This window comes from Scomber japonicus, chromosome 5 (genome assembly GCF_027409825.1).
Source record: "Scomber japonicus isolate fScoJap1 chromosome 5, fScoJap1.pri, whole genome shotgun sequence".
NCBI lineage: Eukaryota > Metazoa > Chordata > Actinopteri > Scombriformes > Scombridae > Scomber > Scomber japonicus.
Genome location: NC_070582.1, coordinates 10368054 through 10426765, shown reverse-complemented (window position 1 = coordinate 10426765; position 58712 = coordinate 10368054). Strand labels below are relative to the sequence as shown.

Below are 58712 nucleotides of genomic sequence, written 5' to 3'. Positions count from 1 at the left end.
AAAGGCTCAAAATGTTGTCTAGACTTTATTATTTTCTCTGTGGTTTAAGGAAATTATTGATACACATTTTTAAACCATATTCATATGTAAAGGTCTTTGGATTTATGGCAAAATTCATTAAATTAATTCAAGTTTTATAAAAAAAAAAAGATTTTTAATCAACTTTACAATTTTTACAAACTAAAATGTATAGTTTATTATCTAAGTGTCTGAAATATGTAAAAGAAGTTCATCACAGTCTTTTTAGGCAACATTGAAACTGCTTAATAACATGAAATTATGTACAGTAGTAAAAGCATGTGCATAATTTAAGTTTTTTGTTTGACACAGTGGAAATATAACCAGCTATTAAGAAAACATACTAGCTGTCTGTACAGATCATAGGGATGGGTGTCATATTGTGGGAACTCAGAGAAGCCCCATTGAGCCAGAGCACTACAGCTGAAGTGGTCAGATTGTAGTAAGGCTTCGCAGATGATGGACAGGCTGCCCTGCTGACGGCCAACAGGCTCTGAGTGATGCCCCGCTGAAAGGAAATGCATCCTGTAAGTCGAAAAGCTAATGGACCAAATACAAGTACTTCAGAGTGAGCTGGAGAGAGAGGGAGAGAAGCACAGAAGACAAGGTCACACTGCAGTGAGGTGAACACTCAAGAGAGATTTTCATTTTTGTAGCTTGTTGAATATCCTCTCAATGCAGAAATAATTCATGTGATTTCTCACTTCTAAGAGAGGGCAGAGAGTTAAAGACAGCAACAACACAGAGATTTCATTTAACTTAATAGACGTCAGATTGAGAGATGGTTAGATGCTGAAAGGCAAAAAGTTCAAGCTCTGAAAATCAAACGCTTCACAGCATGACATTCTGTCAAAAAGGTGCTGAAACCACTATTCTTGCTCAAAAGCAGGTATGAAACTGCTGCGGTACCTGTACTTCCTTTCAGCTGTGTCACTGTGACATAAGGACATTTCTCGATCTAATGACTTGTATGGAAGTTGTGGACACATTTAGTTTAGATTTAATTGCAAAGTAGGTCATTAAATATAATAATGTAATAACTGTAAACTTGTTTTTTTCCTCCTCTTCTCCAAGGAATCCCTCTGATGTATCCACATCTGCTCACAACTGTACGCTGATTCTTTCTAATTTAGCAGCATCATCCGTCTCAGAGGAACTCATCTGTTTCTCTTTTGAACACATTTATATTTTAAGTATAAAATGAAGCTCTTCAGTGTCATGTGTTGAATGTTTGAGTTATACAGAGTCTGGTGCATTTTTTCATCTAATTAATTCACTATTTACATAAAGTACACTAGTTGAAATTCTGTGCAACAGGCAAGTTTTCTGATGCGAAGAACAAGGCAAAGCAATCGTTTTTTAATGTAGCACATTCAAGTAAAGGGTAGGTACACATTTCTTTAAGTCTATCCTATCTCTCAATCTTGTCTATACATTGAAAGTATTGGTCTTTGGTAGCTTTATTTTTGCATAGTGTGAGGACAGTGGATTAATATTATTTTTATGGACAAGAGGAATTATGGTGTTGACCACTAAACCTCTCAGTATTGTTTTATGGTAGACTTGAAGAAGTTTTAACTGTAAACTTGAAAAAACTGCATGCAGCCACAGGTAACATGCGCAGAAAAATATGATCAATAAAAATAAGAAAATGTAACAATTACAAAAGAAGAAAAATACCTACTTGCTCTTGCCTTGAACCATGCCACAAAGCACACAAGTTCCCAAACCATATTAATATGAATAGGTTTCACAGGGTCATTAATAGTTTTAGTAGTACAGCACAACAACACGACATTAATGATTATGCATGGAGTGTAAAAAACAGGAGACTAATGGATCATTTGCAAAGTGCAGCACCAACATTAGCAAGGAAGGTCCGGAGTTTTCCACAGCACAGAGACAACCTCAAAGTAGAATGAGTATTTGTAATTGTCATATAATACACTTTGTTTTGTGTAAAATATCCCTCAGTGGCAATACCTTTTAATGTAATGCGGTGGGTTCGTATAGATGGAATAAAACAACTTGGACAATGAAAACATTCGAAGTGAGACTCCATAGGCTGCTTATTAAAATGTAAAGTATTGCTCAGGCAAAGAAGAACTATGGGGACTTTCCCTGACTAATGCAGGCCTCAGGCATAATCCTTTCTGCTGCAGTCATCCCGTCAGCTCTATCTTTCAGCCGAAGCAGTTTTTCACACTAGCTGCCATTGGAAAAAGTGTACCCCTAAATGTTCTGCACCTTCAGTTCATTCTCTAGAGGCTGCACCTGGATGCTGACCATGCTGCTGCTGGATAACCTGTCACTATCACTTCTGTCTGACAGGTGCTGTTGAGAGCCTGGGTGGTAGATTTATATGGAGTAAGGAAAAGTGAATATCAAAAACTTAATAAAATATGTTGGCACATGACTACCTGTGTTAATGTTTGTACAGTATTTTTGAATTACTGCCATCAGGTGTGTAAATAGTGCTCACTGTAAAAGTGTTCTTATTGAAAAATGTACCGCTTGACTGCACTCCACTGCGGTCAATAGCAGCGCTCGACTGCAGATTTTTATTGCAGTCACGTCCTGCTACAGAAACTTTGAGGATCCATCCTACCAGAGCTGGATCTTTACTTAGCCATTCTTAATGTATAATCAGTATTCATCTCAGTCAGGCAGATCATTTTCACTTCTTGTGTCTGCGGCTATTCCCAAATTCAGATCAAAATGTACCTTGGCAAACACATAACTACACAATAAACCACGTAACCCATTTAACAAAGTCTGGACTACTAATTATAAAGGCAAAAGGTACATCTAAATCAGTTAAATTGGAGAGGTCTACATGGAGGACAATGCTGTGAAGGCTCAGTATAGTTGATTCAACATTTGTTCAGAGCTGAGGACTCCAGAGTATTTTCTCTATGAGACAGAAAGAACATCATATGAAAAACTCAGATATTTATTTATACTCAAACTTATAGTCAGTCTTAAATAACTTTGAAGGAATCTAGCAATATCATCTATGCACCCATGGTTGGCCTAAACTGGACCTATTGAGTAGCCAGTAGGCAGATAATGATGATAAATTCACAGAGATGTAGCCATAAGTTTTGATGAAACCAGGATAGACTTAGTTGGTACCAGCTACTGTATGTGAAAACACCAATTTTCATATAAATAAATATTATAATCATATAATAAATACTACTTAAACAGCAATATCTCATGACATAGACATACTGCAGGGTATTCATCAGTTGGTAATAAATAAAACGTTTAATTATCTATTTTGTATCACTTGAGTCTCAGTTATTCACTCACTTTGAAAGCTTAAGGGTGAAACACGACTGTGTATTCTAATCAAAGTCATTGTTATTGTTTTTGGTCTTTTTTAGCCACGGTATCATTTTCTGGTTAACCTTGCTTGAGTAGGCTGTTGCCCTTGATTACAGTTACAGTCCCAAATGGCTTCACAGTACCCACTTGATAAAACCCCTAATTAAAATGGTGTTCAAAAAGATGCGAAACGACTAGTATTCCTGCTGTCGGCCACTAGGGGGCAGTCAGGGTAAACGTGTGAGAGTGGTGGAAGTGAAACCATGGGTGAAACCGGTGAGGAGTGAGGACACGTTTTCTATCCGTGCGGGTGGTTTTCAGTAGAGGCACTCTAGTTTTCAGGTTTGCTCCACAGCTGATATCACATGCACCTAAGTATTGACCCTGACACCACAATTCCGTCTGGACCTAATTTGGTAACGCCACTCATATAAGCGGTTCTATGGTGTAATGGTTAGCACTCTGGACTCTGAATCCAGCGATCCGAGTTCAAATCTCGGTAGGACCTGAAATTTTCATGCCACCTTAATAAGTCAGTAATAGAAATAGTAACTATCTTTGTATGCTTCCAAATTGATTTGAAGTTACTCATCATTTCTGACGCCAGTTAATACAACTTCTAGGCGTGCTTTTATTTAACTGAAAATTTTGCACTCAAAATAAGTGCACAAAGTAGGGTTACTATATGAGCCTTCTGCAGGTCAGGGCCCAGATTCATTAAAAAAACTTATTGAAAAAAGCTGGTCACTGATGCAGTTGTATGACCAGCAGATGGTGTTGTCTTGTCAAACCTGTGTGTTATAAGAATCATTTTGAGTTTTTCTGATACATTTCTACTAGCTGGCCTACATCTGGTAGACTAATTTTTAGCCAGCACCATAACTTAATTTTTTTGCATTAATAAATGTTCTTTGAGGCTTGTTGAAAGCCCATTTTAAAAATTTGTAATGATTTCATATGCACTTGCTCCCATAAATGACCAACAACAATGGACACAACCATTATTAACTGATTTAATATGGCTTTTTGAACATGACGGCTGGCTTTATCAACAGGTAAAAAATGTATGTTTTAATTTCATTAACAATACCCCTAGACAAAACTATACAATAACTTGCATTAGCTGTTTTATAAATGCCAAACGGAGGTTAGCTCATGACCAACCATAACATTAGATGTTAACGATCACCTGTAACAGCATTTAATAATGGAATTTTTACATACAAATTACAAATTGAATCCAGTGTAAATCCATGTGTGCTACCCATATGGAGAATTGTCTTCCATTTGTTCTACTCCACAGTGGTCAAAAGGCATGGTCAGTTTACAGACAGACCCCCTGGAGCAGCAGGAGTTTATTCTTTCTCAAGACACTTGACTAGAGCACTCACTTGACAATAAAAGACTGGAAGCTGTCGAAGGGCTTCCCCCAACTTGCCAACAAGCCTCCAAATTTAATATGCCTAAATTCAACTTTGGCATCTTTTCAGTGAAGCTACCTGAAAGGTGTAATGTGATCTTTAGTTGAGAAGTCAAAAAAGTTGTATACTTTCTGTCATTTGTTATGTGGGATGACATAATTATTTAGTGATCTTGATATAATAAAAGAGAAGAAAGCTATTGAATAACCAGAGTATTTTTCAGACAGCCTCACAAATTAGACTCACATGCCCTCACTGCCCTCTCTTGGATTTATTAATAAAGACAAAACTAATTTTTGTCTGTAAGGGGTTAGAAATGTCAAATTCAATACAAAATGATTGCACTTACTGAATTCACACAGTTAAACAGAGGCACTTTTATTACACAAAATGGCAAATTGTTTAAACTCATATATATCCTGCTGACTTGTCTGATTAGATCAGTCCAGACTTCATCTTGTCTCACTCAGTGTAGACACATGCACATCTGAAATACCAGGAAACACTTCTCTGTGATGAGAAAGCAAGAGGTAAGAAAGATGATGATAGATTTTTTGTGAGCATTTGTGTGGTTCATTTCACAGAGACAAATGAAAGAGCTGCTGAGTACGCAATCAATTTGTAGTCATCAAGCTGTCATTCAGACACTCCTGGTAATCTCTTGGATTTATGTATTAGTTTTTTTTGTCCAAACAGAGACCCTGAATTCAAATGTAGGAGGTAAGTGTGCAAAATGTAGGGTTTCAAACATTCTTTTCTACTTACCTGATATTTTATTTTTCATCTGAAGTCATCTCTCAGTTGCCAGCATTTAGTTTAGTTTATGTAATATCCTGTCTGGCATTTGAGCAGGATGATTATATGAATATGTATTGTAATGACTTCATCATACTGTGTAAGAAAGTGTCTGAAAAACCTACGACATCTAAACTGTCTGCAATTCTTCCGGTATCAAATATGGTCATTTGTGAGTTTCCACAGAGCTGTATGTCTTGGTAATGACCACACAAGGGCAGTAGAGGGCAAGACAACAGGCCAAACTGTCTCAGCACTCAGATTCACTGTCTTTATCATGGAGATTCTGTACATGTATATTGACTGTTGCGCTGCTGATTGAAAGATTTAATCTCTGCAGCAGACCAAATCTGAGCAATTGTTTATCTGCAATGACATTTGTGGTGTGCCTATCTGAATACTCCGGGCTGCGGTCAATCAACACTTCCTGTTTTCCTAAACATGTGACCAACGTAACCCAATACATGACATCATTCAGTTCATATACCTACTCTTTATTATGTTATGTTAGGGGAACCCTTGGGCACAACATGCTTAGAGCCACCCAAGTTTACAACCCCAGACCCTAAACTCCCCTACAACAAAAAAGACTACCATGCTTAGGTTTGTTTGCCCACACTCACATTATGTCAATAGAACTTGTGATGTATGTGTATTGTAACTTGCAGAAAAATATACATGGTCATCCTGAAAGTGAAACTTAAATTTCATATTATCAACTACAGCACAAAATAGGTGCAGTTTCCAACAACTTTAAAATGTTTAAATCAAAATGTCTAATTACAGAAAACCTATATGGTAACTGTTTTGGCTGAGAAAATATCACAATATTTAGCTAATATTGCAAAAGCATGGACAGTCCTACTAGGCTATATTAAATGATTATCATAAATGTTTTGTAGTTTTAGAATTTTGATTCAGGTTTTACATTTTTTTTAAAAAGTCTGTAGCTACTATTATTATTGTTTGATTAAACAGGATTTTAGCATCTATTGAGAACACTGTGTTTTGAGCATTTTTTGGTAAGAATTTAGTTTCAAGTTCCCAGGAACATTGCACACATGTATATAATATCAGGAGTGTATGCATATTGTATATTAATATATTGCAGATAATAATAATAATAATAATAATAATAGGTGAGATTTATATAGCACCTTTCACAAACCAAAGGATGCTTTACAAAGGATACAACAAACATACAAATAAACAAATGAAACAAAAGCGGGTAAAAAATCAAGACTGTTTAAACAGAGATTGTTTATTTTTAGGGATGTTCGATATTGACTTTTCTGCCAATATCCGATATCCCGATATACCCCAACTCTTAATTTCCAATACCGATATCACCGATATATGCAGGCTTTTTACACCAAAACTGTTAGGTAACAACATATCTCCTATTGTTGAATTAACACACATGCTTAATTTTATTGTGATGCCCCACTGGATGCAACATGGCTTTCCACATGTAAACACTGTCTGTGAAATAAGACAACAATTTCAACTTAAGGTATGGAAAAAGTGCCAATATGGCACTGCCATATTTATTAAGCTGCTTTGCAGTCATTGCAAATTACAAATTTACTATCCGTAAGACACACTTGGAGATAGCTACAAACCACAGACATAAGCCCCGTTTCTGGAGGCTGGACCTTTACAGGAAGTCCTCTCACTCGCTCCTCTCAGCTGTTGTGTCTCCAGCAGAGTAGCGCCCAGCTAGGACCCACCGGACTCTGACGGTGACTCACTGAAAACATAACAGAGAAAATTAAAACGAGGAGGTAAACCTCGTTCTGGTGTGTGTTTTCGTGTACATGGCCCTATGAACTTGTTAGCCACGGTTAGCCACGGTTAGCGACCATAGACTGTATAAGAGAAGCGACCCACGAGTAGCGTGTTGTTGTTGATTACGTCATCAAGCGCGCGCCGGTGTTGTATGCTGCGTACATGCAGGAATCAGGCTCGGAAATGCTGAAGCCTACAGAAGAAACATCGGTTACAAAAACCCGATACCGATACTTCCCGATATTACATTTTTAAGTAAATATCGGTCGATAATATCGGATAATCCCTATTTTATTTTGTTTTATTCATTTTTATCACGTTCACCTTTACGCAGCTACTCAATTTTGATTTTGCCCCTAGGGCAGGCGTGTCAAATATGTTACGACCTGTGGGCCAGAACGGGCTCACCAAGGGGTCCAATCCAGCCCAGTGGATATGAAGGTATGAAAATTGCAGAAAAATAGGCCATGCTACCCCTAGATAGTTTATTATAGTAAAGTTACAATATGTATTATATAATATATATATAATTATGCAATGGTTTTACTGGTCCGGCCCCCTTGAGATCAAATTCGACTGCATGTGGCCCTTGAACTAAAATGAGTTTGACACCAATACCCAAGGGATCAATAAAGATACCTTACCTTACCTTTGTGTTCTACAATCACAAAATATAATACCAATTAGGATATATTGTAGTATTTAAATTGTGCTACTTTCTGGCAAATATTTAATGTCAAAATGCTAATTATAATAATAATAATAATAATACTAATAATGATGATGATGATGATGATGATGATAATAATGATAATAATAATAATAATAACAATAACAAAAATAATAATGACGCCATATTTTATTATTTCATCGTTACTCATGCTGTGTTTAGTGTTCGCAGTGAAGTTTCAGTCCGGTATTTAACTTCTGAGAAATGAAAACAGACCAAATGTTTCCTCACAGCTTTGTCTCTGTCACAGCTGCCAGCGGCGTCATCAGTGACGTGTGTGAGGGTTGTAATCAGTCACGTGACCCGCGCAGGTCTGGGTCTGGATAAAGCGCTGCTCGGGAATACACAGTCTGATTAGATGCGTCCAACCCAGTGTGGTATATTGATTATTATTATTTTTTTACGATAATAAATTTAGACAGAGAGATAAAAAACAGACGAATTTCCTCTCGACAGGAATCTGGGTTTTATTTTGCCGTGAAGTTATAATCGACAGATCATCTCTCAATCGCCGTGATGTGAGTAGATTCTTTTTTTTACTGATAATAAAAACAAACGACACTCGAACACATTCAGTACATGTGTTTAATGTGTTCTTCATGTCTATTTATTTTTGTAGGTTAGGTTGAACATTTGTCATGCTGGCGTTTAGCACGGATTGCTTTGAATTATTAGTAGCCTATGTTGCATGTCTTAATTTGTATAATTAGATATACCGAAGGCCAGTTTAACGACACCGTAAATAGATAATATTCTTACAGTCCTGCTATATGCATTTCAATAATGATTTAATGCTTCATAGTGAACATCGTAGCCTGTGTGTGAGCCACTATATTTACAGTGCACCCATTGGTTACAATGAAGTCATATGGAGGCTTATTTCATCCCGTGTAGATGCTCCATAAGATGGCTTCTTCCGTTGTGGGCAAAAGAGAAACCCCCTGTATTATTGTGGTGGTTGTGGTCAGTTGTGTTTTTCAGAGTTACTGTTCACCTCCTTGCTTGCTAATTCATTCATCAACAATGCACGAAATGCAAGCCTTGTCATGTGGAGGCATTTTAGTGTTTTTCTATTTACAGCACCACCTTAGAGTATTTTTTTTACTCTTGTTCTTTCTGCTCTATTTATCTTGGGCGTGTGTGGTTTCCTCATCAAGCAGGCAGGGTCCCCCCTGTCAAACATGAGGAATGCAAATGGCTGATGAGGGTGAGGGTTGTCTTCATGGCTAAGAGGGAACAGATGCTGAGTGAAATGTTGTGGTGTTTCCCTCCTAGATCATACTGCCCATCCTCCCTGCCCCCCTGCTGTTAACACAGCCCTTTAATCCCTGCACAGGCTGGGACCGACTGCCCAGCAGCCACTGCCTCTGTCTCTTGGGCTACAATTACAGCAATACTGTGATGCTGGAAGCAAAAGATGAAAGTCTTTTGTATTTCACATGACAACAAATGTATAGAGTGAAGTGAGAGGGTCACCTTATTTTACAGTATAACAATTCTGCAGGTCTGCATTGGGACAAAAGGAAAAACATCTTCCTTGACCTACATATCAAAATGCAAAATGATTTCAAATGGAAACAACAGATTCTGTGACTTCCACATAAAAAAAAAAATCTCAACTGTTCAATATTTTCATTATTTGTAGTTTTGTTTCACCTCACAAACTGTCAGGATGTCCGTCTTTACAGATGACTGTTAGTTCATGGCTCGGTGGGGGTAACATTACAATGTGGAGTAACATTATGTGCCATAATTGCTTAACCCCCACATCCGAGTTTACGGTTGGAGGTGACTCACAAAAACAGTAGTGAATGTGAATGGGGAAGTTGGCTTGTTCACTGTCAAGAAGAGGAAATCCGCTCTGTCCTTATTTGTGCTGCATTATGAAGAAAATGGGTGAATTAAAAGATTGTAGTTACTGTGGAGACCGTGAGTCACTCGCTTCCAGTCTTGAGCTTGAGGTGGGGGTTGCCAAATATTGGTGACTTCGGAAGAAGATAGTTAAAAAATAATGTGGAACAGAAAATATCAACTTCAGTCAATCGCTGGTTTATTTATAGCCCTTTTGTCACTGAAGCAGATCTCAAAGGATTTTAGAAGACACGTCCAAGATTGATGTATTGAACAATCACAGCACTGCAATGTGTACAAATGAAAAAAAAAACAAAGCAGACTCAGCAATATCAGCCTTAGACACTAATGGAAAACTCACATTGAGAAATGAGTTAAGTGTGTAAAAGGTTCCAAGTCAATGCAACAAAATGGCAAATAACTGATTTTTTTTTATATATATAGTTAATAGCAAAGTAATTAAGACAAAGACCTGCTCATTCTCATACAGGGTTTTATTTTTCATTTTATTCTCCTTGGATTTACCCGGGACAATGTTTCCCATCTCATTTTAGCATCAGAGAGAAATGTTCAGTCTCCAGATCGGTATTCAGTTTGAATATTGTTGCTATGGTGAGGATTTAGATATCATTTTAGGCCTTTGCTTCCTGTTGAGGGGGAGGAATAGACGCAGTGGATGTCGTGGTAGTTGGAACTGGAGATTACATCTATATTTAATCCCGAACCTTCCAAGTATTATACGACACATCTGCCATGTCATCCGCTGTATTTAGCTGCATTGATGCAATACCTGTTTTTTAATGGATTTGTGTTTCGTCACATTAAAGAACACTTTTGAACAGAAAACTTTTTTGCCTTTTGGCTCACTTTGAATTTTTGGTTTCTATAAATGACATGGATTTTAAACACAGATTAGATTTTATAGTGATGATGGAAGCTATGTGAACCGTTTATCTGAATAGTTGACCAACATACAGTATATCAGGAGTATTCTGGTGACTCTGAGATGTGTTATGTGACTGCAGCCTCCTCGGTTCAGTTGTCGCATGACATCCTTCCCCCGCTCTCTCCTCTCCTTGCAGTCATTCTCTGCTACAGAAAGTCATCTGAAAATCGAATTTGTCTGTATCAAAGAATTATGTATTATATAATCTGTTATGGACAAATCACTGTAGAAAAGATAAAGTTTTTCATTTCATCTGCTCAATAACAAAGCATTAGTGCCACTTGTTATATGACTGGAGCAGATTGTAAAGTTTATTTTACCTTTTTGAATCGATTTTGAAAAGAGCTGAGCGAACCAAATGCAAGTGCAAAAGAATAATAAATAGTGTCATTCCTCTGTGCTATTGTAATGTATTGAAGGACTCCTGCACAGAAGGAGGGAGATCAGAAAAAGGCAGACAACTTTTTCCTTTCTACTTGGCTTGCTGAGTCACTGGGTATACCATAAAGGCCCGGCACAGTGGAGAACAAATAGCCTACATAATAACACAGCCACATACAGGGAATAATAAACAGAACTCTGTAATGTGGGCTAAAACACTTAGAACAGAATGAGCAACCTTGTGCTGATGATGAGTCATAATTTAAAAGCATCACTCTCAGGGATTTACAGAGCAGACAAACTACGGAAACAAGAGGTATGTTCAACTGTTGTGGTATTCTCGAGGATTCTGGCAGGCTCAGAAATTTCAACGTAGGTGTCGTTTGATGCCTGACAGACGAGTTGCAGATGGCTGGATCATTCTCATCCCTCAGCATGACTGTGGTACTGCACTGTACTGAAGATTATCATATTTCTATGTTCTCGTGTTAGTGGTCAGTTTCACGCCCTAAGCCTGTAAGCAGTACTAAGCTTTCACATCACTCAGCAGCCACGTGGGGGAACAGTATACAGATCCATTAGCTTTAAAACCAGTGGAATCCAAAGTCCTAAGTGGGTGAGATATGCTCACAGCTTGTTGTGTGCCATGGTTCGTAGCAGTGACACATCCAGCACAGAGAAGGCAATAACTTTATTCTAACTCCCTCATAACCCAGTGGGGGCAATCAGAGGCAGCTGTTTATCAGTTTACCATAGTGAGTGTGAAGGAACTGCAGAGAGAGATAAAGCAGGCTCTTCAGCTGAAGCACAATGAGCTGGCCCAGCGCTGAGAGGGCTTCCAATGCTTCCAATGCTTCCAGGGCTCCATGCTTTGTGATAAAGCTATAACAAGCTGACTCACAGGCGCTCTCTCTCTGTTCCTTTCTTTTTCATCGCATTGTTGAGTGCAGAATACATGGCGTCTGAATATTACTTTGCTAAAAGCTAAAAAAAAAAAAAAAGCTTTTTGCTGCACTACGGTACACCCTCTCTTCTGTCCTCAGTTATAGCTATGGTACTTTTCCTTTCCACATGTACTTTTTCCCCTTTTTTTCTTCAACAAAGGCATGTGTTTTATTTTACATAATCAGTCATGGCATATAACAAGGTCAGTGGTCTTAAGCCCTCCCATATTTCTTGGTGAATTATGGTGTTTTTATAGACAGGAATGCATACTAACTGCTTCCAGATGCTCTCATTGTGTTATTTCTTCAGTATCATATGTAGGTAATGTCTGTTTTACATGCTGCATGATATCTCTACTCTCATGTTTAATGCAACAATTGGAGCAGCAAGACAATTATGCCAAGGCAGTGACTTTTAGAGGTGATTTATCTAACCTTGCATAACCATGCAGGTCATTTCCTTGATGTAAATGATTTTTTCCCCTTGTTTTGAAGCTAGACTACATCCAACTATATGTATAATGAACATGCTCTCCTCTCTTCTCCCTCCCCCTCTCTCCACTTTCTAGCCCACAGTGTGGGAATGGGAAATGATGGAGGATAAAGGGCCTCGTGTAGCCGACTACTTTGTGGTTGCTGGCCTCACCGACTCGTCCAAGCTTTTGGAGGATGAGCTCCATTTTGACGACGCCGGTCCGAAGTCTGTGAAACCCAATGCCCCCATCACCGATGTTGCTGTGGTGATCCGTTCCCTGGGTGAGGAGGTACCCCCGGGCTTCACCTGTATAGAAAGCACTCCGTCAGGCCTCTCTGCAGAACTCAATGGAGCTAGCCTCCGGGGCCCGCAGATATTCTTGTGCATCAAGCGAGGCAGAGATAAGCCTCCACTGACAGATCTTGGGTAAGCAGTAATCCTTAGTCACTGACCCTTTACTCACCCGGCACCACTAATCACATGGGTCACTCTAATCTGCTCAACACATCCTCCAGTGTGATATATTATCAAAGCTTGTCAGGATATTTTTTAAGAATAGTTTGTTTATGAAAGCATCATATAAAAAAGTCCCGGCCTTGTATTTCAGGGTTTTGTATGAGTGGAAAGAGAAGCTGAAGCCTGGATGTCACATCGTCCAGACCACACCCTCAGGTCGCCCTGCCAACATCAGCAGCTCATCCTCCCAACGCATCTACATCACCTACCGCCGCGCCCCTAAGAGCCAGCCCCACACTTCACTGGCTGTCACTGATGTCTGCATCATCATCCCCGGCAAAGGGGAGACGCCCCCTCACACCTTCTGCAAGGTGGACAAGAACCTCAACAGCAGCATGGTGGGACAGAACTCTGAGAATGTTACATTTCTAGCATGACTGCACAAATAATTCAGCTTTTGTGATGATCGTTTCTCTCATATTCCTCTCATATTCTCATATTTCAGTGGGGCTCATCAGTCTACCTTTGTTATAAGAAGTCTCTGGCTAAAGCAAACACAATCGCATGCAAAGCAGGTAAAGTTCTGCGCAGAATGGGGATTATGAGCTAAAGCTTTATTTAAGAATACCTAATATCTACTGTATCTGATTGTGGTAATGACAGCTTTATTTATATATTCCTTCCTGTAAATGTAGTGTAGAGTTACAAAGGTTTTTATTGACTGTGTTTTTTCTGCATTTGTGCACAGGTCTGTTGTGCAGGTACCCTGAAGAGGACTATGAGTCCTTCCCACTGCCTGAGTCAGTGCCAATGTTCTGCCTGCCCATGGGGGCAACGATCGAGTGCTGGCCAGCACACACCAAACACTCCCTGCCTGTCTTTTCAACATTTGTACTGACTGGTGCCTCTGGAGAAAAGGTAGCGCCACCAAATTTAAGGCTGTTCCCAAAAAATAGGCTCCTGTCTCTTTTAGCTGTTTTTAAAACTGCATGTTTGTATTCAACTGTGCCATGCAAAATGCACATATTGCCAAGGAAACCCCCATTACCTAGCAAGTGCTACGTTTCATTCACATCATCATTAATTAAGAAATACCCCCAAAGTTGGCATCAGATTTCTGCTCTGTAATGCACAAAGCCTCCCCTAATTGCCTAATTTCAGCTGGACTTTCCCTTTTCATCTCCCTCTTCTTCTCGTTCTGCGCCATAGTATCCCCTTATGGATTAGTTTGTTGATGAACTGCAGTAGTATTTCTAAGAATACCAGACTTTCTTAATCAACTTCTAAACTCTGACTGGCATCAAAAGTAGTCTAAGGGCTGTGTTTGGAATACTAAAAGGCTGTTAGCCTTTGAAAGCAATGCAGCATAAAAGATTTTTTTGCGGCTCATCTTTTGAATAATGGATAGCTCATGCACCATTTGGACTGGTGCACACGTTTTAAATGCAGAATGCCTCAGTGCTCACTCCTTATTCCCTGCAACCTCTAGACTGCAGGCTTGTCTCCTGGTGCTTCATGCCTGGAATGATTTGTTTAATTATTTGGGGGAATGAACTTCAAAGGACTGAGCATGATGTAGCTGATTTATTATGGTTAAGATTTTCTAGTGGAGGTGCCACAACATCTTACCTGAATATGATTTTCTAAGGATCTCTGCGTACTGTGGTTTGTGCCTTTATAAAGTTTGCTTCAGGATGTTGTGTATGTGGATGCTTGTGTATGTGTTGCATAACTGTCTTTGTGTTGATCGTCACACTCATATTGTAATCCCGCTGTGTGCAGGTGTACGGAGCAGCGATCCAGTTCTATGAGCCTTACTCAGAGGAGCACCTGTCTGAGCGTCAGCGCTCACAGCTTGGCTTACCGAGCTCTGATCTCGGACCTGATGGGAGCAGAAACGTGTACAGCAACAAGAGCATCTGTCTCCTCTCCCACTGGCCCTTCTTCCAGTCCTTCAGGAGCTTTCTCACTTTCCTCTACCGATACTCCATTTCTGGACCACACGCCCTGCCTATTGAAAAGTTAGCAATGTTTTGCATATTCATGATTTTTGTTGAAGTCTGTTAGACAACTTTGTTTACAGATGGTTTATTCTTAGTCTTGCAGACAAGTTACTGAAATTTCTTCTATTCACAGGCACATCTCTCACTTCATGCACAATGTGCCATTTCCCTCGACTCAGAGACCACGCATCCTAGTGCAGGTGAGATTAAAAGATGACATTTGATGAGTGAATCAATAAGTTCAGCTCTGTATGCTTGCTTTATTTAGTTCAACATGAATGCCTTTCCATACATTCACTGTAGTCATAAGATAATTCCTCCACCCACTCATGCTCTAACACTCTTGTGTGATTTTCACAGCTGTCTCCACATGACAGCCTCATACTGAGCCAACCTGTGTCCTCTCCACTGCCTCTAAGGTAGGGGAACATCAGTGAAATGCAAATTTATATCTTACTATATTTGCCACTGTCTTCATGTGCAACCATTCCTATTATCATGTGTCTGTGTTTTTGTACTGAAGTGGTGGAAGCCTTTCTACATTACTGCTGAATCTGGGCCCGAAAAACGCAGCCACTCTGCTAGTGTTGGCTGTCACAGAGCACAAGATCCTAGTTCACTCACTGCGTCCAGCTGTACTCACCAGTGTTACAGAGGCCCTCGTTTCTGTAAGTCTTCTGTCTTTTCATTTCTAGTTTTTCTTATAACACTTAACAGGGTGGTCTTTAATGTGATTATTAAAGCAAATGAGATAATGGGCAGAGCAGCAGCCACAATCAAAAACGACTTTAGAATAGCATGGTTGTTCAGTATGCTGATGTTGTTCAAGTGTGCATGTAAAGATAAAAAAATGAAGAAAATAAAAAATGTCTTTTCCTTTTCAGATGATCTTCCCCTTCCACTGGCCATGCCCTTACATACCCCTATGCCCACTGGCACTGGCCGGTGTGCTCAGTGCGCCGTGCCCTTTCATTGTGGGTGTAGACTCCAGATACTTTGACCTTTATGTGCCCCCAGCTGACATCAGCTGTGTGGATCTTGACACCAACACTATCTTCCAGTAAGTGACCTCTGACTGCAAACGTTCTGTGATAGATGACCACCTTTTACTTTATATTCAGCCAGCAAACATCTTCTTGTAGTTTAGGTCTTTATAGGTCTTGATGATGAAAGTTTACCCCAAGGTTATCAGTACCTGTCAGTAAGAGCCTCTCTTATATAACGATAGGGGCTGGAATGTGAAATATTTTTGCTCTACTGGACACAAAAGTACATTTGGGTTGATCTCCCACATTAAATCAAAAGCTATTTTGTGGAGAGATTAAATTGCCAGTGCTCATGTCAGTGAATCTGTCTCCCTCTTTATATCTTTTTGCAATGTTTCTTGACTGTCCTCCCATGCAATGAAAACCATATGGTGTGCTTTCAGAAAAGATGACAAGAAGGCTTTAACATGGAAAATCTTGCCCAGGAGAGCCTGCAAACATCTTCTAAATACCCTGAATAAGCTCCATCAGCAGCTTACTGAGGGTAAGTCCAGTCTGATGCTGTGTCATTTTATATATGGTTTCATGAATAATTTAAGCTGGATACTTGAGTCTGTTGAGTCAGCCTGTATAGTCAGTTTTACGGGAAAATGCTTATACTGTTATATAAAACCGACTTAATGATGTCTAGCGTCTCCCAGGAGATACTGGATGAAGTGTAATATACCCTGCCTGTATGCTACTGACTCTTGCTCATTCTGCCTCATCTGCATTTTTACAATCATTACGTTTACAATCATTCCCAGAATCATTTTCATCCCCTACTCAATTTTCAGCATGTCACATGGCTGCATTTTGTGGTCTATTATGGTTTATCAGTGGAGAAAATAAAGATATCTGCCTCTTCTACCATAGATTTCTGTCACTGTGAAGGTTGAACACTGATAAGCCCAACCTAGAAAGAAGTACCTTGATTGTGCACTCGCCATACTCTACTGTATCAAACTGAACTGACAGATAGTCTATTAGATAGAAACATACAGTACAAACAAAATGCATTAATTGTTAAAACAGTGTTTCAGGCTGCACTTTTACTCAGATGGGTCGCTATAACATTTACAGACATGGTTTCCTTTTGGTGATACACTGACTTTTCATCTAGAGCCACCAGCACCATTATCTGTTCAAAGGTCAATCAGTGTAACAGTTATCTGTTCTTTCATATGTGATTGTGTAATGGTGTTCCTCTTTCAGATGGTCAGTTTAACCGTGAAGATGTCCAGATTGAACAAACGGTGGCCGACAGCGAGCTCACCAGTGGGAAGAGCCTCCACACTCTGGAGCTGGAGATCCAGGAGGCCTTCCTACGCTTCATGGCAGCCATCCTACGAGGCTACCGTTCCTACCTGCAGCCCATCACCCAAGCCCCCTCTGAAAAGACCACTGATGCCAACTCCCTTTTTGACCTCCAAGGTTTGCTTCAATCTGAGTCTGTAATATGTTGTATTATAATAAAAAGTGCTGACAAGGTAGTGTTGTTTATGTGATGTAATAGTAGGTCAGGGGTTAAGGTCTGAGTACTGCTGCATCAAACTTTGTCCTAAATCACCAGTGTAATGACTTTGGTGATTTAGCTTAAGCCTCAGTGGAAATTAGGCTTGGATGACAAGTCGGAGAAACCACCATGATTAATAGCACAATGTTCCTGCACATCTGTGTGCTCTTACGCAAGAGGAACAGCAGAGAACAAGTCGCTTCGTACGACAGTATTAATTTCCTCTAAATGTTGGTTAAGTCTGCATCTTGACCCCGTAAACGTTCTGCAGCTTGACAAGTGAAGGTCTAGTTTTATAATCATGACACTGATATTAATGCCCACTTGTCATGAGTGCTATTACATAATATGCGTGTGTGTGTTTTGTTTCATAGGCTTCCTCAAGAGCAGAGATCGCTCCCATCAGAGGTTTTACTCCCTCATGACCAAGACCCAAATGTTCAGCCGTTTCATAGAGGAGTGCTCCTTTGTCAGTGATAAAGATGCCAGCCTGGCTTTCTTTGATGAGTGTGTTGATAAGGTAAGGTTTCCAGCTAATCTTCATGGATTTTCTGTGTCAGAGACAATAAATTACAAGAATTCTCCATGTCCATGTAGGAACAAATGTTCCAATAACAATATTTAGTCTGGCCTCCACCCATTTGCTGATGCTTTCTGAATAAAGCGGAGGCATTCAGAGGAACTATTAATCACATCCTGCCCTCTCAATTAGGATGTCTTATATAGGTCTTGGTTTAATTTGAAGCTGTTGGCGGAGCTAATAAGAAAATAACACAAAGTAATAGAAATAAACAAGAGTAATTAACACCCCAACATCCCTGTGAACCACTTATTAAAATCAGCTCTAAGCTCTTCTAATTTCTAATCTCTCCTTTGTTCTTTTGTTCTTTGTCTTTTTTGTCTTATTATTATACATTTCCTCTCTGATTTTCTGTTGTGTTTCTTCTCTTATTGCTGCTTTGTTCATCATCATGGACTCTGTCTTGTAGCTATTTACCACTGGAGGCAAGGTAAGCTACCAGAGCCTGACATGGATCACTGTTGTTGTAGTTCAAACACTGTAGTTTGTGTTTATAAAAATAATTTAAAGGGGAAAAAGTTTTTTTCATACTCCTCACGTTAAGTCCGGTTCTAACCAAAATCTATTCTGCTGAAGTGTGACTCAGCTCTGAGTTTTTGTGTGTGTGCAAAACTGCTCGAAACTGCTGCAGGGATGTGCATCAGCTGTCTCTATCGCTGTAAGCAATCTGCATTATTGAATCAAGTGCCATTAGAATGAACCAAGCAGAGAGGTGCTGTAGAACTGTTAGAGGCTCTGAGCCGACGCTGAGACAGTGAGATAAATTATTTGTGCTGTTCAGACTCCCAAAGCCTCTCTGAACTATAATATAGCGGAATGACAAAAGAAAGACAAAAGCAGAGGCAATTATATGTGTTTGTTCTGCCAATAGATGCATTTGTTTTAGAGTAGTCTTGTTTAGAGCAGAAACAATGAGTAATTGAATCAATAATTGGATCAACAGAAAAATAATCAGCAACCATTTTTTCAAATTATTTAAATGTCAGCGTCTACAATGCTGAAAATTCACTCGTTTCAGCTTCTAAATTATGCAGGTTTTCTGCTTTTCTTTGTCTTGCTGAATAGAAAAAGAGTTTTGGTGAGTTTCGGGAAAAAGACAATTTCATGAAATAAAAATAGCCTTTCAGAAATACAGATTGACTTTTTCCCCCCACTAATTCATTATGCGATATATTAATGATTAGTTGAGTAATCAAGAAAATGATTGACAGTTTAGTTAATTGTTGGTTGCAGCCCTAGTCCTGTTCATTGTCAGTACGTGGGGACTTGACAGCTTTTATGAACACAACCTGCCTCCACATGCTTTGTAACACGCACAAAAAACACAAAACATCCCCCTTCCCTCCAAAATAGTCTCTTTTCTTGTAAACTTGTGAAATCAGGAAGTCACGCTTGCATGCTGCATGAACAGTCACAGCTCCCGTATGAATGGTCACTTTGGTTATTATTGAGAAGTGGAAGCATTGATTCATTCAGCGTCACTGCTGAGGTTGACAACAAGTGCGTGATTGAGAAAGACCTCTTGGGTGTAAGAGGAAGGGCAACAAGCAAAGAAACAGGAGAATCGAAGCGAGGGCGAACAGGTCACTGAGAGCCAGTTGACGGGATCATCCACTTGACTGAGTGGAACAAACCCTGTAGCACAATGGCACTGGGGAGCTATTCATCCGCTGCCATAATATTAATGTTTTTGGTGAAGCTCACATCTGAGATAAGCTGCTAATCGATTCAGATAAGCCAAATGACTGCACATCAGCACAGCGGGCTTTTTATCATCTCCCAGATAGCTATTCAGTGGTGATTTTCTCCTAAAAAAGGAACACGTAGGGTTTTACCTTGCCGTGCAACACAAAGGAGTGTTGCCGCTGTCGTTCTCAGACAAGCAGGCAGGCGGGCAGTGAAGCTTTGAACACTTCTCTCCACACAGCAGATCAGTCACTTCTGTGCTGAAGGACATGTGGCAGTTTAGTTTCAAGCATTGCTGCCAAAGATGTACTGTAATGGTTTCATGTCCCCAGAGCAACATGGCATTCATTTTGTCCAGGTCATTGCAGCCTGAATTAATTTAGTCTTTGGGGATTCATAGGAACAAGCCCCTGCCTTGGCAATGCCCTTTAGATAAATGAAATGGGGACACAGACCACACTCCTGAGGTGGATGAACTCATTACTGATGTCTGTTTGTCCTCTCTGACTCTCATATCTGATCTGATCTGAGGACTGGTATCAGATGTCCACGATCCTGCAGGCAGCATTAGTGCTGATGAATTTGTGTTTTAATGTAGCTTAGAGGAAAGATGAAGAACAGAGGGACGAATAATGAGTAATGAATAATGAATATGTGTTTCTCTTGCACACCAGATGGACAGTGAACGGCCAGAGGACACCAGACTGATCGAACTGGATGAATCCCACCGCAGCGAGCACACCGTCTATATCAACCCTCCAGAGCTGCCTCCACTGCCACAGGGAGAAGAGCATCCTCTGTGCTATAGGTACCACGCTGCTGATCAATATCTAAACAACAGATACAAGACACAATGTTTCTTTCTTTTATTCGATTCTAAGAGTGCTTCTCACCAGCAGTGGATGCAATTTAGCACCTGAACAAGAGCCTTAGCATAAATTGCCTCTATTGTTGTAGGGCTTTGTGATTATTTTTATGGAACACCATTTCATTTTGGATTTTTATGTGGGTGCTCAAGTTTCCTAAGTGTCAGAGCCAAACTATTATGCATGCCACTTGTCTTTGCCAGCGTTTATTTGGAAAAAAAGTATGATTGAGGTCTGCTTCTGGCTATGTCGTGGTGTCTGACAGAGTTTGTGCTTTTCTTCAGCTACTCTGGGTTCCCTGTGCTGAATGCTGAGCTCCTGGAACCGCTGGAGGGACCAAATCCTCCATCAGCCGGCTTGGCTTCACGCCACAGCAGCCCAGCCAGCCCCACAGCCATCTTTAGACGCTCTAAACAGGTCAGCTATACATATTGTGGTGTGAGTAAACACCAGTATTTCTCATGCTTTTTTAAAGGTGAATGATAAATATGGTGATGAATTTATCGTCAACTTTGATCGTATTTGTTTCTTTTGTCATGTCTGCATTCTGAAAATGTAATCTTGTTTTACTGCTGCATAATGATGGATATGAGTGTAAATGTATGCAAAATGCAAATGCGGTTGCTAAAGGAAGATAAATCATCTCAATATGTGGTCCTTTTTATCTCAGGAGATCAAATTGGCTCAAAGGATGGCCAAAACCTATTCATCTATGCCTCAGATGTGGTCCAAATGTCTGCTGCGTCACTGCTACGGCCTATGGTTCATCTGCCTGCCAGGTTTTGTCAGCACCTGCCACTCGAAGGTGCGGGCTCTACGCATGGCTTATGATGTGCTGAGGAAGATGCAAGACAAGAAGCTTCAGGCTCCAGATGAGGTAGGAAACAACTTAATATAAGAAAACAACATAACTATCTGCAGAGGGAGAAGAGTAGAGTTTGCTGAAATAAGTATAGTGCACATTATTAACATTTAAATACTTTCATTTTCCTATGCAAGGTGTGTTACCGTGTGTTGCTGCAGCTGTGTGGACAGTACAGCCAGCCAGTTCTGGCTGTCAGAGTACTGTTTGAGATGAAGAAGGCCGGAGTTCAACCAAATGCAATCACCTATGGATACTACAACAAGGTGTGTGCTATTGATAGAACCTGTACTTCATTTAAATGTAAGTTGAAATGTTTGATTTAAAACTGAATGTGTGAGCTCATATTCATGTTCTGCTGCAGGCGGTGTTGGAGAGCACCTGGCCCTCCACCACCCGAGGAGGCTACTTTTTGTGGGGAAAGCTGAGGAACGTGGTCCTAGGTGTGGTCCAGTTCAAGCAAGCAGGCAGAAAACACCAGACGCCGCAAAGAGATCCCCAGCTCTCAGGTAAGAATAATAATGTGCTGACTCATTGGTGCATGACATAACATTTTTACTGATAATATTAATTTATCTGATAATCACTCATTTCCATGGCAATTGTGGAAGATATCCATACTGACATTTTTCATTGCTTTGCAATACTTTCACAAACTTAAGTTGATTCACCGAATGCATTCACTGACAAAAAACAGTGGATGGTGGTGAAATAGGTCCAGGAACACTTCAGATAAAAAATAAAAATAAAAATACTTTTCTAATGTAATCCCCAGAGAGTCAACTGTTGAAAGCTTCCCCATAGCCACAGTGAAAACATTTTTTTCTGAACTATTAGAAGAGTGAAATGAGCATCAGTCAGTTTTAGAAATGCACAGAAAGTTAGATGGGAACCTCATTCATTTAAAGTCGGCTGGTAATGTATGAAAGACAGCCATAAGAAATGACATACTTAGCACTATCAAAATTTTCACATGTCAAATTGCTGCAATTTTTCAGCCACGCCATATTTATATAACCAATATTAAGCAATTATTGCCCCACAGTTAAGTGATATATCATGCACTCCCACACTGGCTGGATATAGATACATAGCACACAGCTGAAGTTGTTACATAAGACTAATCAGGCCTGAAGTAGTTTGAAATTGCATTAAGTTCAGCAGTAATCACTTTTCAGTTACATATAAATTCAGTAAATGATTAGCTGATTGTACAGTGCACATTTTTTTAGGACTTTCTGTAATTCCTAATAAAAAGACATTTAAATGAGGTTCATCATGTGAGAGTAGTGGCTCATGTTAGACTTGTTTCCCGGTCTCATAACAAGGGTTATCCCAGCTCCAGCCTCCTGTGACACTTATTGTTCCCAATAAGTGTTCTTTTTAATGCCTCTAATTAAACAGTATGAAGAGGTTTTCCTCCCCAGCATTCACAACAGCCCAGTGAGACTCGCATTACAAGATAATAAAAACAGGAAGCTGTACACCATATACTATATATTGTTGTTGTTGTTGTTGTTGTTGTGTATTCATTGTTCTGTGAATATGTGAAATGAATTCTAATCTAATGTGAGTTGTGAAGATTTTTACTTCACTCTCTTTTGAGTTAAAAATAAGAACAGAGAAGTGAAAGTTCAGTTCTGTTTTGACATCCTGGCATCCTTTTATGTTGAGTCATGTTCAATCACAATGACAGGTATGTGACATTCAAAGCATTCCTACATCTCCTCAGTGGATGATAGTGATGACGGGACTGTTCAGAGTGTTTATAAGCTGCTCTTATACCAGCTGAGCTATAGTCATTTTTTTAACCTCTCATCACCTTTCTTCTCTATTATCTCCCTTCAGACGGCAGTGATCTTGACACAGTCAGTCACGGCAGCTTGGACAGTGCTAATGACTCTGCCGAGCGCACTTCCATTGACACTGACTTCACTAAAATGGACTCCAGTGATGATGGATTTAGTACAGGTAGGAAACTACAGCACTGTTTTATTCACGTCCTCCTTATTTCTCTCCCATCCTCCCTTGTGTGTCAGCTTCTCTCTATCTTTAACAAATGACAACATTCTCCAGTGAGGAAGATAATTTTTGGCCAAATACAAGAAGAACTATAATAAGTCTTAAGTTTTCAGAAGTTTAAAACTCTATATCATTTTCAGGTGGACAGTCAGACCAAGGCTATGATTCCTTGTCCAAAGAGGAGGAGAGGATGTGCAGCAGAGAGAGTGACAGCATGCCACTGCTGGAAGACAAAGGACCGAGGCAGTCCAGTGAGTTATGGATTAGCTGTTACCTCTAATCTTTGACACTCAGTGACCAATTCAGCAGAAGCAAATCACCACTTTCTGGCAGCTAAATGAATGTTCTCACTTTGAAAGATGTATCGTATCCCAGTGTGGGTGTAACATATCCTCTACCCATCCATTTTCTGTTATGTTTGGATGTTTTTGAATGAGTGTTTTATGTAATGAGATAATTGTATGTCTTGAATTTTGGTTGCAAATAACAACATGCTGTTTCTGATGCAATTCTGTTCGGGTCTTTATGATCAGTAGTCCTCACTAGTTAGTGTGGCTTTCCATCAGAGGCTTACAGTAATTTTGATGATAAGATATAAGACCGACATATTTTAGAATAAAAACGTGTGACGTGTCATCGAACCACGTCAGTAGGCAAAAGTGTTTATCTGTTCTGAACAGCAACACTAAGAGGCAGTGTGGGAGGCTGGCCATCATAGAGGAGAAGAGACACAAGAAGTGAGAGTGTTGCACTTGGTCGTATACATGAAAAGTAACATAAATAGTCATGTAGAGAATAACAAGAGAGGGAATAAGTTTAAATCCTGCCATCTTTCTCACCGCTGGTAAATCACTGCCCTAATTAGGTGTGAATGTTAGTCAGTTTTGGAAAGTTACACAAATTGTTGGACAGTTTTTTTTCTCCATCCTGCTGTGTTGGTGTTATGTCGTTATGGCATCATGTTGCATGTCAAAAAGCTTTTGATATTTGTAATAAATACAAAATATTGCCTGAATATAATGATGTTGCATATCTTGAACAATTTGGTGTCACTTAAATCTACAGCACCTGAGATTGAGGTTCCAATCAGCAGCACCTCTCCTTCTACTAGAGTTTGCAAATCAGAGTCTGCCGATGCAGGTGAGATTCACTCATAGCTTGTCATTTCGTAAAGTTATTTCAGATTTTCATTCTTTCTGTATCTAAATGTTTTGCATCATGCATTCATGTGTATTTTGACACAGGCAACAGTGGCAGATTGGTTTCCAGTCCCTCTGGTGACACTGCTCTGTGTGGAGTTCTGCCAAAATCAGAGCGACCAAAGTCTCTGGACCTGTCTAGTGGACATGGAGCTCTGAGACTCGCCGTCCCTCACCTCACCTCAACGAAGCAGCACCATCTAGCTGCTGACAGATTGCATGGAGTGGAGGAAGAAGAGATGGAGTCTGATAAGAGTAAACAGAAACCCCTAGTGGAGAGGAGCTGCAGTACCGGGACTGTGAACAGGACAGGTATCGAGATGGGGTTTGATCCTCTGTCACTGATGGTGACAGCAACAGTACAAGAGAGCGACCAGGGCAACATCAGCACACCCACCGCCTCCCGTGAGCTCGCTGAGGAGATTGAGAACTATATAAACAACACCAATAGCCCTCTGAAGAGCCACACACCCAGTATGCACTTGCAGAACCCCTCAAGTCCCTTGTTGCACTCTGCGTCATCTCCTCACGCCTCTCCCCGACCCTCCACCCTGCTCCGCTCCAACACACAACTTCCACTGCCTGTTAAACCCAGGGATCGGCTGAGGCCATCACCGTCTCTTCCCCTGGGTGTTAGTAACAAAGATAGGGAGAGGCCTTCCTCCTTGGTGTCACCCTCATCACCCACTCCCTCCACCTCATCGTTCTCCATGGACTCCCTGTTCACACCAACTCTGGACATCTTTAAGAGCAGCGTCATATCAGCAGGGAAGGGCGTGGCTGAGAAGGCTAGCCGCCTCTACTCCCGTCTGTCTTCTCAAACTTCGTTAACACAGGTTGGTAATGCAACTTTATTACAAACAAATATCCCAACATAAATTCTCATAACATCAGACTGGCTTTACAATCAGCTTTTGTAATGTGACAGTAATGTTTCTTTCTCATTTCCTGCAGGATTCAAACTGTGACCAGATTAGTGTATCCTCACTGACCTCAGGAGAGGCAGACTGCTCCTCGCTTCTTGATAATGATTCCTGTTTGGACCCAGATGGCTTTACCTCCCCCCAACATGGCAGCATATCTCGACTCAGGAGGAGCCCTATTGTTGGTCATACCAACCTGAGCAGCCCCAGCACCCCCAACAGAGTGTTCAGACACAACTCCTTCTCTGGTTTGTTGCACATTGTTTAATCTTACAAATAACCAATATTATTGGAATAATTATTGGTTTGCCTTAGATGAACAGCATAATCTTTATTTATTTAAAGAAAAACACTCCTCAAATATAAAAATGTAATGGCTTACAGCTGTGCTCATTTAACTGCAGCATCATATTAGTTCCCACTTCCCAGTAAAACACTTTACTGGGAAATTTAAATTGTAAAAACTCTAAATTTAGAGTAAGAGTAGGACTCTAAAATGATGAGTCGGCTGATGTTCTGTGGGAAACTAGGCTAGTGGGCATGAGCACTGATTCAGTGTGTAGGCTGCACTTAGCCACAGGCCCTATGCTAAACATAAACATGTGAACATGCACACGTGCATGCATCCTCACGTGCGCACCCCCACACACAAACGTGAAACGCACTCTCACCTAACCACAAAGACAAAACATCCACTGATTGCAGTATTTAAGAGGCACCTTTTCTGCTCAGTTCTCATCATCATTAGTAAAGCTGTTGACCCAATCATGGTTATTAGCCTATGACTATAATAAATATATTGTTGTTTTAAATCTTGGCTGTGCCTTGTGCATCTAATTTTATAATCTTCCATCATATCCAGGTGGTTTGGCACTTCCATCTAAAACTCCTCACACTCCAGATTCCTCCCCGGACACCAGCCGCTTCCAACCCACTCCCAATTACACCATTGAGGTGAGTTACTTGCATATACAAATCCCTGATCCCTAATGTCTAGACTGACTCAGACTGAATTGACCTGTGTCTGATTTCTTCCTGATGCCTTGTGTTGCAGGTGCTTATGTCTAGCTGTTCACTTTGTAAGACGTGTGACTGTCTGGTGTATGACGAAGAGATCATGGCTGGCTGGACAGCTGACGACTCCAACCTCAACAGCACTTGTCCCTTCTGCGGCACAGCCTTCCTGCCTTTCCTCAATGTGGAAATCAAAGATCTGAGACCTCAAAGCAGGTAAATCCTCCCTTCTCACAGAGAGCTTCTTCTTCCATACAGTGTATAAACACTTCATGAATAATTCACCATTTCCATTATTATACACTGAACTCAGTAGTAATATCATCAGTATGCTCTATGTAGAAACACAACCAGGTCTTGGTTGTCTATTTTCATAGTATCTTGTTAGCTGTCTGGCGTTCTACTTTTTTAAGAATCACACACACACTCAAACACATCTTTTATCCCTGTGGCCTCTTTAAACAGATACACTATGTGTCTTCCCTCAGGTCTTCCAAGGAAAGTAATCCTGTTACAGAGGAGGACACGTCTGTGTCACTCAATCCCGAGGCCAAAATGTCTGCAGCAGACAGGTCAGCTCAATCACCTGCAGCTCCCCCGCAGGAGAGCAGCAGGAGTGCTGGGCCTGCTACAATATCTGCACCAACTTCAGCCTCTTCTCCGGTGACGGTGCCGTACCTGAGTCCTCTGGTTCTGTGGAAAGAGCTAGAGAGCCTGCTGGTGAACGAGGGTGACCAGGCCATCTCCTCCCCAAGTGTTGTCGACCAGCACCCCATCGTCTTCTGGAACCTTGTGTGGTACTTCAGAAGGCTGGAGCTGCCGAGTAACCTGCCGGCTCTTATCCTGGCCTCCCAGCACTATAGCCATGGAGACCAGGTACAGTAAGCATGCCAGTGTCCTATTAATCATGAAGCCATAACTTCATCAACACGTTTTAAAGCTCCTACATGTAGGATTTTAACATTCTGGACTCTGGTGACTCCTTGTGGTGACACATACACAACATGCATTTTGACCAAGATTGCCCTATTTTTCCAAAAACATAAACTTATGCCATTCAGTAGAAATGAAAGATGATAAAACACAGATCATACAAAATAATGTAGTAATCTTACATACTTTTTTATCCCTGCAGACTTTTCAGAACATTTCGTCCGAGGACAGTAAGCAGGTGCTCGTGAGGATTATGTGGGACAACCTAAAGTTACACCAAGACAAAGTTCAACCCTGTTATGTCCTGTGGAACACACACTGTAAGTTATTATATAGTTTACTTTAACAGACTGTACCAAATTATGTCTCAAAGGGTGAAATTACTTTCAGAAAAATATAAACATGTAAATTAGATAATGCATATGAAGTAACTAGGAAATCATGTATAATTCATTTCAGGACCCCTATTGGTGATACCGCCCTTATCAGTGCTGTACTTTCAGAGTTGATTTTAAATGATGGAATGAATGAGCCTTTGATCAGGGTGACTTTTATCTCTCCTTTCTCTGCAGGTGCTAACTCCTTAGTTCGCTCCGGGTTGTGTGAAGAAGGCCAGCTCTTCACAGTTGAGCTTCTGCAGGGTTTTGTGAGAAGTATTAAGAAGAGTGATGTCTATCAGCCCATGAGCCAGATCATCCAGCTCCTTGGACCAGAGCTGGGTTTCAAAAGACAGAGGTGAAGAAATAAAGACTTTTGTCTAAAATAATTTGGAGAAAGTGTTATGAATAGAAAGTCTAATTGTTTTTCTTCTTTTTCTCCCAAAAAGGAGCTTGTACAGAGATTTATTGTTCCTCACTCTGGTGTCTTTGGGCAAGAACAACATTAATATTGGTGAGTTCAAGAGCATGATATCCTATTTGTAGTTCTAGCAGCTCTATGGACGGCAATATCAGTCTGTTAGCACGTCTACAACTTTGGTCCAGACGGACAGCTATTAATAGGATTTGATGATCCACTGACCTCTCCTCTAGCACCACCAGCAGGTCAAAGTATTCACATCTCCTGTCTTCACATTCAGTAGAGACATGTATGTTCCCCACAGGGTGAATTGTAAAAACTGATCCCTTAACTTTCCATCTACAGTAGCACTATCACCAGGTCAAAATGTTTATACTTTATGACCAAATACCTAAATATATGACATTTCCGCCTCAACTGTCCTTTCTATGAAGCACTAATTAGCAAATTTTAGCATGCAACTAAGATGTTTACTACATCCTCAAAAAGCTGCTAGTATGGCTAAAGACTCTCATACAGAAGCTAATGGATTAAATACAGTTAATATCACATAAGTGTGCTGACAAAGATACATTAAGTCCACATTTTTAACTAACCATTACCTCATTGCAGATGCATTTGACCGGGAGTATAAATTGGCATATGATCGCCTCACCCCTAACCTGGTTAAACTGACACACAACTGCGATCGCCCCCCTGGAGCAGGGGTCATGGAGTGCAGGAGGACTTTTGGGGAACCCAGTCTGTGAACTTCTTCTCTTCTTCTGTCACATTATGTTTTTCCTTCAACCACGGTCACTGCTGCTGTTTTTTTAAACTGCTCTTCAGACTCAGGACCAGCTCACCTGACTGGAGCACAGAGCTCTTAAGCACAATGGGAAAAAGACACTTGATGTAAAGCAACTGCCATGAGTTTCTTGTACACTGTTAGAGCTGAGAGGCATGTAAATATTTAGAAAATCCACTGTATTTTCCATATATCAATAATAACATGTTTGTACAGTTATTTTACAGTCTATTTTATGACTTTGTGTTAAAGCTGTGAGTAAGTATGTAAAAGTAAGTGTGTGATCACATTGTGTGAACTCCTCAGTGGTCCAGGTGACCTTATTAAGACTGTTGTTGAGTGTGTGTATAAGAAGTAATTGCTTTTAGACATTCATGTTTTTACAAAGCACTTTGACAAGACAAGCTCTTGCCACTCATTCTCATTTATGTAACGCTGTGGCCCAGCAGCCTACGATTAAGTGACTTGTAATTGGGCAGCTACAGGACTTGCTGTACTGTCTGATATTTCCATGACATGCAGTTAATGAAAGCAAAGAAATTCCTCCTCATTTGCACCCTGTAAACCTGGCTGGGCTGTGCTAACATGCCTGAATACACTAAACTAGATGGTAACATCAAAAATGATAAAACATATTATTTCTGAATCAAGAAGGGAACACTCAATTGATTATTGATATTTATTCATTTATAATTTTTTGTACAACGTACCAAAAGAACGTGAACGGGAGCAAAACATCTATGATGTATTTTCAGTTTTTTAAGCAATACCTTTTTTAACGTGTTAGTGTGTTATATGGGACCACCAAGGATAGAGTTCCTTGAAAACAGTACAATCAAACTAATTATAGACGAATAATAATTGAAAACAAATATTTTCTGTTGGTTTAATCAAAACCTTTTTTTAATAATGAAATTCATTTATTGACACAGTACTGGATCTATACAAATGTACAGTATTTGATTTCATATTTTTTAGACTTCCTTTTGGTTGTAAAACTAAAATGTACATTTAAACCACTTATAATGAATTTGATTGATAAATACATATGATATGTAAGTTGTTTTGTCAAAGGTCTTAATTTTCAACGACAGCTCTGACCTGCCCGAATTCAAAACCACTCCCTAAAAATGAGTGTGATAGTTCACTGTGTTAATATTGTCCCTCACTTTAACTGACGAACACCTGCCTAGACTCTGTAGTGTGATGTAGCTGCACAGCTTCTCACTGGACTTCACCACAAAACGATGCTGGATCGGATACGGCTGTGTGCTCGGAATGAACACCAGTTTCACAGCATGTAAATTTGCATTTTAATGACCTTGTAAATTGTAAACAGTGACAAAAAAAAAACAAAAAAACACTGATGACCAAATCATAATTTGATGTCTCCATGTTGTTTACACTACTTGTCAATTTAAACAATGTTTCTGAAGTATTATGTATAATTTGTAACACAGATACTAATTTGTATGAATTTTACATAAAAAAAAAGAAATCAAATTTCTTCCCTTGCTGGATCTATAGTTTGCTTTCATTTATGAATAAACATGTTTATTCTATGATTGTCACATTCATCCTTTTTCAAAGTGAGTGCTGTTGCTTTGCCTGACATTTTTATAAAAACTGTTGTGTGTGACAGAAGTATTTCAAGCAAGCAAGTTTTCTATATCGAAAGTTTAAAAAAAACATTTTATGGCGCAAGTATATACTTACATATTGTACAAAATTCACATTTAGAAACTCATAAATGTGTCCAAAATATGCACCTATGCTAGATTTCTAATTTCTTCAATCTCAAAGAAGTCATGTTTCTTACTGCTATACCTGCACAATCTACACTATATTTGACAGTAATTCTACATCTCTCTATGTATATTAAAGCTGCCATCATTGCTAAAAGTGAGTATGTAACAAGTTCTAGAAAATGTAGTATGTGCATTGCTGCTGATGGATGAATGAGACAAATGTCACTGGCAGAAATGCAGAGCAACTACAGTAGCTTTCTGCATGATTCCTGCAAACATCCAGACCAGATTACATGCTTATGAAATCCGGGCATGAATAACAGTTCTGCCACAATTCCTGTCGTGGTCAAGGCTTCTCATCACACTCAAATGGAAACAGGGCAGACAATGATGCGGTCCTCCAGCATCACACTAAGCACCAGGAAGATAAAGTAGAGCAGAAACATAGTGGAGCCCAGGACCTTATTCATCTTCCATTTACAGGTTGCAATGGAGATGGTGACAAAGAGGAGCATGAGGAAAAGCAACACTATGGCACAGAAGAGCCCATTGCTGCTGACTGCCACTGGAACAAAACCGTGGGTGGATGAGTACAGAAGCCATGGGATGGGCAAGCTTTTAAGAGAGAGAGAGACACAGCAAGGAGCCAGAAGCATAAAGGAAGAGGGGAGACAAAAAAAATCCATTACCTGCATGTTCATCAGCATTTCGTTTTCAATTGTAACACACAAGGCTATTGGAGCTCACCCCACAGTGATGTCGAAGATGTTACTGCCCACAGAGCTGGATACAGCCATGTCCCCCAGGCCTTTACGTGCCACAATCACACTAGTAATGAGGTCTGGGATGGATGTCCCTGCGGCCAGGATAGTCAGACCCATAATCTCTTCAGAGATGCCGATGGTCTCACCCACCTATGAGGGAAAATCAGGGCTTGTGACTGATTCAAAACACAATCTTTACATTTTTACTGCTTCAGGTAAATTTGAATGAAATCCTGGATTTATGCATACTCAGTTTCCAGTTTACACCAGTCTTTGTGAAAGTTGCTTTGCATCTGTGTGTAACATTTCTAATCTCTAGATGTGACACAAGTAACTAACCTGATGGGCCCACCACACCATGAGGTAGGAGAAGATACCAATCCACATAATAGAGCCCAGAAAGGTGCCCACAAAGAATTTTCTGGATTTCTGTTGAACATGATGCAAAATAAATATGCAGTGTTGAGGCATTTGAGATACCACAGCTGATCTGAGATATGTGTCCAGATGTTTACCTGGTTGCGAACATCAGGAACTGTTAGCCACAGAGGGAAGACTATAGGCAGCAGCAGGAGGTAGGTGGCTTGTTTCCGTCGTGTGTCAGGCCACTCTAAAGACAGAGGCTCATCCTCGATCTCCCCTTCTTCCTCATCTTCATCCTCCTCCTCATCTTCTTCTTCACTGGACTCCTCACTGGACTCCTCACTGGGCTCATCACTGTCATCCTCATCACTGCCAGCGTCCCCTGAGCCATCCTCCTCTGCAGGCACATTTTCCTGCAGTGTTGAAGAAAGACATTATGAAGGACGAACGGAGCAAAAGAGAGATAAAAGCAAAGACCGAAGAGGACTAAAGAGGCCGTTTGCCTTAAGTTACGGCTCTGTACATTGATTCTTACATAGAAAGGTATCAAAGATTGACTTCTGGGCTTTTTGATAGCCACCAGGACATGGTTGGAGAGTACCTTCTTATCTTCTGGCTGCTCCTTCTTTTCTGTTCCTGCCGGAGCGGCGTCTGGCTCTTTGGTCTGCTCATTTTTTCCCCCACCATCTGTGAAAGGAATTCAAATGCCTAATATCTCTTCCTCATTCAATTATCTTTATTATTTATATTATTATTATTATGGAGGGCATGTACAGTACACCTAGACAGCTTTATCTTTCCATAGCCACTTTCTGATATTCAGTTCATATTTCCTGTAGGGGGAAACACAGCATTGCAGCATAGGTGATGAGCAGTTTTCAGAGTCTGTTCATGAGCAGATTCTGAAAGCTTGATGACCAGTAAGTGCCTTGAGATAACTTTTGTTGTAATTTGGCGTCATATAAATAAAATTCAAATGAATTTAATTGAAATTGAAGTAGATAACCACCACATCCTTTCCACATTACCTTCGGTTTTGTCTTTAGTTTTGCTCTCTGCCTTCCGTCTTGCCACATTATTCAGAGTCTCAGCTTTATCCTTAAATTTTCCTTCAAAAAACCAAAAATAAACTTACAATGGGATGGTGAGTCATGTGACTAAAATAATAGTCACAATAATCATGAGTTCCAAAGGTCAAGATACTTGCAGTACAACATGAAAAAGCAGCAACAGTAGGACAATATTTACTGCAGCACGGGGGAATGTTAGAAAAGAAAGAATAAGAATAAATAAGAATAAAAGGCACAGAATACATAGACATGATGGGATCCTTCCTTTGCTATCTAGTGCACACAGGTATTCCTGCAGAAATCATTTCCTAATGGACAGACAATGATAATGTTTCCCTCAAAAGGTCACTGCAATCGTAGATACAGATAACCATACACTGCACAGTGGGATAGAAAGGGGTTGTTAACATCAACTTTGATAACACATTCAAAAAATTAGATTTTTTTGTTGTTGTTTTTAACAGTGCTCAGAATATAATATATGAAATATGAATCTTTGTTTGCTTTAGAAAAACATAAACAAAAACCGACGAACAAACCAGGAGGACACAGGTAAACAAATTAAGACATACGTACTCTGGTCTTGATGAGATGATCAAAGTATGACCAGTATGACCATCATAGCATACTACAATATAATTCTAACCTTAAAAAACAGCTAAATCAGAAAAAACTACAGGAAAGCTGTCCATCATGTTTAACCACATATTAGATTACTTCTCTGTTTTCTAACTGATTTAACAAGCATGGATCAACTTTTGGCAAAACAAACATACACTTCCATATATATATATAAATATATATACGTGTGTGTGTGGGGGGGGTATATATATATACATATATATAGTTATTTATTTATTTATTTTGTGTAGGACAATCCTTGTGTAAACCCATAGCCCATTATTCCTTAAAGATCTGTTTTATATTTCACTGTGGGCATGCAAATGAATACCTACACAGACTGAGGTAGGTATTTATCTACTTAGTATCAATCTGGACTTAGTGCTGCCTTCATTTGGGACACTTTGCTAATCCATTTTACTATGAGAAGGATGTAATCCCCAGGCACTTGTCATGAGAAGCATTTTTTAAAGTACACAGTTATCAGTCATTAAGGCTATTGTCATGACATGAAGTTACTCACCATCTCCTAAAGGGTCTAACGTGTGGATCATAAGTTGGAAGATGGTGTTTCTCATGGTGCTGTTGTGTAAAGAAGCTGAGCTTCCCCCTCGCTGGAGAGATGGCTTCAACTGGGGGAAGATATGAGTGTGGTAATGACAGCTACTCACAATAACAGACAGTGACACATTAATGTAAGAAAATCATGTCATAGTGGAGGTCAGACTTGTTTTGTTTTTTGGTAGGTTTTAGTATTTTTATGACAGGTACATTTTTAGGGGTGGCTTGTTAACATGGTGTAAAAGGTGAATGGGACTGCAGAAAGATAAATAAGGTATAAAAAAACATAAAATAATACGGTTAATAACATATGGAATTACATTTCCTGTGTCTTTTTTGCAGATGATTGGTTGGTTGATAGTTTGACTTTTACCTTCAACAGATTCTTGTCCTCTGGAGCAGGAGGGGCATTATCCTCGTCGTCCCCATTTGTCTGTGTGCAACAATTGGATTTAATTGAATCATTCATTTGTAGAGATAGAATATATTATTTCATTTCGGTGGACTTTGTACATCAGTCCCTATATAATGTACTATAATGTATTCCTATTTCACATTTAACATTGCTATTTGTTACATGAGAGTACAAGAGATGGAGCTGCATGGCATGTATAGGAATATAATGTAATTAAAATTATTCTTCACTTAATTAAAATGAAATAAAATGTGGGAACCAAGCTCCAACTGTATCTAGCTTGCCAAAAACCCTGAATGTGAACATACTTCACTGTGCCTTAATGAAGTCTCAATCACACTCACCAAAGCTAAACACAGTACATATGTTGATGCTACAGTTTGTATGGAGCTGTAACTCCTCAAAGGATTAGTTTGCTGTCACTGATCAGCTTGAGTTCCCTGAGGCCTTGGCAAGTGTCACCACACTCTTTTGACATGATACGTATACTCTAAAGATGTCATGATATATGAGTGATGTGATTTTCTGTTAAACCACACATGGTTATGATGAGTATGAGAGATTAAGAAACCAAGTTATGCATCAGTGAAGGGGTTATTGTCACTTTTTAGAGTAGGCATCTGTAATTTAGAGTGCCATGTTATGTGATGATATTTTTTCATGTTAACAAGATTAAACACTTACACAAAATATCAAAAAATCTACTTATTTTTAACTCATCGAGACAAATATACTGATTTTCAATAGCTGTACATGTTGTTCTTGAAAGATCTGTAGCCTTGATCTGAACTACAAACATACTACAAGTGTTATAAAAGTATGCTAACATGTTTAGAGGCATTTAGACTGGTGAAATGCTTGCAAACTTCCCCACGTGTCTTGTCAATGGTATAAATGCTCAGTTGAGGACATTAAACTAAATTAACTATAAATTTGATTTAAGAACACAGTAATGTTTTGTCACAGCAGTGCTTACCTTTTCAGGTTCTTCCACAGCAATAATTTTGACAATGTTCTTGTGTTTGTTGAGTTGGCTCTTGAAGGCTTGCTCTATTTGTACATTGAACTTCATGAAAATCACATAGAGAGTGTAACTGGCCACCAGCATTAAACTCTCCCACCACATTATGACATTATCCAAGAAGCAGAAGATGAGTATCATGAGGTCAAGTATGTAGAAGGACACATCTCTGAAAAGTGGCCACCAGGTTAGACAAAGAACCTCCCGAGAAAACAAAGCACACATTCCAATCACAAACAAAATGTTAAAAACTGCTGACCCAACAATTGTGCCAATGCCCACATTGCTGTGGGCGATGAAGACTCCTATTAAGGAGGTGAAAAGTTCGGGGGCAGAACCTCCGGCAGCCATGAAAGTAGCTCCTGCCACATCATCAGAGATGGCTAACTTGTCAGTGATTACCCCCAACGCAGGAACAAAGAACTCATCGCACACAATTGCAAGTGAAACAAACATGTACATCATCCCAAAAATGTGAAGGATCACCCAGCCTCGTCTGCGGTCTTCAATAGAGAAGATATCTTCAGGATAATCTCCTTTAACAGATGGAGCTTCACCAGGAGAAGCTGGAGTAATGGTAGTTACAGGAGGAGCTGGAGCTGGAGTGGGAGTGGGTGTCTCTTGAGGGGGCTCAGGGGCCACATAGATGCAATGCACAACAGTCCTGTTTGTGGTTGATGGAAGTGGAGATTCAGTTGACGTGGTTGCTTTAAAGTCTGAAGTTGTCTCAGAGTGATGCTCCACGTGCATCTCTGGTGTTGTTTGATCTGTGGGCTCCAATTCATGAACTACAGTGAGAGGTTCCTCAAGGCCCTGAGTCTCCACTGGAGCCTCCTCAACCCCCTCAGTTGAACCCTCTCCAAAATCCTCTCCAATCTGAGGCATTGGCAAAGGCTCATACAGTCTGGCACTGATGGTCAACTGGTAGAGGGTACAGAGGAAAACCCCAGAGAGGAGAAACAAAACCCGGCTCAGCTGCAGTCGTTTCCTTCTTGTGCAATACATTTTCCTCCAAAGCAGTGATGCTACTTGCTATGGTGAATTAAGATGCATGAAGGGGCAGCAGTGAAGTCCAGCTCTTTCCCCAGCAGACCATGGGGTGACAGAATCCAAATCTTGAGCGGTGTGATACATGTCACATCCTTTACTGCTTGGAAAACCCCCTGTTGTAAATGAAAGAAAGCATTAGAGATAAAATCCCATTAGACATTTGAAAGCACTTGAAGACAGTGTTCACACAGTGCACTTCATATATAATTGTCTGCCATACCATTATTGATAAACTCGTTTAGAATCTGTTATGTCTACTGCATTTTTGTGGTTTCTGAGAAAGAATAAACTGAATATCAGAAAACACAAACACAAGGCAAAGGCAACACATAAATTACTGAGAAACAACTGGTTAAGAAAGATAGAGAGAGAGATAGAGAGAGAGATAGAGAGAGAGAGGGAGCGAGGTAGTGAGAGAGAGAGAGAGAGAGAGAGAGAGAGAGAGAGAGAGAGAGAGAGAGAGAGAGAGAGAGATACATAAATGCAGCCTTACCACAAACTGAAAATCCTGCAAAGTCAGGGATGCAAAAATCTCCAAAAGCAGATTTCCACAGCTGGTACAGTGGTCCAAACAAAAGTCCAAATTGTTGCCAATGGCCAATATGGGTTATGTAGGACGGAGGACAAGTCTTCACAATGGATCAGCATAATACCTAATACCTGAAGTGCACTAAGAGGATTATGTGCATTGCCTCACTCTCACTTCATCACAAGCCTACCTTAGTAATATTTATTTTAATGCAAAGCAAGTCTCTAAATGTTCTTCTTATATCATTTTATGTAGCTTGACTGGCACTTTGGCAATAAAATGAAGAAATGTTTCTTAATCTGAACTGAACTGGAATGATTACCGTCAGTATTTAAACTCTGGTCTAAAATTAATAATTTGCACAAGCAAATAGCATTGTTTACATTATGGTGTCACCTGTTTATTTTTCATAGCACATGAATATCAAATGTCTTATGTTTAACATGTAGGCTATTTTATAGGAACTATTTATTCTTTGGTACATTTGTTTCCACTTGAAGAAAAGATACACATTTGATTTAAAAAAAAAACTATTGAAGGTATTGAAGCAAAGGCGGTCCGCCATCTTGGAAAGGTAGGTACGGCAACGCCGCTTGGACAAACGACGTTAGACTTGGGTTTGTCACTGCCCGATACAGTCTATGTTTAAACCGAGCCCCGTATGGCTCCACCTTGTGGAATAATAGAACCATTACAATTATTCGGAAAACCTCATTTGAACAAGAGTGATACAAGAAAAAGAAGTTGTATATGTTGTTGAATTGATGGAGGAACATGGCCATTTTATACAATTTAGTTAATTTATTGAAAAAATGTAATTAAAAACATTTGCACACCTATTCCACTTCCCTTAAAACACACGATACAAAATACTCTTAGTCTACTATGATTGCAGAGTGGATTGAAGAGTTGAAGCTTGAGGGGCAGATGAACGGTATGGACAGCAGGGGGAGCCCGACTCCACAATAATTAAAACTGTCATAGATCATACAGACATGATGCATAGATAGTTTGACCAGATTCGTGTCCATCACTACAGAGATCCTGGCTTGGTTCATTGAGCGTTTAATGAACATATTTGAGCAGAAGGTTCTCATATCCTTTTAGCTAACTCTCAGAAAGAAATGTCAAAGCATTCCTTTATGTCAGTTATGCAATACTTCATGTCCTCTACTTTGTGATACATGACAACCTTTGGGTACCTTTGCATTAAAGGAAGCCTTGTAAAGGATATGCTAGCTTTCTATAAGTGACAAAAGATGTAAGCATTCAGGAAGCTTAAAATATCACTCTCTAGTGCTGTTTTCTGACAGCATGGTGCAGCCTGTATCCTTTACTTTAGACTTGCCCTAACCCTTTATTTTGGGCTTTTCTTCTATTTTGTCAGTAGATAGAAGCCAACAGAAACAGGGAGAGAGAGGGGAATGACCTGCAGCAAAGGTTCCTTGCTGGAATCAAACCAGGGACATTGACCTTATGTGGTGTGCCACCAAGGCGCCGCAAACCCTCTGCTTTTCTGTTGACATTGTCTCTCTTCTTGTAGGACACAATGTATTTTCAAATAAAGTCATAGTTTATAGTTAAAAGTGGAAAAACACTGAAAAAAGAGCTTAACAGTTTTTTCAAAGCCCACATTTATTGTGGTCAAGGTTTGCAGAATGTTTTTATTTTTCAGAATTTAACACAAACAGTAAAAAAGTCTGTTTTTACACTTTTACTTAATATCACAAATGGAAAATATAGGGGTTTCATGGTTGTTCCTTAGACTAGGGTTGTTACTCAGTACTCTACAACTGTTGCCTGCCAAGATCTGTGAAGAAATGTACTGTCTTGGGTGGAAAAGATGCATGATTTAAGACTGGTGAGGATGATCCTCACAATTCAGTTTGTGTAGGTTTTGTGCTCCCTCTGATGCAAATACATAAGAGGCACATATGTTTCTGTCTTCATGTAGGACTGAGTGGTTTTTAATCTCTTGCCCTCTTCTTTCAATTGTGTTCTTACTTGTAATCATTTATTTCACATCTTTTTCATATAGTATATAGTATATATTTCATATTGTCCATGCATGCAACTGTACTGATACAATTATACTTTTTTTCTTAGATTGACATTAAACAGACTTCAGAGACTATTACATCTGAAAGCAAATACTCATAGAAACAGTTCCTGAACGGGTTATAACAGTTTATACTCCTGACAAACCTATAGTTACGAAAGGAATGCAGTTCTGCAGGTTTACATTAACTTTTCAACTGAAGTAAGACTTGCAAGGTATACAAGACATTTCTATAACTGACAAACAATGTAAGCATTCAGGAAGCATTCATGTGTCACAACCCAGATACCATTTTCTGACACCATGGTGCAGCCTGTATTGCTGATTGATTTGTCTGGCTGCCCTTCTCCCCATTTGGTAAAGGTTAGAGGTTGTTTTTTCATATCAACTTCAAAATTCCCCTCTGCTTTTTTGTTGTTGACATTGATCCAGACTTTTTTGTAAACTTCCCAGAACACTTGAGTCAAGACATTGTTCTCTTCTTCATTTTGGGGTAAAGCCAGCTCTAAGCCTCGTTGGGAGCAGAACTCAACGGCCCTGGAGAAAGAGTCTCGCTCCTTGTAGGACACAAAGTATTTCTGACCAACTTTCCGGACAAAGTCGTAGTTTATGGCTGAAAAGAAGAAAAGAATTACAGATGAGGATTAAATTAGCACATTTTGTTGAGACTATGATGCAGAAGAGAGCGCTACACTCCAGAACTTAAAACATGAGCAAATGGAAAAACAAAATCTTATTTTGACTAAACATTTGTCACAAATAGAGAAAAAGCTGCAAATAAGCAGTACACAAACAAATTGAGAAAGGTAGTCACCTATTTGACAAGGCATACATAGATATAAATACACTGCAAAAACTGAAAATGCTAATAATTACATAAACATTCAACATAACAAAACTGACATTTTTTGGGACACTAAAAAGTGATGAATAAGTTATGTATTTAGTCTGTGTTTTCCCAGTTCGTCTCATCTGTTCCTGTGAGACCTATGTCTTCTGCCTTTTGTTTCTTATACCAAGCCTGCTTTAATTAAACTCTTAGGATTGTTTTAACCTTGAGTGAGTCTTGCTCTTCAGTCCAATAGTTGAGTCAGTCATTACAGATGTGTTGTAATTTTGTTCTTTTGTTGTGTAGAAATGTCAAAAAAATGTTTAAAGTCTCTTGAGCAGTTATAATTGTATCAGTATCCACATGGACACTTCATGTAATACTCTCATGTAGTGTCTGATTAGAATACTTACCCAACTCTAATTTAGCGAGGTCCGGGCAAGAGCCAGTGGAACCTGGGTCAAACAGATTTAATGTAGTTATCAAACTTTGTATTCATTTGGATATCATATCTTTGTCTACCTGCATGTGTAACCTCCTAAGGTAAAATGCTTACGGTATCTTTCATTTTCAGTTTATTAAAATTCATTTGCATTCTTTCTTTCTTTAAACAGAGTGAATGATATCTACTGACAATCACAACACTAATTGCTACAGCACAAATGTTGCATTATTAATACACATTGTATTGAAAGATTTAAATGATGATGTACTAAAAGAGTTCAACCAACACCTCTGTGTAAGCAGTACAGTGCACCCTAGCTCTGCACTGTTGGTGCAGAGCTAGGGTGCAATGTACAGATGTTTCTCTTTTTGTGTCTGTCCTTTGTCTAACAAATAGTATGTCTGTACAGTCCTACTAAAATCCATTGTATGTCACCTTGTCTACATATTTCACGAGGTCCAGCTGGTCCAGGTGGTCCAGGTAGTCCATCTCGTCCAGGGAATCCTCGGTCTCCTGCAGAGAAGAGAAACAGACATTAAAGAAGACTAAAAGTTCATAGTCACACTAGCTGCCATGAAGGATTGTAATGTTCATAGAAAACAATGTTGAATAGGTAAACATTGTGAAACTGGACAACTTAACTATTACCATTAGTGGGGAACCTGAGGGTTGTGCCAGAGAGATGTCACAATGTCCATGTTTTTACCTAAATCAAAAGGGTTTATCCTCTGGCAAGCATGGAAGCACAATAAATTCATATAGAGATATATTAATATCTGTCCTTATTGTTTGTGTAGAGTAATACGTTAGTTATTACACTATTCTTGTGTTACTTTAACCAAAATAATTTCAGAATTATAAATAGTGTGATTTTGATTTGTAGTGGGTAATCAAAGCACAGAAGCTCAAGTTTATTGCAGTTCATTAATAATCCAGTGGTGGATGATATGTATGATAATAAAATTGACTGAATTCACTCAAGCATTCATGTTTTTATTACGAAGCACCCAGATCATCTCAGGACAGGAAGTGATGATGTATTTACTGTGGACTTGAAGTTTCTGGCCAACAGGTTGGACAACAACTGTTAAAAGTTAAAAAGTTAAACCATCACCAGTCAGAGGTGTAGTTAAACATGAAGATTTATTCACTGTGAGCAGGAAACCAGTGACCTCTGGCCACTGTTTGAACAAACTAACATCTCTCTGGTTCAAAGCAACTGTAGTAATATTACCGAAATCCTAATATTAACATGTTGTATTACTCTGTTACTGCTAAAACTACTGTAACGTGTTACCCCCCAAATCACTAGATCTAGTTGTCATATGAGCCAACCCAGCTGACACATAGAGCCAAGTAAAGAAACCGTTTGAGGAAGGTGACACCACAGGATCTGGGTTGGTTAGAGGCTGAGTGCAGGATTCTGGCCACAAAACAAGCTCATTTGCCTGTACATATGGTCTTAGAATTCAGACAAAAGATGGAAAAAGTTTGGTGAGAAATAATGTTCTTTGGAGCACTATTGTGTTCAAGTTAATAATACCCATATTGTCTACCTGTTCTACCAGATGATCCCTGAAATCCAGGTGGTCCAGCTGGTCCTTGTGCACCAGGTGGTCCAGGTAGTCCCCGGGATCCTGGCTCTCCTGCAGAGAAGAGAAACAGACATTAAAGAAGACTAAAAGTTTATAGTCACACTAGCTGCCATGACAGATTGTAATGTTCATAGAAAAAATGTTGAATAGGTAAACATTGTGAAACTGGACAACTTAACTATTACCATTAGTGGGGAACCTGAGGGTTGTGCCAGAGAGATGTCACAATGTCCATGTTTTTACCTAAATCAAAAGGGTTTATCCTCTGGCAAGCATGGAAGCACAATAAATTCATATAGAGATATATTAATGTCTGTCCTTATGTGATAGTAGATGAGAAGTAACAGAGTAACCAGAATATATGAGGCTCACTGTCTTTGAATAGATACACTGGTCATTCATTTTGTAAGTCACACAGAAAAGTTTCATTTTAGTGGAGAACAATGTTTTCCTCAGCAAATGTCCTTACAATCATATTGTGCACTTTCATATATTTTGTGCAGAGTAGACAGCCTGATCTTAGTGTTGAGCAAATTGCTTTCAAAATGTAAGATATTACATAATACTAGTTACTTTCATTTGAAACCGTTTGAGGAAAGTGACACCACAGGATCTGGGTTGGTTAGAGGCTGAGTGCAGGATTCTGGCCACAAAACAAGCTCATTTGCCTGTCTTTTTACCTGTACGTTTGTATTGCATGTTGTTTTTTTTATTGTATGTTATTTTCCCTGTCTCCAAGACAAATTTCTCCCTGGGGAGACCAATAAAGTAACCTAACCTAACCTAACCTACATATGGAGGTGTTAGAATTCAGACAGAAGATGGCTGAAGTTTGGTGAGAAATAATGTTCTTTGGAGCACTATTGTGTTCAAGTTGATAATACCCACCAGGTGTTCCAGGATATCCAGGTAGTCCTCTGTCACCTTTGGGGCCAGGAAGCTGAGTGTAGCCAATAGGAGCCATGAGGCAGAGGGTGCAGAATAAGAGAACCAGCCTCATCTTCGGAGATCTGTAGAACTGAAATCTACAGTACATGAAATATAGTTGATAAGGTTATTTACAGGCTGCAGTGTGACATCATCATTTAAACAGTTTGAAGTCCAATCAAAGGCGTTGATCTCACAACATAGACAACAACAAATAACTACAACTTACTACAACCTACATATCTCAAAAAGGTTTTTTAAAGGAATGGATTTTTTCTCCAAAGTTGTGTAAATTGCAAATATTCAAAACAACCCTATGGTTGATGAGCTAAATACACACAAATATGAGTGGGTGCAGAAAATAATAATAATAATAATAATAATAATAATAATAATAATAATAATAATAATAATAATAACTTTTCCAAACATGTTACAAAAGGTGTCAAGGGCAATAAAAAAGAACAGATTACATAAGAGTAGAAACAGCAAGAATTACTACTAAAAACAGAACAGTGCTAAAGTAGATCAACAACAACAAAAATAATACAATATTAAAGAGAGTATTACAGAGATCACAAATATGAGTGGGTGCAGATAATAATAATAATGATAATAATAATAATAATAATAATAATAATAATAATAATAATAATAATAATAATAATAATAATAATAATAAAATGATAATAATGATAATAATCTTGCATCCAAGAGTAGAGACAGCAAGAATTACTACTAAAAACAAACAGCGCTAAGGTAGATCAACAACAACAACAAAAATACAATATTAAAGAGATTATTACAGAGATCAAATAAGTAAAATAAAATCAGACTGCAAGTTATAACTCTCTTTGTGTATTTAGCAGTAACAAACATTATACTGTAAAATTCAAGAAGTCATACCACAAAATCTAGTACCATGGTGATAAACACATTTTAAACTTACTGTATGTATGAGAAGTGATCTGCTGGATGTGGTTCTTCTTTGCTCCTAAGAAAAAATGACTGAGATATTAGGTCAAACTTATTTATAAAGAATTTGGTCCAGAGTAAACAACAGATGGACATTTTCACCACCCTTGAAAGAAGATAAACTGGGTCTGAGAGCCTCCCTCCTTTTAACATCTAACCCTAACTCTAATAATTCAAAGTTGACATGACAAAAACAACTCAGGCCTCTTTTACAAAACCTGTAGTATGCGTATCATCATGATGCATGGATTTTTAAAAAAAGAGTAGAAAAGTGTAGATCATAAAATATCGAATGAGAAATTGCATTGAGTTACAAGCGAGTGGAATAAGCTATCAAAGTAGACCACAAAGAGTTTAGCTCAAGAAAACAATGAAATGCTACGTTACTGCAACCATCTGTTTTATCACTGATACATCTTACATAGTGTTCACTGTATATGCTACAACGCCTAGCCACTGTGTTCCAATTTAGACAAGCCTGTTCAGAAACACAAAAAGATGTGTTTGCAAATTAGCCAGCTGAGTATTGACATGGTCTAAAATTGGGGCTGAAAGGGAGATGATTCACAACTGTGGAAGACTGTGAGAAAAGATGACTATAGGAAATGTTTCCAGGAATGGGGGAGGCATTGGGAAGAGTGTCCCAAGAAGAGTATTTTGAAGGGGATTATAAAGGTACTATTGAAAGATTTATAATGACCCCCTTGTACATGAGAGAGGTGAAAATACATTAAAAGTACAAAGGGTACTGGGGCAAAGGTAGTATACACACAAAAGTATAGAATACAAATGTAAACAAATAAAAGTAGAGTAGAGCAAGAACTCCAACAAAGTTTCTTGGACTGTAATTTATCATCATTCACATGGAAACACTTCCTGTTACATTCATTTGTAGACTCTGAGCGGGATACTTACCCAGTTTAAACTTTGCAGTGCTCTTCTTTGTTTCTAGGTCCTGGCTAATGCAGTCAAAGGGATCTGGATGGATTATGATGATCGAAGTAGCAATAATTTGGAGCTCACATCTGTGTGAACACATGTATGTTTATGTATTCATTACAAAATAATTGCTTATCTTCCCTTTTCAGCTTCAGTTCTCTTGTTATCCTTTGTTTTTATTTCCTCAACTGCCTGATTTTGGGCAATACAATCTGCAAACTAGATGGCAGTCAATCCTTTAAATTATATCTGTTATTTGATGACTTAAAAAAATGACATGATACAGAATAATAATCAGCATTCATAAGCAAGACAGGCGACATTTTAATTGGTGAGGGGTGGTATGGGACCTCAACAATTAATAGGGGGTTCCTGGCCCAAAAAAGGTTGATAACTGTTAGGGAATTTTCCATCATTAATATGCACTGGGTCAAACTAGGCTTTGCGGTCATAGGAAGGCCTCACCAAATGATAGGGTTAGACACTGTCTCCCTTTGAGATAGTGAAAAGCAGTGAATCTGCTCCTTTTGGGGAAAACAGGAGGCATTCTGATAGGGTTGCTATAGCAGCCGAGGTCAGATATGTGTTTGACTGTTTTCGCTGAATGGGGAGAGGCAGCTGGAGTTAGTAGTTTGATATAGTGTTGGATGTAGGACAAAGGTCCTGAGTAAGGTCTAAGCAATGTTTTGTCTATAGACCAGTAGACTAAATTCTGTATATTGTAGATGTGTTGGATCTGCCCATATTTGGGCATGGCTCAACCTTGGGCATTATCTGTGTAGTTTAAAGTCTATCCCCGGAGGAGAGAAACTTCAGAATTGAAGGAAGCATCAGGGCATATGACGTGTACTGATCATTTGTTTGCTTCTCCTTGATCAAGTAAATAAACCTTTTCAATACAAGACATCCTGGACTCCTGTCTACTCTCTCCATTGATGTATGGGCTGCATAATTAAAATCACTATCAATAACCACTGGTCTATGCATCCATTTTGCACCCCACAACCTCCCATCAACTACATCATCTTCCAGATTTACCAAAGTCATGAAGGGATGGATTACATTTAAGAGGCACAGTTTAAAACTGATAACGACAAAATAGAGAAGCAAAGAAATGTGAATAATAAAGATGGCTGTTTAATTTAAAAGAAGCACTTACAACTTACAACTTTGCAACACTGGTTACAAATGTTTCATGTTCATCTTGCAAATGTGGAAAAACACTACATCCTGCTGGATCATTTGTCCTTGATAAATAAGTGAAGTGTGGACAGTGTGCATCTTTAATGTTGTCCCAAAAACATGAAAAGTTGACAGATATTTTTTTGGTCTACTTTGAATTAGCACAATGACAAAATGCATAGAGGTCATTTTAGATTACTTCCCTACACATTAAGTAATACTTTATCATGCACCAGAATGAGTTTAAGATTGAGTGAAAGCCTCCCCCCCCCCCCCCAATAAAAGCAGTACTTGTAAGGGTTATAAGACATTTTTATATCTGGCAAATTATGTAAGCATTCAGAGAGCATTCGCTTGACACTCGCCAGACACCGTTTTCTGACAGCATGGTGCAGCCTGTCTCCCCCACAGATGTGTCTGGCTGTCCTCCTCCCCATTTGGTGAAATTCAGACCACGTTTTTTCATATCTGTCTCAAAATTACCCTCTGCTTTTTTATTGTTGACATTGACCCAGACCATTTTGTCCATTTCATCAAAGAAATGAGTCAGTGCATTGTTCTCCTTCTCATTCTTAGGCAAAGCCAACTCTAGGTCTTGTTGAGAGCAGAACTCGATGGCCTGGGAGAAAGATCCTGTCTTCTTGTTTGACACAAAGTATTTCTGACCAGCTTTACGGATAAAGTCGTAGGTTACAGCTGAAAAAAGAAAACAATATGCATGACATAAGGCATATACATCTTTTCATCTAGTGCACATAAGGATGTTGCTACAAGTAATCAATCTTATTCACTCCAGAAATGATCTTATACACAACATGCAATCTTGGATAATAAAGACAAAAACTAATTTCTCCTCTTAACTACATGTTTTTGTTCTTCAAAATAAAAACGTTTTATAATATTTGCAATTCTTTACATGTATCTGAATCACCCCATTCAAAAATAAAACTGCAGGATACATATATAAATCCATTCATATTATTGAAGCCAACTTTTGTAGTGTTATGCTTTCTCAGACAACAAATGGGGGTAATCATACATCCAAAAACACTTCACTTCCTGTAACACTAACTTGTAGTTCTTGAAAAGGATACTTACCCAGCTCCAGCTTTGAAAAGCTTTTCTTTAAGGCTTCGAGATCCTTGTCAACAAAATCAAGTAGATCTGCATAAAACAAATTAAATACAGTTAATGACATTAAGTTGGACTTATGTCAATGACAGCTTGTCATTGGTTTTTAATGACCATGACAACAGACCGAAGCTAGTAAAGCAGAATCCATGTGAACACAGGCACACCTTAAATGTAATAATGCAAATCAATATAAATGAATCGATTCATTATTTTATTTATCAAACAAATCTTAACTGTCAATGCCGTGATGCCAGTGTGTCTGACTGAATAAAGACTATTGAATATTACATCTACATTAAGCTTGTCTTGCACAAGACATTTTTTTTTTTTAAAAAGATGGGTAAAAGTAAATGAAGCAAAGGCCCATATATCCTGACTTTTAGTCCCAATATAGGTCAACCTCCAGAGATACCCTTACTTCTAGTAATACAACTCAGTATATTTTTCACTAGACCCTCTGTGCCTAATTAATGCCCACTTCTTTCAATTTCCGTGTCCTCAGTTTGTAACACTCTGGTTTCATGAAGCCAGATAACTGATGACATTCCCAGCTATTTTCCAGACTTTTGAAAGTCTCTTCAATACATACAGTACAACTGGTTTCACAGGGTGTGTAGTGCGTATTGTCATGAGGACACAGATCCATGTGTACAACAGGTGGTGTGCTCCTATAAATTGCATTCTATTTCAAGATGTACAAACTATGGCTTCAAAATTCAACCAAGTGGAAGTAATATCTCACAGAAACATCAACAACAAAAATGAGACGGTCAGGCTGCAGGAAGTTATTGTTGCTTAACTGAATTTGGTGATTTTTATCTTCATGTGTGCACTACTGGTGTATGTTTAGACATGATCTAACTAGTATCTTTATGTGCACTCAAAAACTCACTCACTTGTTAGGTGAATGTAATAAAATTATGGAAAGAATTTCCACCTAAATTAAATGCTGGGACAACATGATGTACTGGGGTCAGTTAATTACCATGGTTCAGTCCAACTAGATTTGTATAGATAAATGTAACATATTTACCATAGGTGGATCTGACTTGATTTTCTTGGGTTATTTAAACTTGTATGATAGGATTATGAGTCACTTAATTTAATAGGGTAGTTAAAACAATTACATGAAGTTTATTCATCAAATAATGCTTTGGGCTAAGAAAAACAATTATTCAGAAAAGTCATTTTTGACACAGTGTTTATATAGTCAGGAATTAAAACACATACATTAATCTAGTTTACCCCCAGCTGGTGTCAAGTTTGGAAGAGAAAAACACAGCAAACTGAATTTGTTGGAATTAAACTTTACCAGAAAAGGCAAAACTGACTCAGCAACTACTTTAAAACACAATAAGCAGACAGTCTAAAACTTAAGTTCCAACAAACATTGCATTATGTCTATTTTTAAACAAAATAAAAAAACAGAATACCTGAATTAGAAAATTAGAGGCCACTGTTTGAGCCTGCCCCAGTTAACAAGTTAGTCAAATTCAACATCAACATAAAATGTATTCATTTCAGTAAAACAGATCTATAGAAACTCAGGTGATGTTCAATATCAAAATGGTTGCTCTTTGCCCGGGACACGGCCTTTGACTGATAAATATAAAATAGAGAGGGGCACTCCTACTTAGGAATTTGCACATTACTGCCCCCTTCTGCTCTGGAGTTGTATGCGGACGTGATTTGCCATCTAAAGCCATCAGGATTAGGTTGCGTTAACATACATTATTCTAGTAAATTTTAAGTTGTTGAATTTTATGCTAAAACTACATGATTGAAAATTGTTCAACTACTAAAGGGGCGGCTGTGGGCAGGAGGTAGAGCGGTCGTCCTCCAATTGGAAGATTGGTGGTTCGATTCCCGGCTCCTCCAGTCCACATGTCGATGTGTCCTTGGGCAAGACACTTAACCCCAAATTGCTCCCGTTGCTGTGCCAACGGTGTGTGAATGTGAATGAATGGTTAGATCCCTCTGATGAGCAGGTTGGCCCCCTGCGTGGTAGCCCCTGCCATCAGTGTATGAATGTGTGTGAAAGGGTGAATGACTTGTCATGTAAAGCGCTTTGAGTGGTCGCACAGACTAGAAAGGCGCTATATAAGTACAGTCCATTTAAACATCTAATAGAAGCTACATGTATGACTTAAGATAATGTAACAGACACCCAATCTGGTTTGTGCTGAAATTTCTTTGTGCAGGACAATGCAATATTGAAACTTGCTCAAGTATTGCTGCATCCTGCATTTCATTAAATGACAAACTCAGCAGATGAAAGTAATTCAGTAATATGTGTACTCTTAATTTATAAAGTTATATGACCTCGTCCACAGATTATAGCAGGTCCAGTGGCTCCATCTAGTCCTGAGAATCCACGTGCTCCATTACGTCCAGCGGGTCCAGCGGGTCCAGCAGGACCAATTTCTCCCATCTCTCCCTTTGGTCCTTTTTCCACATGAGAGCAGGGAAAGAAACAAAAATATAAGACCCATAATCAATAACCAATATAATACCTGTTGTCTGTTTAAATCCACCCGCACCAGGTTTCCCAGGAAATTTTCTCTCACCTCTGGGACCAGGAGGCCCTGGAAGCTGACTGTAGCCAACTGGAGCCAACAGGTAGAGGACGCAGAGTGGAAGACACAACCTCATCTTCTGAATGCAGAACTTCCACATTTTTTTCTGTTTGCAGAACATTCACCAGAGCAGGCAAGATTTTCTGACACAGTGATAAGAAAAACTTTATTTCAACATTACTGATAACCTGTTTATCTTTGTTATTACTAATGCACACAACTGTGATCAAAACTTTCTGAACTCTGACCATGACACTGACACACTGTTCAGAGTCTAATTTGAATGTTTTTTAATTACATTTGAGACAAAAAAACACCTAAAAACTTTTCTTTTAGACAGAAATTGGATGACTTCTCCTCATGTGACCCAGAATATACAAAAAAGGAAATATTTCAACTTTCTAAAAATGTTGATGTGCAGCTGATTTTTTAAAATTTTTGTTGGGCGTTTGACTCACATTTATTCAAAAATTCAGAAATCACCATTCAACAAAAAGCATAAAACTAAAGATTACACTCTCTCTGCTCTCTGAGGATTGATCACCAATTTATGAATGACTGATGAGGTGTTCATTAATGAGGGTATTGAAAGACTAACTATGACTATACTGTGAGCAGTATGTGAGGGTTAAGGCAAGGCAAGGCAAATGTATTTGTATAGCACATTTCAACAACAAGGCAATTCAAAGTGCTTTACATAAAACACAAAATGGATCAAGACAGGATATAAAAGCAACACATGGCAAAATAAAAACACAAAGTCTATGAAATTAAATTAAAGGTGTACATTTTACAATTCAGTCTTCCGCAAATAAGAATGACCACTTAATGCAAACTATGTGACTCTAGTAGTTCCCTGCTGATAACAATACTTAAAGTATCTTTATAACAGAAAATCTAATACCAAAAAGTAATAAACAGAAAGGAACTCACTTTATGAACCAGGAGTAATCTGGAGAATATTCTTCCTCTTTGTTGCCACCAGAGACTGTGGTTCAAACTCATGTGTGAAAAATTAGTACAGCATGAACAACGGATGTTGTGGTTTAAGTTGCTGATATCATTTGGTATATGACAGATAACAGAAGAAAAGCCTTAGAGTCTTAGAGCTTCATATATTAACATACTCTACAATACATACATGCAATCGCTTTAAAGTTAAGTTGAGATATTGTTGCTTCATATGTGAGGACATATAGCACCTAAAATGTCCAGGGTGCCACATATTTGTAGATACATTATTTGTAATATTTTCTTCAGATCCTATAGATTTTTTTGAGTAGAACAGAGTGCATACATGGATTACAAATTATTTAAATGAAGAATTTAAAGCGCATATAAAATCATTAAAAATGTCTAGTTCCAAGTTAAATCTGCAACATCTACTAAGGTTGGTCTACTCTATACAGTCTATATTGTAGGTTCATATACTGATCTTTGCAGGAAGTACTGTTCCTTGATCTCATCAGAGACCCCTTTGCTTGACTAATCCAGTCGGTTATTTTGCTCCCCACCGTGCTGGCCACCCAATTTTCCTGTACTGTATTTTGTCCCAAGGGCAAAATAGGATGGATTTTCCTGAGCTTAAAACTGACAACACAAAAAAGCAAAACAAAATGTGAATAAAAAAAAGTCTGTTCAGTTTAAAAGAAGTATTTATACTGAATACAACTTTGCAATAGGACTGGTAACAGATGTGTCATGTTCAACTAGGAAATCTGGCTACATATCTATAATATTAAAGAAAAAAAGATCTTTGTTGCTCACATTTGGATGTTCTCAGCATGACAGGAAATTAATTTAAAATGTTCTTCCCCTACAGAGTAAATACAATTGAGCAATACTTTATCACACGCCAGATAAGATCAAGTACATGAAGAATTTTCCATTAATTCAATACTTGTAAGGGTTATAAGGCATTTTCGTATCTGGCAAATGATGTCAGCATTCAAAGAGCATTCGTCTGACGCTTGCCAGATACCGTTTTCTGATAGCATAGTGCAGCCTGTCTCTCTGACTTCCTATTCGGTGAACTTTAGAGCATGTTTTTTTTTCATATCCATGCGCTGTTCTCCTTCTCGTTCTTCGGCAAAGCCAACTCTAGGTCTTGTTGGGTGCAGAACTCGATGGCTTGTGAAGTCTGTGAAGATACTGTAGCTATTGTGCATCTTTTTCAATCTTTCAAGACAGCACACATATCATTGCATTGCTGTTTGTGATTTAACCCATTTGCATGTCTGTGCAGAAGGTCTTATGTTCCCACTGCTTCTATAACAATATATCTCACACTTGTGCTCACAAAACTACCAATAGTAAATATTATCCAAAGCACCTTCACATTTCTACAGTTACACAGCATGCCACACATTTCACTGTTCTTTTTCCTAGATATGCTGGGATTCAATTTAACTGACAATAAAAGACCCATTTCCTAGTGAAAATTATTCTCTGTATATTATTGGTGGATTGCATGTGTCTCATTCATGTGGCCCCTCTTATCAAGGGGTAGATGTGCCCTGCAGACTTCCTCCCTTTTTTGCAACCAAATTTGTGGCATATTGCATGTGTAACTAGGGCAGCCTTGCTCTGCCTCACTCACACCCTCACAGATGCTGAGGAGGGGGTACATTCTCCTATTTTGCTGCCAACTTCCTCCATTCTGGGGCATTGGTACCCTTCCTTGCAACCCCACCAGAATGATGGCAATCTCAGCTGAGACCTTTTCCTCATTCTACAGTGGGATCTGTAGATGGTCTTCTTCCTGAGTGCTTGGAGTGGACTGACCTGAGTTTTGTATAAATGAAGATGGCACTCGTCTTAGCCCTTCCTACACCCAGAAAGCTGGGGTATTTTTCTGCATTATGTGTCATCCCCACCACAAAGGTTACTAGTGAGGAGATGGGTATGATAGAGTTGTTTTTTTTCTCACATCTTATGTCCCATTTGTGTGCTTTGACAACACAGCAAACCTTGAGGGATATGCATTTTGGTGAACTGCATTTTTGTAAATTACAGGTGATGAAAGTAATTCAGTAAGATATATACTTGAATTCAAGGGATCCCTATTCCCCAAAAGAGCAGGGAAACAGATATAAAACAAGACTAAAATACATAGTCAACATAATGCTTGTTTTCTATTTGAAAAATAAAATGTATAGATGAAAAACTGATTCTCTGATTAGCGTTACTGTGTTTTGCATCAGTCAGAGTATCTTTGCACCAGGTGAGCAGTTTTCATGTGATTGAATACGCACCATCTTTGAGTCCGGTATCCAGATTAGCTGTTGAACTTACTTAACCATTTTCATTTCAACCATTTTACAGGCAGGACAATACACAGGCATCTTCACATTCATACACAGATGTACAATTAATAATTATACAGATCTTCCGCAATCAACATACCACTCTATTCACCTGCATGTTCTCTTCTCTTTCCATCCTCTCTCTCTTCTTTAATCATTATTTATTAATTGAATTTTAAAAGACTATTTCATACTCATCTGAATTATTTCTCATTTGTTATGTACTATTCATCTCTCCAGAGTATATTGGATTGTTGGGACCACCTTGGACTGTGACTTTTGGCGAATGTTGGTGTGGGCTATGGGTGTGAATGGTGTGATGGAAAATTTAAACTTCGTCAAAAAGAGAATCACAAGATACGTTTTCTGCTTGACATGAAAATTATTTTTCTAACTCTGTACGCAGAACTGTATGTCCTGTTCTCTCTCTGCTACTATGTATCTCCTGCTTTCATTGCCAATAACTATTGCCATTGTGTTACTGAATATTAAGAATAAAAAAAGAAAGGAGAGAAAAGGAAAAGGGTATATAGGGGAAATGAAAATGAATAAATCAATGCATACATTTGCACTGATCCTGCTCTCTTTGTCCTTGGAACCCAACCACAGATGCCCTCTAAGCTGCATTATAGCAATGTTATGTATTCATTTATTGTCTTTCTTTCTTCCTTTGGTTGTTTCTGTCTCCCTCTTATGCTCTCTCTTCTGTCTCTATCTTTCACACAGAAAACCCACCCACACCATCAGGCACGCACACACTTACATAAACATGTACTACAGTAAGAAAATCGAAGCCAAACTTCATGTCTTTTTTCTCTCTTTTGTTTCAGTTTGTTTGAGTCTAGTTCTCCTTCTTGTCATGAGCTATGTCATAAGACACTGACTTATTATGTTTAGTTAATGTGTGTGTTGTTTATACAGGATCTGCAGCCTAACTGTAAGGATGTGAATTTCGGATACAGAACCCCAGCAGACAGAACTCAACTTCCCTAGTCACTAACAGATGTCCTGTGGTTTTCCACTGTGGTTTTTGAAGGAAACTCAGTGGTTATCTTTCACCATGAATTACAGATTGATGACATGAGCATGAAAAAACACAATTTGTGTAACATGTATACAACCATAACCAGGTTTTATAGCTACCTTCAAAATCTCTCAAGAACATTTCAAAGAAACAAATCTTTTATTAACAGATGAAAGTATGAAAGTGTTCAAAATAAATTCTTTTGACTTACTTGTTCATTAATTCTGAATTCAATTACAAAGTCAGTAGAAATGTCCAACCTAATTTCCAATACATGAATGAATTCCATTCAAGATTTCTGAAACACCAATAAAATGTGTTGCTGGTTTTCTTGAGGATGTAAATAAAAAGGTATAAAAAAGTTACAAACTGTGGCATGCATGCAGCTCAAGTAGAGAAAAATATCATAATGCTGCAGCAGCAGGCAACTCTAAGTGAATTTTAGGCTCATGAGGAAATTGGTCAACCCAACGAAAATTCTAATCAAAACAAGGATTCCGATGGAAGTCAGCACGGTGGAAATGATGTTGAGGCAGCGGGCAGTGGAGCCGTAGTGTCGGGCACCCTCCAGGTCTCCAACCACCTTCCTGTCTCTGGCCTGCAAGGACCAAAGCAGATTTTAAAAAGTGGATTCCTTGTTTTATTTGACAATGATGAACTTAATGATGATGATCTTAGTGAGGGATGTCACTAAAACAACCAAAAAAGTATAAAACCTTCTATTTAAAGTATATCATCTTTTTCCAGTAGCCCTATATTTCCATAGGAACAACTGCCCATTAAAATACACATTATTTTAGATTTTATATTATAAAGCGGCAGGGCTCAAGGAGGGCAGCCAGTCAGATTCTTAGATACTAATATTGCTTAAACTCTTTCTTTACTGTTTAAATAGGAAAACAAAAAAACCCAACAAAGTAAGAACAGTCTCACACGTCATCTCACCTTAATAGAGTAGATGAGCGCTGCCAGTCCAAGGCAGAAAGGGTTTAAATAGACCAAGCTGCACAAGGACCAGATGATGTGATCTTGGGGGGGCTCAGTGGTGATGTTCACAGTGGTGAACTGAACCATCGTAGGTGCACTGGACTGTGCAGGTAACTCATCATACCTCCCCCCTTGCAGTGGAGCAACCTCACACGGATAACCTTCAGGATTCATTGCTGTCACCTCGAATGTAGCTTGGAGTGTGTGCTGCAGGAAGCTGTGCTAGAACTTGAATGTCACTGCAAGTGTCGGTTTCCTTTTGACGGTTTTGTCAAAGCCAATGAGACAAAAGCAAACTTAACATGCTGTTTAATTTGGTAGCAGTCACAGGCTGTCTTACAGGATGGGTTCACAATATTTTAAATTTATCTTAAAATCATAGTCAGGCATTCCAACAAACATTAAAATGTTCTTGCTGTAATCATTCTTATTGTTCATAATGACTAGAAGATCCACTCATAATGTACTTACAATGTATGTGATGGGGGACAAAATCCACAGTCCGTCTGTGCAAAAATGTATCTAAAAGTTTATCTGAAGCTTCAGGCATCCAAATTATTCATATCAAGTAGATATATATCAACATTAGTCTTTTTTAGTCCCTCGTTTTTGTTACTGTACTGTATGGCTCAACAGGGATACACTGTCTGAGGAAACACAAAGAGGGAATTTGATGCCAAAAAGATTGTAAATGTGGCAGATATCCACTTGATATGACTAACTCAGACTGCTGAAGCCTCATATAAGCTTCACGTCAACTTTTAAATGCATTTTTGCATAAAATGATCTGTGGATTTTGGCCTCCATCACTTACACTACAAATTTATATTAAGGGGATCCTTTAATAGCCAGTATGAACAGGAGAAATGATTACAGTGAGGAAAACCTCTTTTACTGTTCATATGGCAACCTCCATGGTAGTAGGAAATAATACCAGTATACAAACACAATCTTTTTACCCTGAAAAAATTCATAACCTCTCAGTGTACTTGAAAATTATAATAGGGCAGGTACGACAGGGCAGCAGTTGCACAGCGGTTTACAAAACAGAGATGTTGGGCAGATGAAATAATGTCTATAAACCAAAATCTTTTTACCCTATAAATTCACAACACCATTTCAAAGAGTGACACAACAGACAAACTTTAATCTATTGATAAATGAAACTGTTGCTGAAACACAAGCATCCCTGACAGAATATCTGACTTAAATAACAAAGTCTTGAACTCAAACTCAACAAACTGCCGTTAAGGAAATGTAAAGTTACATTAAGGACTTCCAACACCAATGTAAGTAAATGTCTGTTTTGCTCAAGAGTAAAAAGGCATAAAAAGTTGTACCATGTGCATAAAACAGAGAATCACAAGTAACACCAAGCCGCAACAGCAGGCAACTAACACCAATTGCAATTATGGAATGATTTTCTTTTTCCCCACAAACACTACAACTGCAATAATAGAAACAAGGACTGCGACGACAAACAGGAGGGTAGACAAGATGTTGAGGCAGCGGGCAGTGGCGCCGTAGTGTCTGGCACCCTCCAGGTCTCGAGCCACCTTCCGGTCTCTGGCCTGGTAAAGCAAAAGCACATCTCATATTTTACATCAAAAACTTTTAGTCGTTTTTGTTTGCTCTACTTCCATGCTGCTGTATTGATTGCTTTCTTCCTTTTTGATCTGTATTTTTATTATCTATTGTTTCAACCTTCTATCTCAATTTTTAATATATATATACTTTAGTTTTTTACATTCTTCAGTTTGTACATTTGTGAGCATATATTTAAAATACTGAACAACTAAACACTGATGATGATGATGATGACAGTTATAAGGTTATTGCTGGAAGTACTGAAATACTGAAGGACTACATAAAAACACAGCTATCTGCATGGCTAAAAACTAGTGATGGTTTGTGAGAAAATATCAGTTTGAGATTTGGGTGAACCGACTTTTTAAACACTAGTTCTAGATATGCATCCACTAGCTCATTTGTTTCCCATAACCTGAAAGAATATGTAATGTTTTCTGCCAAACCCCTTTCATGTATGAGCATGACATTCAATTCACAGTGGTAAGCATTCGTGGCATGTGTTTGAAAAACCAAGAATGCTCTTCTGAAGGTATTTGGTATGTGGACGAAAACATTTACCATCCACTGCACAATTAAAAAAAGAAGATTTTTAACCCATTGTCCAAGCTGCAACTCTGTTCCCTAATCCAAAGAAAGATGATACCTGCTGTCTACTTGGATAAGAAACAGAGTTAACAATCATTTTTGTTGCATACCAGTAATTTAATTCTCCCTTTCAGTTTTAATTACTAAACTAGTAATGTACTCCTCAACACTGTGCACACAGATTACAGTTTATGCATCTGAGTATTAACTGTATATTGAAATATCATCAAATGTATATTAAAAAACTTCCTTGCAGTGCTTTATAAACATGTCTTGCATTATTGATGTGTATGGCAAAAGTCTAACAAGTGCAGTTTAAGTGCTGTGAATCAGAGAGGGAAGCTGGTAAATGTTTTAGATATTAATGAAGTGTAAAAAATTGTGACTGTGGATATTACAATACATATCTTAGATATAACTAAAACTTAATTAAATTATATTAAAATTAAAAACTAAATTATTGGTACTCAAAGAATGTAATTCATGTCAGGATAGCTGCATATCACCTCACCTTAAAAGAGTACACGAGTGCTGCCAGTCCAAGGCATAAAGGGTTAAAGTAGACAAAGCAGCACAGGGACCAGATGATGTGGTCTTTGGGGGGGTCACTGGTGACGTTCACAGTGGTGTACTGAACAATTGTGGCTGCTTCAGGCTGTGCGGGGATCCCAACCATCCTCTCCCCCTGCAGTGGAAAAGCGTCAGCTGAGTAACCTGGAGGATTCATCACTGGATTCATCGTTGGACTCATTGTTGGATTCATCGTTGCAACTGTAGTCTGGAGAAGAAGAAGGTGTGAAAGAACTGAACTTTCAGTGTAATTTGTAGTGGCTCATTTAACCTGTCGAATACTAATATCCACTAGATGAAAACACAATTTTTGTAGGGTTCAGGTTGCATAATAACTTTGGTGGTTTGAGAATGTGTAAAACTACCTGCAAATATAAGGCCATTCCCACCAGCCTCAACTGTATTTACAGATTCAATTCAAAATTCAAAGGATAGTTCAACGTCCACATTAATAAACAGAATATACTTTATGTTTCCCTCAACTGTCACATTTCTAAAA

General features: G+C 38.9%; 6 protein-coding genes, 1 long non-coding RNA gene and 1 other non-coding gene across 8 annotated transcripts; 2 read left to right on the top strand and 6 right to left on the bottom strand.

The window, feature by feature from the left end:
• Positions 1 to 3784: 3784 nt before the first annotated feature.
• Positions 3785 to 3856, top strand: trnaq-cug (transfer RNA glutamine (anticodon CUG)). The gene has a single exon. It is a non-coding gene; the product is annotated as a tRNA-Gln (tRNA).
• Positions 3857 to 12794: 8938 nt separating this feature from the next.
• On the top strand, positions 12795 to 29346 carry dennd4a (DENN/MADD domain containing 4A). Its single transcript, XM_053318669.1, has 29 exons — positions 12795 to 13105; positions 13287 to 13533; positions 13641 to 13710; positions 13884 to 14053; positions 14918 to 15156; positions 15272 to 15338; positions 15499 to 15557; positions 15662 to 15806; positions 16023 to 16198; positions 16568 to 16668; positions 17379 to 17597; positions 18054 to 18199; positions 18669 to 18689; positions 20620 to 20753; positions 21096 to 21228; positions 21482 to 21688; positions 21811 to 21939; positions 22038 to 22182; positions 23522 to 23644; positions 23836 to 23950; positions 24947 to 25730; positions 25849 to 26065; positions 26680 to 26771; positions 26872 to 27047; positions 27320 to 27707; positions 27967 to 28084; positions 28337 to 28499; positions 28591 to 28655; positions 29175 to 29346. Exons 1-29 carry the CDS (start codon positions 12795 to 12797, stop codon positions 29309 to 29311), a joined length of 5097 nt encoding a protein of 1698 aa, XP_053174644.1. The 3' UTR covers positions 29312 to 29346.
• A 2116-nt stretch (positions 29347 to 31462) lies between these two features.
• slc24a1 (solute carrier family 24 member 1) lies at positions 31463 to 36917 on the bottom strand. Its single transcript, XM_053319228.1, has 9 exons — positions 35868 to 36917; positions 34850 to 34909; positions 34439 to 34547; positions 33253 to 33333; positions 32760 to 32911; positions 32377 to 32637; positions 32201 to 32290; positions 31845 to 32011; positions 31463 to 31712 (listed from the first exon to the last, which is right to left on the bottom strand). The coding sequence occupies exons 1-9, from the start codon at positions 36915 to 36917 to the stop codon at positions 31463 to 31465; spliced, it is 2220 nt and encodes a 739-aa protein (XP_053175203.1).
• Positions 36918 to 39078: 2161 nt separating this feature from the next.
• LOC128359341 (mannose-binding protein C-like) lies at positions 39079 to 44338 on the bottom strand. The gene is made up of 8 exons (XM_053319833.1): positions 44296 to 44338; positions 43308 to 43437; positions 42605 to 42618; positions 42381 to 42470; positions 41531 to 41552; positions 41260 to 41337; positions 40793 to 40834; positions 39079 to 40163 (listed from the first exon to the last, which is right to left on the bottom strand). The coding sequence occupies exons 2-8, from the start codon at positions 43417 to 43419 to the stop codon at positions 39781 to 39783; spliced, it is 741 nt and encodes a 246-aa protein (XP_053175808.1). The 5' UTR covers positions 43420 to 43437; positions 44296 to 44338; the 3' UTR covers positions 39079 to 39780.
• A 2396-nt stretch (positions 44339 to 46734) lies between these two features.
• Positions 46735 to 49282, bottom strand: LOC128359340 (mannose-binding protein C-like). Its single transcript, XM_053319832.1, has 3 exons — positions 49210 to 49282; positions 47541 to 47606; positions 46735 to 47138 (listed from the first exon to the last, which is right to left on the bottom strand). The coding sequence occupies exons 1-3, from the start codon at positions 49280 to 49282 to the stop codon at positions 46756 to 46758; spliced, it is 522 nt and encodes a 173-aa protein (XP_053175807.1). The 3' UTR covers positions 46735 to 46755.
• A 645-nt stretch (positions 49283 to 49927) lies between these two features.
• Positions 49928 to 51127, bottom strand: LOC128359113 (uncharacterized). The gene is made up of 3 exons (XR_008321426.1): positions 51086 to 51127; positions 50144 to 50258; positions 49928 to 50021 (listed from the first exon to the last, which is right to left on the bottom strand). It is a non-coding gene; the product is annotated as an uncharacterized LOC128359113 (long non-coding RNA).
• A 3784-nt stretch (positions 51128 to 54911) lies between these two features.
• LOC128358420 (dispanin subfamily A member 2b-like) lies at positions 54912 to 55682 on the bottom strand. The gene is made up of 2 exons (XM_053318682.1): positions 55427 to 55682; positions 54912 to 55079 (listed from the first exon to the last, which is right to left on the bottom strand). The coding sequence occupies exons 1-2, from the start codon at positions 55640 to 55642 to the stop codon at positions 54912 to 54914; spliced, it is 384 nt and encodes a 127-aa protein (XP_053174657.1). The 5' UTR covers positions 55643 to 55682.
• A 1195-nt stretch (positions 55683 to 56877) lies between these two features.
• On the bottom strand, positions 56878 to 58370 carry LOC128359339 (dispanin subfamily A member 2b-like). Its single transcript, XM_053319831.1, has 2 exons — positions 58155 to 58370; positions 56878 to 57039 (listed from the first exon to the last, which is right to left on the bottom strand). Exons 1-2 carry the CDS (start codon positions 58368 to 58370, stop codon positions 56878 to 56880), a joined length of 378 nt encoding a protein of 125 aa, XP_053175806.1.
• Between the last annotated feature and the right edge of the window lie 342 nt (positions 58371 to 58712).

Bases quoted from the DNA above. Each gene is read 5' to 3' on its own strand.
- dennd4a (XM_053318669.1), top strand. From the start codon at position 12,795: ATGATGGAGGATAAAGGGCCTCGTGTAGCCGACTACTTTGTGGTTGCT. The intron at 23,645-23,835 runs GTAGGAAACTAC...TATCATTTTCAG, and splicing joins TGATGATGGATTTAGTACAG to GTGGACAGTCAGACCAAGGC. The intron at 27,708-27,966 runs GTACAGTAAGCA...TTATCCCTGCAG, and splicing joins ACTATAGCCATGGAGACCAG to ACTTTTCAGAACATTTCGTC.
- slc24a1 (XM_053319228.1), bottom strand. From the start codon at position 36,917: ATGTATTGCACAAGAAGGAAACGACTGCAGCTGAGCCGGGTTTTGTTT. The intron at 33,334-34,438 runs GTGAGTAACTTC...GGTTTTTTGAAG, and splicing joins GTTAGACCCTTTAGGAGATG to GAAAATTTAAGGATAAAGCT. The intron at 31,713-31,844 runs GTGAGCTCCAAT...CTCTCTTAAAAG, and splicing joins ATCTTCGACATCACTGTGGG to CTTGCCCATCCCATGGCTTC.
- LOC128359341 (XM_053319833.1), bottom strand. From the start codon at position 43,419: ATGAGGCTGGTTCTCTTATTCTGCACCCTCTGCCTCATGGCTCCTATT. The intron at 41,553-42,380 runs GTAGACAATATG...CATGCTTGCCAG, and splicing joins GGGATCATCTGGTAGAACAG to AGGATAAACCCTTTTGATTT. The intron at 40,835-41,259 runs GTGACATACAAT...TGTTTGACCCAG, and splicing joins TCGTGAAATATGTAGACAAG to GTTCCACTGGCTCTTGCCCG.
- LOC128359340 (XM_053319832.1), bottom strand. From the start codon at position 49,282: ATGGCTTTAGATGGCAAATCACGTCCGCATACAACTCCAGAGCAGAAG. The intron at 47,607-49,209 runs GTAGGAGTGCCC...TGTTTTATGCAG, and splicing joins AGTAATGTGCAAATTCCTAA to ATCTACTTGATTTTGTTGAC. The intron at 47,139-47,540 runs GTAAGTATCCTT...TTCTTTTTTCAG, and splicing joins CTTTTCAAAGCTGGAGCTGG to CTGTAACCTACGACTTTATC.
- LOC128358420 (XM_053318682.1), bottom strand. From the start codon at position 55,642: ATGAATCCTGAAGGTTATCCGTGTGAGGTTGCTCCACTGCAAGGGGGG. The intron at 55,080-55,426 runs GTGAGATGACGT...TGGTCCTTGCAG, and splicing joins CGCTCATCTACTCTATTAAG to GCCAGAGACAGGAAGGTGGT.
- LOC128359339 (XM_053319831.1), bottom strand. From the start codon at position 58,370: ATGAATCCTCCAGGTTACTCAGCTGACGCTTTTCCACTGCAGGGGGAG. The intron at 57,040-58,154 runs GTGAGGTGATAT...TTGCTTTACCAG, and splicing joins CACTCGTGTACTCTTTTAAG to GCCAGAGACCGGAAGGTGGC.